This window comes from Simochromis diagramma, unplaced genomic scaffold (genome assembly GCF_900408965.1).
Source record: "Simochromis diagramma unplaced genomic scaffold, fSimDia1.1 OVJJ01000343.1, whole genome shotgun sequence".
Classification (NCBI taxonomy): domain Eukaryota; kingdom Metazoa; phylum Chordata; class Actinopteri; order Cichliformes; family Cichlidae; genus Simochromis; species Simochromis diagramma.
The window spans coordinates 8552014-8620626 of NW_024386831.1; the positions used below are offsets into that span (position 1 = coordinate 8552014).

Consider the following 68613-nt stretch of genomic DNA (forward strand, 5'->3'; position numbering starts at 1 on the left):
TAAGAAAGGAGACGGAGCGCTGGAAACGCCTGACCTCTGAAGCTTTTCTTCTGTGAAATACTCGTACTGACCCTGGTTCCCCGAGGATTTACATCAAAACCATTTTGCTAATGGTTTGTTGGGATTTTAGCATTTACTCTCCAACTGAGGTTCAGATGAGTGAAGCCGAGGCTCTGAAACACACTTCCCTGTAAAAATGGCCCGTCTTTAATTAGCAGGTAGAAACATCCAGCTGTGCGAATGAGACAAAGACAAGTTTTGGCACAAAACTCACTGAAGCTGAAGCTGGAAAGTCCCACTGCCAGCAAACTAAATCCTGCACGTTAGCATACCATCGTTATCTGTAAATACAGAGGCTGGGGTCATGGGAAGGTCACGGTCCACGACTTCTGAAAGGATTGATGACGGTGCTGACAGAGTGAAGGAAACACTACGATTCATTTTTCTCTTGACATTTTATATTTCAGCCTCGCAGCGACACAAGAGCCAGCATGACTCATCCCGTTAACCATGAAGTATGAACAGACAGCCCATCAAGTGCACGTTGAGATATTTCACAGGGTAATAGAAAGATTTTGATCGGCCACGGGTACAACTGCAGAAGTCAGAGGACACTTTCAGACCCTGCGGGACGTGAACATCTGGACAATATTCAAACCAAGCTGCTGATGGAGCTCAGCTGCAAACCCTCGGACCCGGCCCTCCACTGCACAGGAGGAGAAATGGAGCCTTTGTGGCTGTTTTTATCTCATTTGGAAATTTGAAATAAAATTGCACAGCCTGTCGTACGTTCCCTGTTCAGATTAAAGAAGATGACATGGGGTCACGATGTCCTGGCAGTGCACCTGCTAGCAGGCTGCACATTAAAAACGAAGCCATTAACCAACCAAGACCAACAAAGGTACAAAATACTTGAGCTGTGTTTTCCTGTGTGATTATATCTTCAGTCTGGAAGGAAAAATGAAAACATTTGAGTGAATTTTATTTCATGCTGCTTCCTAAATGTGATCGATTATAAATGTGTGTTAGTTATGGTGGTTTTCCTGCAGATGTTTCTACCACTCTACACGGCTGTTCTGAAGCAGCTCATTTTGCACATGTTGCATCATAAATGCTGCCGCGTGTTCGCGGTCCAGCCTAGGACCAACTCTGCATCCACACAAATACATTCGAGCATGCGCTCGACTCTCAGAGTTTTTCTGTTTTAGCATTAGCCCACACGTATCACAGTCTTCAGAAATCGAACTAAAAGGATTAGACTCATGCTCTCCGTGGCAGAAACTTGGACTTGATGACTATAAACCCACCACTTCTCAGTGATTAAAATTCAAGAGTCGGTGCTGCAGTTTGGAGAGGTGATGGGGTAAAACAGAAGCAGCACGTGCGATGCAAATGAAGTGACTTTAGGTAAAGCCTTCACAGAATGCAAATGACAGCTTTTAAAACAGACGCTGGCAATAAAAATTTGCATGTTAGTGATTTTCCACCGTGAAAAGCTTCTATTTTTGAAAAATACAAGCTGTCTACTGCATTTTTTAATAAACTAAGTGTGGGCTGTGCTGTGTTTACGGCACAGTTTTAACGAATTTTTGGCCACTCGTGAACAGACACAAACATAATAAAATTATCAGCTCCAATTATGTTGTTTTGCTTCCTCTCTTTACAGCTAATTTTACCTGTAGACAAAGCTGAATTGTCCTTTCAGGGCCTGGCTTCCTCGAGAGTCTTCAAAAGGGCAATTACAGTACAAGCTTTACGCTCCATCTCTTTCCAAATGTGCTGCACCTCTTTAACCTCCTGAGACTTTTCAGGACGAGTGAAATTACGGCCACATTCCTGGAAACAGACTGAGATGATGAGTGCTGGATTACACAGGTGAGATGAGGCATGAAGGGATGCACCTGGCGTGCCACAGTGATTCCATACAGTGTGCACGGTGCTGAAACGATGCTGCTCTGTTGTGGAACATGTCCAGCAAACTGCTTCATTTCCCCACCAGCAGCTGGTGACGTGCACACGAGGCAGTGCGGGGATCAGCTGCTGGAGCTGAGCGCTGTTTTTAACCAGCAGCATCTCGGTCCTCCGAACTCCAGACGAGGGTTTTTACACGTAGGTAAAGCCTCGCTCCGAGCGATCGTTTGCTTATTTGCAGCCCAGCTGTCAGACGATCGGCTCGTTCCTTCATGACCTCTCGCTGTCAGCCTGTCATTGACTTCCTGCTCTTTATGAACCACTTTTAAAGCTTCTTTTAGGCCGTGTGTTGCTCCTGTGCATTTAGTTAAGTACTAAAAGACCATTTTAACGTTTTGTCCGGTCCGTGTTTGGGTTGCTGATATTTCTATTCTGTTGTTTCGGTTTCTTCTTGCTGTGTGCAGCAACTTCTAATTATGAGTTTGAAAGAAAGCCGTTATGTACCTATCATAATAACGGAGCTCTCTGTGCTCTGACAAATCTCACAGCCAGTTTGTAGACCATGTTGGTCGAGTCCAAGCAGACTTCTGTCAGCGTGCTCTGAGAAAAAAACTGCTTTAAGCACGACCCCGGCATTCTCAATACAAATGAAATGTAAAGAGATTTCAGTTGTGAGGTGGGAAACGTTTTTAAATGATATGATGTATATCTGAATGCATTATTATGGTGTTGCTCAGCCTGTGAATCTGCCCAGAGCCTTGCCCTCTCGCGCTCTCTGTCTCCTCGTTCCTCCTCGAACACAAAATGAACTCATTTTGCTCTTAACCAAAATCAATCTGTGGACTCGACGAGCCTCAGAGCCACCTGCGCCTCGCGTTTTCCTCGTTTTCTCCTTCAGTCTGAGTAAGATTTCACTGAAGACTTGTTTCAGCAGCGCTCTAATTGGTCTGGAGTGCATTCCTGTACAAACTACAAACACACCAAAACGCTGTCTAATAAAATCTGCACTGTTGCTTCTTCCCACACTGCAGAGCGAGGACAGAAGTCATGACTAACTTTGAGAAGTTAGCCAAACACTCCCACACGCAGCCCACAGAATTACGTCAGAGAATGTTGATCCTATCTACAGCATTTAGAGTAATGAATGAAAATTTAGGTAACTGTCATAGATTGACGGGTGACGAATAAAAGGAAAACACAAACCTTGCTCCACACTACAGGTGGCCCTGCTATGGTTTGGACGGCACCTTGCTACTGTGGCTGTGAGGTGTTGTGAGTCTTCACCGTCACCCTTTCATGGAACATCTCTGTCCTGGTAGGAAGCCCCATAAGCATGAAATGATATGAATGCTCTTCTCTGGGATTTGCAGGTTTTTTAGCCAAACCGAAAACTTCTGGAAGATCAGCAGGATGAATATAAAATCACCAGAAGAGGGAATATTTACTGGAAGAATGGAGTTCAGCAGACTCCAGCAGACCCACAGACATGGACCCAGTACCAGGCTTTTCCTGTCAGCTGTCTCTCTCTGATGTCTACAGTTCAATAAGTGATAATGAACATGTGTGTGTTACCAGTTTTATTGCTGAGTGAAATTACTGCATTTGCAGTGAAGTGATCTGAGTCTCACAGCAGCAGCGTCTCTGAAACATTGGTGGGTGTAACCTCATCAGGACCACCATCAGCTCTCAGCTGGTGGTCGACCCCCAGTGACGTTCATTAACTAATCAAAAACAAATTTGGTTCCTGCCAGGAGAAGACGATTTGTTTGCCCTGATGAGGACGAGTTATTGAATTCAGGAAGTGATAATATGACAGATGAAACGTGTTTCTTTTCCTTGTTTATCCCTCAGAATCTGTGAATTTGATGCTGAAGCTAAAGCGAACAAGCAGCTTCTGCTGTGTTCAGCGTACACAGGTTTGCTAACAGTCATTCATGGTTCTCCCACTCCTAATGTGCACATCTGGCGCAGGATGACAGGCTTTGAAAACTCATTCTTCCACCCATCAAAGTCCAGCCTTCATACAACATAAAGCTCTGTCATCGGTGCATGTTGTAATTAATCACACCCGAGCCCTGTCTGCAGCACGACAACTACCTGACACACTAACCATGACATGCAACCTCCTCTGACACAAACTCAGGACAAACGTGTGCTTGAAGGCATGTTTGTACATTCAGTGCTTCCTCCTGAGAAGTTCAGTCAATAGAAGCATCACAGCCGCTCACAGGGGAGGAGCAGCTTCCTGCACGGGCCCGGCCATCCTGCTGCTCTTTTCCAGCATTTTCTGCTGCCTGCTATAGGCTGCTCTGCCGCATCCTTCCAACCTGAATCGAGCCCCCCCCCACCTGCCCAACACACACACAGCAGTGTTACTCTGCCTAATAATAACACACTCCTCTAAACAAGCCTTTTCTCTCAGATTCTCAATGAATTATTCACAGCCATTCAGAGCCGTCCCTGTAAACCCGAGAGTCCTCACTGCATCAGCAGAATGGATCCAGGACCAGAGCTGCGACGGGCGGCAGAGGAAGCTATAAATACCCCCATTCAGCACCCCTCCCTCATTCTCCCCCTCCTCACTGAGCAGCACTGCAGCCTCCTTCCTCTGGCTCGAACTCCTTTATGAGAGCGAGGCTCACCGGTTATGTCATCGCTCCCACTCCACGCAGCGTGGACGCTGCTGCTCACCCACTTTCTCTCAGCTCCCTGCTGCACATGTGCACAACTTACTGCGGCCCGACACAGTGCTGCACACACGAGAACAAGCACGCGCACACACAAACACACAAACACACGAACGGTTCTCGGATAGACTCGGAGGCCGCTGAGAGCAGGAGCTGTCCGCGGTGCTGAACCTCTGACAGCCAGCAGCAGATTCAACTTTCACCCGCACCCCAAAGCCCAGAGCCGCCTGCACCTGCCCGCCTGTAGCACCTCGCAGGTCACGTGTTCACTCGGGTGTAGCCTAAATAAGCGCCTCCATCAACCCACCTTACACAGCTGGAAGTTTTCCGACACCAGCGTCTCCTGGACGTCGATCTCCTTCGGAGTTGGAGCCGCCGTGGGAGTCCCGGCCGCGCTGCCGCACGACGGAGAGCCCACAGTGGCTCCCGGGGAGGAGGTGGTCAGGCCGTCCAGCACCTTCCGGAACTTCTTCATTTCGTTCCCCGCGTGTCGGGCTCTGTTTTCAGGTTAGGGGTAAAGAGGTGAGCGGCACAGCGGTGCTCTCTGCGCTGTCCGAGTGTCCACTGTCACGCGCGATCCCAGCGGTTTAAGCAGCTAAAGAAACAAAGCTGTGTTCCTGCAGCAGTGCCGGGGCACTAACAGGGACCCCCACCCCCGTCTCTCTCTCTCTCTTAGGTGCAATTTAAAAAGTCACAGAGGCTCCTCATCGTGCTCTCTGACGTTTGTCCACGTGAAACGAGCGAGTCCGTGGCACTCTGCTGCGGGGATCCCAGCCAACGTTGCAGATGCAGCTCACCTGTCTCACAGCAGAGCGCGAGAGGAACTACACAACTTCTGCATCCCGGAGGAACATGCGCTCCCGAGCCTGCAGACAAACCCGGGCAGCGAGCGGCGGCGTGCACACGCACATGTCACACGCAGGTGCACGACACCAAAAATAATCAGAGCAAAGAAGAAGTGAACTTTGCTCCTCCGCCCCGCCCTCCCCGAAAACCCCACAACACCGTGGCCGCCAACAACAGGAAGAGGAGCCAGCGGACGGAAGGCGCAGAGGCGCTGCAGTTAACCGAGGCTGGAGTCCTCAGCGAGGCCACAGAACACAGCAGTCAGCACGGAGGAGAAGGAAGAGAAACACGGACAGCCTGTTCTCGCGTGGATCGCGTGGGGCGGGCTCGGGGCGGTCTGTGGATCGAAGTGAAGCGGTGTGTAGTCTCGTCCAGCTGTTTCTCCCTGCAGCCCAGAGACCAGAGGCAGGAGCTGTCCGCGGTGCTGAAACACCACCACCACCAGCAGCCCCGCCCCCACCCACCGCTCTCTCTCTCCCCTCTCTCTCCCCGCCTTCTCGTCAGTGATTGGTTGCCCGGCTCTGAAGCAGCGAAGAGCAGAGCGATAAAGGAGCAGTTCACTAATCCCAGCAGGGCAGCCTCAGATCCGGTTAAACCGTCAGTCACTCCGGTGCAGGTCTCAACAGGAGCAAGTTTGAACTATTAATGTTTAAAAATCAAGATTTATTTTAACCTTTAAGGTGTAAATTACCTCAACATTCAGGTCACAGCTGCTGGATGTCAGTGAGGTTTTTAAAGCTGCTGCTTAAAAATGTTGGAGAGCTGAGGTGGAACATTTATTATTCTTTATTTTCATCTTTCCCTGTGTGTTCATGCTGGTTTATGTCCTTTATAGAAATGGATTTTGTCTCCTGTAACGTGCTTGATGTTCTAAAGGATGCTGCACAGTTATTAAACCACCGACCGGTTTGTTTCCACCACATTAATGTGTACACTACATTACATATGCGCATACATGTGTTAAAATATTTAGTTTTATGAAAATCATCATCACCTTTATTTATAAAGCATTTTAAAACAACCACAGCTGACACAAAGTGCTGTACATTGGAACTATATAATAAAATTACATAATATGTAAATAAAATCCAAATAAAAGAAAAAGTAAAATAATTAATTAAATGACTAATTTAATTACAAGAGAAACTAAGTGTCCCTGTGGTTAAAAGCCAAAGAATGAAGTGGGTTTTATGACGTGATTTAAAAGTGGAAGGCTCCTCTCTAATCTGCAAATTATTCCATGATTTCAGTTCCATAAATGTTACTGAAACATGAAGCACAGACTGACGATGTGATGATGCTGATGGAGAAGTGCAGTAAAAAGTGCTTTAATATCTCTGGTTCCAGTTTGTTCTTGGTTTTTAATGGTGTGAATGTGATTTTGCATGTTTCAGTAACCAGAGCATCACTGAGAGTTCAGACTGGTCCAGGAGATGCTCCCTCATCATGTCAGGTTTCTTTCCAAATTCTTACTTTAATTAGTCCAACAGGTCAGAGCTCTGATGTCACTGACTGCCTCACCCAGCTGCTAACAGGGACATCTGCCAGTTATTTAGCTACCAAAACATCAAAGAATCAAAGGAAAGCAACTTCTCATCATTTCATACAATATTAAGCACGATGTAGTACAGTGGGGGGAGGGGCATGTTAACTATTAACAATGACAACAAATCTTCGTTCTTACTTACCTACCGTTCGTGTTGAACGCTGATGTTGCGTAAGCACTTCCCTCAGCAGCCGCTGCCCCGGGCGACACTTGATGTTATTGAGTCAGCACGGCGCACACGCTCGCCTCTGTTCTGCTCTCCAAAAAGCAGCGCTTTGTGAGCTGTGTCGCTCAGATCTTACAACACAGCCCACGAGCTGTAATAGCCCCGAGATTCCTCTGTACGTGAATCTTTTATTCGTTTACGTTGAAAATATATAAACTGTTATGTTGTGACACAGGTTGGCGCGTGAGAGGCTGTAGAAGCTAAATGGCAGAGATGTGGCATAATTGGAAGCGACTTTAATCTTTCTGCTCAAACAGCAAATTGAATTGCTTTCACACGTGAAGTGCACACGAGCTCCACGGAGGCTCATTTCCAAACCCAATTATTCAGCTCTTAAGCACCTTTACTCAGCACTGAGCTGGGGTCATTTCAGCGTCCGCCGAACAGATCTGTGAAAAAGCCAAAGAATAAGTGTGATAACAAACACATCCTGTCAGCGTGGAGCATAAAACTGCAATGACTGCAGTGTGGTTCCAGAACAATGACATACTGGGTAAACTGGAATGACTCCTCAGAAGTTCTAGTCGATCTTCCAAAAGCACGCTAACAGGCCTGCTCCATCACCATGCTAGCCTGACTCATGTTTGCATTTTCCCAGCTTATTATCAAAAAAGTCTTCCTGGAACCACAGACTGTATACAGAAGATGGTCACTCACTGGTTAGGAGCTTTGACTGTTGCCAGTTTGCTGTTTGAAACCAGTGGACCTGAAACCAAGGAACAGCCCCCCTGTACGGCAGCGACCTGTCGATCACAAAATACCTTTTTAAAGCATCTCCTGTCATTTTTCTTCGTCTAATAGTCCTCATCGCTTACAAAGTGAACATGGTGTAAAGGTCAGTCCGGCCTGGGAGCGAGGTTCTAAACGTCACGAGAAAACTGCTTCCTGAGGTCAAACACTGTGAGCTGAGGGTCATTTTATACCAGAGCAGCAAAGCTCTGTGTAGCTCATTAAAACCACTGCTGACTGTAACTCAGGCTCAAACACCCCAAATACTCGAATAACTAACTCATTAATATCAAAAGGTCAAAGGTCAAGCTCATTTAAAGAGGCTGGTGTAAATCAAATGGTTCATAGATATTTGGCATCATTTTCTTGGTCGCGGGGACTCAAAAACAGCAGTCCGTGTAACTCACGTGTTCCTCGATACACGAGGACGCTGCCTTTGGGCTCTTTTCATGATGTGTCCTCCGTCTGTCCACGTAACGCTGCTGTAAGCTGCCCTCAAAGCGCTGCCATCGTTCCCCTTTAATGTGGCGTGTGAGGCAAATACAAAGAGATGGAGGCAGCAGAGTGTCTGTGTCCTGTTTACTGCACCTCGAGTGACAGCCAATACATACAAATACAGAAAGTGATGTTTTCTCAGATTCAGAGACAACACTGTTTGCAAATGTGCATCCACGGGCAGCTTTGTTTTGGATGGCACATGGTAATTAGGCTGCTGGCTAATTTAGGGCCAGAGATAATTATCATCCTTCACTGAAGATTAGAAACAGAGGAAAAAATATTTAGCATTTAGAGAACATTTGCTGAAGACTGCTGATATGATGATGGTGGTATAAAAACCGTGCTGGATGAATTATTATTTATCAGTTACAAAGTGCCTCACATACAGCTCTGTCTTCATGAAATGAGATGAGCAGGATGCTACTGTGTAAAGACTCGTGTCAGAATCCTGCAGAAGCTTCGCTGCCGTGACCGCCTGAGGAAAAGCAGCAAGTGTGAATGTCTGACCTCTGCATCACAGGAGTACTTCCCCTCTGCTCCATCAGCTTCCTCTCACAGACGATCGGTGCACACTCGTTTTGGACAGCAAATGTCACTAAAAGTCGATCCAAGGATCCATCAGCACCGTAAATGTTGAAATAAATAAATGAATGGATGGGATGTAGCATTAATATCATAAAATATGCACAGGATTAACTGGAAGCGCTGCAGCCGTCCCAGCAGCTTCGGGTTAAGAGACGAGGCGTTGTTGTCCTGCTGCGATCGGGAACTTTACTTCTACGAGGAGAAACGAGAGCATCGTAATACGGAAACACCTGAGCTGTTGCCGAGGGCTGTGGAGCTTCAGAGTCACTTCAGCAGTGAGCGCATGTTCCACTTCTCTGTTTTAAATTTTTGATGGTAGGCAGGGATGACCTTTGGTTTACATTTGGATCAAAGATTGGGCTTTTAAATTATTCACGTCTTAACCTGTATGTAGCATTTTAATGTTGCTGGGTGGTGCTAAGGTCAAAAAGCCTCATATAGTGTGGAAGCAAAATGATGGTGTCTTTCATAACACATGTAAAAACAAAGTAATTAGTGTAAAATGCACAAACCCTCCAGCTATGGTGTAGTAAAAAATTAGCATTAAATTAAATGGAAATTACAACGATTTTTAATTTGAGGAGCTGGATTGAGACACGAGTTCAGCATCAAATGTTCGTTCAGAAACATTTCAGTGCCAAACAGGATGAACCACACTCCACCAGAGCAGGACTGCTTCATATTCACTAATAAATCTGTCCTCAATGCGACTTTATCATTTAATTACATGTGATTTGGGTACATAAGTGTAAAATGTTGCATTTGATTGAATCCGGTCAAATAATTAATGATTTCTGTTTCACTCACATTAGTTTATTGAGGGTGAAGAATCCTTTCTGAGTGTTGACTGAACCGGACACGTTTGTCCTGTTAATCCTGCTGTCACGTCTCATATGGAGCTGTTAAAGACTGGCTCACTGCTCGGGGATCATGATTTACGCGATGAATTGCAAACTAGCAGCACTTACAGCCGAAACACTGAAAATCCTGCCGGCTTAGCTCCTCACCTTGTTCCAGGAAGTGCATTTGTATTCTGCGCGTGATTAGAGATGCAGCAGACCTGAGTCCTGGCAGCAGCGCATCACTGCGAAGGCTACATGCAAATTTCATACACTGCAAATTTATGAACCTCATTCACGGAGCGAGCCCGTTTGGTGCAGGAACATGAGTCGTACGCGGCTTCCTGTTTAACAGACGCTGCAAACACACCCTGAAAATCAGAACCTCAGGACGCACGTTCATATTTTGATAATTGCTGTCCAGCACCCACCGACAGTCCTCGGTGCCCCCGTCACCGCTGCCACCCACCAATCTGTGGAGTTACTTTAGCTCAATTAATACCTGCTGGGCACATTTGATAAAAGTGCACAGGAGCAGAGTCTAAAGGCAAAGTGAAGTCACAAAAAGACGTTTTTAATCAATTTCCAATTAAGAAGTCATCCCTATCTGTATGACCACTGGTAATAGAGTCAGAGTGGAGGAAGTGGGGGCCTGGGAGGTGGGGCTGATCCTGCAGGGATTATTCATTTCCATATAAATGAGCTGGTAAAATCATGGCTGTTTCTCAGGATTCATTACTGACCACGAGATGAACACGAGGAGAGGCCACGTTCACTTTTTAAAATTTTGCTTTCTTTACAGCTGATTGTGATGCTGATAAAACGGTTTGATTCTTCTCTCAGAGAGGGCACGCAGAGTGCAGATGCTGCTTTCTTGTAACAAGCTGGAGTCGAGCAGTTATTCATTACCCCCAAGCAAACACAAACCTTTAGTGGCAGAGATAACGAGAGTCACCGCGAGTCCAAGGACCCAGTGGCATTTTCTTGTGCTAGCTATCCACTTACATGAGTGTCAAGATACTCTCGCGTTCTGTGTCTCATTCCACAAACAAACAGGACGCTGGTGGTTATTTCCTGAACCAGAAATAGCAAGATTATTATTTCAAATCTCCATCTATTTAATATTTAATAATCAAACACCCATAAAGTGCCATGCAGGACGCTGATATTTTTACTTTGTTTGCTCAGACTGATGAAGCACGGCTGTTTCAAAGACCCCAACACGGCTGCTAAACTAACACAACACAGAGAAACAGAAACAGCTCATACTTTATGTAAGCAAAACACCTGCTTTATTCAAAATGGTCAATCAGTGCATCAGAACAGGGTTTGTACAGTTGAGCTTCAGAGTGAATATTTAGTATGTCTGGCCATGTTACCGCATCATGGATCAAACTTCAGAAAGCTGGAGAACTACTGCCCAAGAAACTTAAAACAAGAAAAACAACATAAGGAAAAAGGGCTCAAGACTATTGCACAGTGCACACAGTGAGTTATGTTATCTTTGGTAGATTTGTCAAAAAGAGAAAGTTGGTTTCTCAGTATTTTGTTTAAGTGCTTAAAGAAAACCTGAACTGGTCTTTGTATATTTGGATCCACAGAAACAGTCGCTGTGAGGGCAGGAGAGGGCGGTCTAAAATACCTCAGCTTTATTTTCTCTATTTCAGTTGTAAATACAGAAGTAAGACAAATCTGATCTTTGCACTGACACAAGCAGGCTGAGGTGAAGTGCCAGCTCTATATGCCACACATATACTAACAACTACATCACCTGATGTTTTAAAAATGCTGAAATCCAACAATATGTCATTTTCCTTTAATAACACACAGAAATCGTTGTCACAGTAAACACCTTTCATTCTAACCTTACCTCAGGGAAAGGTGGGCAGCCGCTGCACTCTGGCTCCAGCTCAAATGACATCGCTGTTTTTAGGAAAGTCACAGACAAACTATGGAAGCTACATGTGAAAGGAAATGAATGCTATGAAGTGGGAATGAGGCCTTGAACAGATTTTCGTTTCATGCTGAGAGAAACCAATAAAACTTTCCAAGAGAAGACGCTGCTGTTCCCATAAAAGGACAGTCAATCCTTTATAAGAAGGACGGATCAAACAAATACGGAGCACAACACTGTAATCATGTAGAAAAGTTATAGACACAGCTGTTTGCTCACTGATACGTGACTCTCTGATTTGTGTTTAACAGACGGTGAGGTTTGAATCTGCACAAACAGCCCAAACACAGAAAAGAGGTGGATGTTCAGCACGCACAGATTTAAAATATATTTAATAATTAAGGAAGACTACAGAGGGGCCATTGTCTCACAGTGTGTCACTAACAGTGTTGGTCAAGTTACTTGAAAAAAGTAATCAGTAACTAATTACTGATTACTTCCCCCAAAAAGTAATCCCGTTACTTTACTGATTACTTATTTTCAAAAGTAATTAATTACTTAGTTACTTTTTAAAAACACTATTTACAACCTGAAGAGGTGATAAAGTGATAGATCTTTCAGCCCAATTCTACTTTTTCTGCATAATCCATCATACAAAATGTAATCAAATGGAAAAGTCTCTTTTTAAAACTTGTTTTATTAGTTTTAATCTTTTAACTTTATGCATCAAGCAAAAATTTAATTATATGCAACATTCTCTGACTGGAAGAAATTAGTTTAACATTTAAACCTATTTTCTGCACATTCCAGCACATAAAATAAAATATTTTTTGTGTTTACACTCAGTCTTTCAAATAGATGCAAGTAAAACACAGCAGAAAATAAATAAAGTCAAAGACTCAGCGGTCCTGTTGCTCTATTTTCACCTGTAAAGCAGGAGTGGGGCAGGCGGAGGTTTACCCTGGTGCAGGTGTGCCGCGGTCAGTGGAAGAATCCGCGAGTTTCTCTGTGAGTTTCCCATTACGTCGTAGCTACTCGGTGCTTGTTTGGAAGTTTAGGGGTTTTTTTGCTGTAAAAAGAAGTTTTCTTCCCACGCACAGCGGACACTAATGTTTTTGTCACTTTTTATGGAATCAAACTCAAAGTAAGGTCAGTACTTCCACGCTTTAAACGCTGCACGCTCATACTCTCTCTGCACTCCATATATGATCCATTGTTGATCTGCACACAGCTGTTGTCACTAACGTCGCACTCGCTTACGTCACTGTCATGAGACATTCTCGCAAAAAAAAAAAATCACGGTTTTAGTAACGCAGTAACGCAGCGTTCCTACGGGAAAGTAACGGTAATCTAATTACCGTTTTTGCAATAGTAATCCCTTACTTTACTCGTTACTTGAAAAAAGTAATCAGATTACAGTCTGCCCATCTCTGGTCACTAACTCCATACAAATAAGCTTTGTAGGATAAATCTGCTGCTAGTGTCATGTACACCACTTGAACTACTATTAACAGCAGCACTGCTGCGAGCACTAACCACAGACACAGACAAACAACTCTGAACGAGACATCGCTGATCAGAGAGAAACCGAGGCACAGAAAAACTCCCTCGTCCTACTTTTATGTTTTATCAACGTCCTTCTGTGTCTGTGTGTGTGTGTGTGTGTGTGTGTGTGTGTGTGTGTGTGTGTGTGTGTGTGTGTGTGTGGGTGGTCCTGCCTGTTGCACGATGATGGCTGTGTCATCGTTGTCTGCAGCAGTGAGGTAAGGCGTGCTCGGGGGTCTGCTGTGCAGCCATATGGCAGATCAGCCTCTCCGGCACGACTCCAGCCTAACAAAGAGACGCCCCTGTGGTTTCTACAAGGTCCATTCATGGTCCGAGGGTTTGATCACAACTCTCTTTTGTCTGTATGTAACTCAGATTTATTAATGCAGCACTTTTCTAGTTATATAAGAGCACGTAGGACTGCTTTTATGATGTCATCCTGTGAATTAACAAAACACAATCTGGGAAAAAGTCACGATGCCTCTATCCAACTAATCACAAACGACCGCTCCTCTGGCAAACACACCCAACTATGTAAAGGCTCCACAGGTTTGGAGAAAATCATGTCTGTAAGAACGCCACGACCGGGTCAGCCTGACCGGGTGGTGGCGTTGGAATGCTCCAATGAGCCTAATCCTGATCTCAACCCCACGGAGAGTCGTTTGAGTGACAGCTTAGTCCCACAGGATGACATCCGGAGGTTCTGCCAGTCCATGAGGAGGCGCATGACTGCCATAACCCCCACATAGCAAAACTGGTATGGCCCACACAATGTGCTTACACATGGCCCACATACCGCAGAGAATGGCGGCCCTTTGGTGGCCCAGATCTGGTTTGCCAGAGGTGGCCCACACAAGGCCAGTTGCAGACACACTGCTGGTCCTGTGCTGGCCCACGTGTCAGCCTAATGTGCTATGAGCCTGGGCCACATGCACCAAACCACAATAGGGCCAGATATGGCATGCCATCACATAGACAGTGCCATCTATGCCAGGCCTGGCCCATATCTGGATGACACACGTCTTATCATGCCAGAAGTCAGCAAGCAGTGCCGGCTTGATGCCAGATCCAGGCCAGACCTGCCTGCTATGTGGGCCCCTGCAGATGAGGAGCACACTAACTGCTGATTGTGTCTTTGTGTAAGCTGCTGTTAGGTCACATCAACAACGTGAGCTGCGTATGATCCTCAGCATGGTCAGTCAGTCAACACAGATATTCATTAAAAGGTAAAGAGAAGCATTGTGACCGCTGAGTGTTTGTTTTAGGTAACAGTAACTTTATTCTTAGAATCCTTTGAAACAGAGTTAAAGTGTTTCCCAGTTTGAATAAAAGACACACACTGATGATAAGTGCACTTTCCAACACACGGTTGCACATTCATCCCAACACAATAAAAGCAGAGCGCTGTATGTTAGTGAGCGCCGGCTAGTTCTGATCTGCACCAATGGGAGACGAGCTGTGGACAACTGAGAGACGTATGTGAAAGTGAGTGAGAATTAAAGTTTGATCTAAATGATAACTAACTATCCTGACTTAATATGGTTAAATCATGAATTTACTGTGATTAACACTGTTATTACTACTGTTATACTGTTAAACCTGCTGAACCATTAATAGGATCTATGTGACTGAGTGAAGCAGGCTGACAGGACCCAAACGTCACGCCACGATCACGGCGAGCGCCGTCATCCACACATGCACAAAACAGGGCGTGGCCAGCCGACCAAGATTACTCCAAGAGCGCCTCAACGACTCGTCCAGTAGGTCATAAAGAAAACTTTGATCCTAAATAACTGAAATCATCATTTAAAAACTGTATTTTGTATTTACTCAAGTTAATTTTGACTAATATTAAAATGTATTTGTCAAAAAAAGAAACAAAGAAATCAGGTAAATGTTTTACACATGTAAAGTCAAACTTTCCAGATTAGATCTGAAATCATTTGAGTTTATTTCTCATTTCCACTTATTAGAAAACACGTTAATGACTTTGCCACAGATGTCCCAGGTGACCGACGTCCACTCACAGTCCACACCTGTGGCTGATCCAGAATCAGTTGTTACCCTTACAGCCAGGAGTCTGGAGAGTGGGAGGACACAGCAGCCCACAGAGGAGCAGGAAGGACGTGAGCTCAGAAAAACTTCACAGGAAGTGAAAACTGTGGCTGCGAGCCATCATCATCATCATCATCATTTCATCGATTCTGATAATTTCATCATAAACGTGGTGTCAGGTTACCTGGAGAGTGTGAGTGTGCATGCTCGTCTGTGGCAGACGGGCGACCTGTGGCAGTGGAAACATGATGATGGAATCACGTATGGAGATGACGATGGCACGACTGACCGAAGGGCCGCGATTTATATAAAACAGTGTGATGACAGAAACGGCCCGAGTCCGAGAACAGCAGGAAACAGATATTTAATCTCTCATTTTTACAGGTATGATTCATCTCCCGAGCACAGTCTTTATGCTTTGACTTGATTGTGAAGGAAATTAACGATCGCACCTTTCCTCACAGGCTGAAACAAATAGATCTCTGGGTTCATGTGCGCACACAGCCTGAGTCACACATTAATGAATAATTGTTTCCTGAGAGGCTTTAACGTTGAATTTTGCCAGGAGACACAAACGAGGCTTTTGTTTGGTGGCATAGAAACAAGTCCCAGCGTTAGTCAACTGTTGACTCAGTATAGAGATGCACACTCGTGGGACTTCTCCCACTGGGCTGAGAGGTGGGAGGGAAAAAGTGTGACGCCGGCGCGGCACCATGAAGAGAAACAACGACACACAGACAATATTCCTGGAGACGCAACTTTTTCTGACTTTCCAGGAAGAATTCAGGTCCTTTCCCTGTTTCACCCTCTGAGGTTTTCACCGTCTATCCTCAGAGGCAAACTTTATCTTTTCTTTTTAACCCTGTGACACTAAATATATTGAACACGTGAGCTTTTCAGACCACTTTATTTTGTCTGAAGGTTCAATAGGTACTGGAAATCTTTGAAAAACTGGCAAATTTCCCCGCAATTATTTCATGGTTGAGGTTGAACGGGGAGCTGAACTTAGTTCTTCTGCTCACAGATGATGTTTCAGCTGGAAACAGCTGATGTCTTCAAAGCAGCTGATCACATTTTGCAGCACAGACACGTCCAAATATCAGAGGTTAGAAAGATGGTGAGGATTTAGCTCCGGTAAAACAGTGTACACGAACCACTGTGCACAGTGTTAGAAAAACTACATGCCATGAGACACACAAAGATGAACAATGATGAGTTTGTGGACCTGCAGGAATGTCACAGTTTGGCTTTTTTCAAGCGCAGTAACCACAGAGGTGCCAGAACAGCTAAAGGTGAACAAAGGCAGAGCGGCTGAATGTAAGAGCAGGTGATCGAGCCGCGCACACAGGCTGGTTGGGAGGCAGCGACGGCAGGCGTCAGCTAACAGCCTGTGGAGCGATAATGTTTCAAACAGATACTCAAACCTGTACTTAATATTCTGCATACTGGAAGGTTGATAAGGCCGAGGCAGGTGATGGATCACGAGGAGAAGAACTTCAGTGTGGACAGCTCGTGGAGGATGGCGTGGTCTGCAAAGTTCTACTGGTATTACGCTGCGGCCCTGCTGAGGCCGAGCAAAGGTCTGTCACGTGTCACCAAAACATGAGTGCAGAGTTTACTGTAACATGTCTGAAGGTGCAGTTACAACGAGGCCGCTGAAGGCCTTTTAATGAACGCCAAATCAATGGAGAAGTGAAAATCACTCTAAAGCTTATTAGTGAAGAAGAGGCTGAGTGGATCTCCCAGTTCTTGGAGAAGAGAAGCACGATCAAAGGTCAGTAATCCACTTAAAGCAGCTCTCAGGAGCCCTTCGACTCTCAGCACAGGAACAGTGATCCACTGTGACAAACCGAAGCGTGATTCATTGCTTCAGATGAGGCAAACGCATCGAGGACATCATGAGAAATGTTTGTTGAGCATTTTGTGATTATTTACAATAGAGCCGTCTAATTATTACAGGTGAAATCAGCCCAGGCTGGAGTCTGCGTAGAGTTAAAGCAGCGCGGCCTTTCTTCACTGTAAACACGCACACCCCGACCTCATTCGTTTAAAAAGCAGATGATATGTGCTGAGAAAACTCAAAGAAAACTACAACGCAATGCTTCCTGGGGAAAGGCTGAATTCCAACCCTGTTGCTCTGCAAGTTTACGCCTCGCATGGTCGTGCAGTCGGCCTGCGTGGAACATTCGGCGGCCCTCAGACCGTACGTTTGACATCCTTGCTATGAGGTCGGCCCACACGTTCACAAACATTCATCCTTCAGTTTGAACTGAAGTGTAAGACGAATACTTCACGATGTTAACAGCAGGTGTAGAAAGGCTCGTGCTGAGTGTCAGGCCGAGGTGAACACGCCTCCTCAGACGCGTCACTGTCCTCGGCTGGTGCGGACGAGTGGAGAGACTATCGTCAGTAAATAAGGGGAAAATGGTTCTTTGAGCCTGGACTTTAAATACTTGAGTAAAAGGTGAACGACGGCTGAGGAGGAGCACGAATTCTTTCTGTGACCAGAGCTCAGCTTGGCCAGCTGTGGTCAGCCACTCGGACCCTGGCACATACCTCCACACAGCTGCTGCTGTCCTGAGTGCAGCACTTCATCCTTATGTTGCCTCATTCGTCTGTATGAACACGCTGAGCTGCAAACGCTGGTCCTCAACGCTTCACTTGACCTCCTGCAGTGCATTTGGACATTAATTGGAGAAGTTATTTGGAAGCTTTATCTATTTAATCTCAGTAATCACAGCCAGGTGGTGCAGGCGTAGCACAGCATTTCCAGACTGTGCGGAGACCCTGTGTGGTGTTTTTTCCCTGCGGCCCTCCAAAAGACACGAAATCCTCCACAGCTCGTCCGTGGGTGTGACACAGCCATGAATCGGTTCTAGTCTTTGCTGCCCGGCCGTGCCCCACCTCCACCTCTTGCTCCACATTAGCTGGGATAGACTCCAGCTCTTTAGCTGCTATCACAGCTGCTGGTGGCATCCAGAGACTGGTGGCATGGAGAAATTTGAGCTTGCAGAAACTCCTCATTCCAGCGATCATTAGATTTCTCTCCTGTAGATTAAATATTCTCAGCTTTGGAAAAGCTCAGATTGTGCGATCAAAGGAAACCGCAGACAGAACGAGGGTCGATCACTCGTCGTTAATCCTCGGCTTTTATTGGATAAGAGTGATGAAGACACCTGCAATCAATCAATCCTTATGTAATCAAACCTCTGAAGCATCACTCATTATAAAGTGCCGTTGTACGTCTCCACTTACACCCACTCACAGACACCGTGGGGGTGGGGATGCATTGCTTTACACCACCCTCTCCCAAATCCTGTGAAACGCTGCTTTCTGTCAGGATGTCACACCTTTTTTTAAGCAGCCAAATGAGGTCAGATCCATGCATGAATGTGAACATGTGCATTCTCCTGCAGGAAAATAGCACCAAAGATGCCATCAGGGGAGAAATCTTCTTAAACCCTGTTAAATCCCATTAAAGCACAATAACCTCACAGCTCCTCTCAGTACGCCATAGTCTACCTGATCTTCAGGGTCTCCTGATTTTTTGCAGCTCTGTGGATTCCCCACCGAGTTCCCTTCGCTCTCCCTGTAACCCACACTCAGACTTGCCTTGGCAGATCAATGGAGCAGCATGAGGTTAGGATTTTAATTGAGCCGTCCTGAAGGGTGGGGGTGGTTTTAATGAGGCCAGGGCCTGTTTTCATCCTGACCTTTGAGGCTGTGCTCTACAGGTGTCCATCCTCTAACTTAAAAGGAATGTATGGGCTTGTAGGGTTACCCCAGAGGTGTCAGCCCTCACAAGTGTCTGCAGCTTGACATTTTCACCTGAATGAAAGTCTCAGCCAGGTTTTTTAACCTGTTACACTGTATTCAGTGTTTCTGATACCTGTGTTATCATTTAGCAAGGAGGATGGTTTGTACTCACGCACCACCCAAACCAAAAATCCGATTGTGCACAATATTAATAAATGACACAAGAACAGCTGAGCTGCTTTGTTCATGTAATCATATTTCTGTCACCACCAGCTTAAAGAACAACACAAACAGTCAGTAAGCACCAGCTGCACAGAGACCAGCACAGGACACTGGCTGTGCAAAGGTGTGCTGGGGACTGTGCAGCATTCAGCAGCAGGATGAGACGGGGTGCACAGCTGGGGCAGTGCACAGGAGCATCTGTGCCACATATGGACTAAAAGACCCGACGGGAGTGAAAACAAGGCTCAGATGTTAGCAGGTCTAAAGTTTCTTTAATGTGAAATTAAAGCAGATTTAACCAAATAACTTGTCCACTGAACTCTTGAAATCCATCTGAGGCATCAGGTACAAGTGTCATTACAAACCACTGCTGCAAACGAGTGAAGTAAAAGTCATCATCATCATAAGAAAACTCTCTAAGTCAGCTCGTCCCACAAAAACCATGATGACATCGTCAGCCTGGTCATCAGCGCTAAGTGCAGCCAGGCTGTTTCAGCAGCCAGTCAGCCCACAGTCTGAGAGCCAGCACACTGAGCACACAGACGCATCAGACCAGAGGTAAATAAACAAGCCATATACAGTATCAAAGTAATCTATTACTTGTGTTTGTGCTTCCTGAGATTGTAAAAAGTACTCGAGAGCAGTGACACTGTCATCATTTTCACACAAAGACATCTCTGCACATGCTCCACACGCCCATCAGGCCAGCATCAGTGTCAGAGTTCACAGTGAGGGGATTCTTAGCAGGTGATCCTTAACGGGGTGGAGCCTATCCCTATTAAGCACACGTGTTTGAACCTGCGCAAACATGCAAACGGTGGAGGTGAACGCAGGCAACAGTGCAACAATGCTGCCTTTATTCTGGATGCAGCCTACACCCTGCTGTACTCGCTGTGTTTATTCGGCAGGCATCAATAAATAACGTGACCTGGATATGAGCCGACAGCAGGAACGATTTGACCACAGTGGCGTCTCCTGAAGCTTAGTTTTATTTACTTGCTCGACTCGATTGCTGTGCCTCAGTAAACAGGCAGATTTGTCAAACAGCCGTGCTTTGTTTGTAAAATATCAGTCATTACGTAAGAAATTATATCAGAAAGAAAGGGTGTGGGCATGCAGTTTGTTCCCATATATCAGGGGTGTCCAACTCCAGGCCTCAAGGGCCGGTGTCCTGCAGGTTTTAGGTCTCACCCTGGATATCACACCTGAATCACATGATTAGTTATTCTGGAGAACTGCAGGACATGTTGAGGAGGTCATTCAGCCATTTAAATCAGCTGTGCTGGATCAAGGACACATCTAAACCTGCAGGACACCGGCCCTCGAGGCCTGGAGTTGGACACCCCTGCCATATACACACACGTGATCTCTGCAAATCATTCTGGGCTACTGGGACTCAGTGCTGCCCCTGTGATGAAGACAAAGGGGTTTATTTTCTGAACAGCTCGTTGTTGAAGCGTTCGCACAGAAATCTGGACTAAAATGTAAAACCTACAAACTCTTGTGTGAAATCAATGGTGCTGCGTTTGCGTTGATGAAGGATTATGGGTATGCGACATCTTTTTAAACACTCACTTCACTGTTTTTGTCCATGATGACTTCTGTCCTCTGAAGTTCAGCACATGCAGGCTTTCTTTGCATTAGCTGGTTTAACAAAACGGGCTTCTCAGTGCACTTAAAAAGTATTTTATGCGTCATTCGAGTCTTCTTCCCCACAAAATGGATCAAGTGAGCACCGCCTGCTCCAACCAGACAGACGGGTGACAGAGAGTCGATGTCTTTGTGCTCGGCCTGTGCCGGCTGCACAGGTTACACGTGTACAACACTCAGGACCCTGTACGTACAGGAATCTGTGCGAACGCTTCACTTCCACATTATGTTTTCAACATGTTACCATGGCGATCAAAACCCTACCACCACCGCAATGAAAACTCTGATTTTAGGCTAAATTTACATTTCTAACCTGGTACACAGAGCACGAGTGCACAACTTCCATGAAAGCGGCTGTCACCGTGGTAACTGATGCTGAACGCAGCCCGAACAGGAGCGGCTTATCAGAGTGCTGGTTTAAAATCAGCTGGAATTGCCGCGTTCTTCTAATTCACATTGAGTTTTAGATGAAACCAGATCACATGACGCAGGGTTTTACATGGGTAAACTTACAAAGTCAAACCTTATTAAAACCACCGAAGCCCAGGTAGAGTGACAGGTGTGCAAAGTGCACGTTTCCACTTGGTGATGAAGAAGCTTTATTCTTACCTGCTGCTGAGCCTCTGCTGAAACTGCAGCTACGGCAACACAGAATAAATCAAATAAAACGTTTCCTCTGTCGACGCCCACTTCTCGTTTTTAGCCTCTGCAACAGTAACAAGCTGGAACATGTAAAACCCAAGATTAACACTGCAGAAGATTGTTAGTCGCTTTTCTTTGTGGCATTTTTGCAGTTTGCCGTTCAAGTTTTATGACCTTTACAGAAGTTTGTCATCTGATACGGTCACTGGCTGGAGTAGGCGACACTCACAGGGATCATTCTGAGTATGACATGTGAAACGCTCAGAGCTGGAAGCACTGAGCCTAAAGACGTTGAGAAACACCACAGTGATGACACCGCCCCTGGTGACAGTACACAGGAACAACATGATGGTCAAAAAGTATGTTTATGGTATAAAGACTCTCCTCCTTCACCACAGTATCTTTTTATTACAGACTGCTCCAAAGAAGCAATGTTTCCCTGTTAGCCACATGCTCCGTCTGCCTGAGACCAGTTTTTAAACGTCCCGTCTGTTAACTTGTTTCAGACAAAAAGAAGAAGTAAATCACAGAACGTAAAGCCAGCTGCTTCGTCCTCGCAGGTTCTTCAGTTCTCCATCAGTGTGCAGCTCCAGCACCTCTACCAGTTCTCCAAGCTCACTGCTGCATGTGCTTGTTTGCAGAAATCTATTTTCCTCGTCCACGAAACTGAGCGCTGAAATTTACTGAGTAAAACACCCTGATACATTTAAACGGGACATAAAAGAAACAGGCAACAAGATTCAAACTAAAGACAAAACAGTTGGCACTGTGCAGCTAGACAGCTCCTTCTGGGGTTGTAGGGCGGAGATTTAAAAATACTTGGGACAGAATACTACACGGGGGGCAACACTGTCGGAGTACGTCCTCATTAATGGAACGAAGAACGCTGAAGCAGGCTGAATACTTGAGCAGCATGATTAAACGAGCTGTGTGCACAGACATGCCCACTGACACAGCAGAGTGAACCCACGCTGTGACCGACTGGTTCAGAAGAACATGTCCTGGTACAGGTTCTGGCCCATCTCGATGTAGGCCTCCTTCTCCTGTGCAGACATCTGCTCCACCAGCTCTGGCCTCTGGCTCACCTCTCTGTACGAGAAGGGCCGGCCTCCCACCATCACCGTGGGCTCATCGCCCACTTCCTCAAATTCATTGTCATCCTCATCATCCTCCTCTTGGCCCCGATGCTGCGCGGCCGCGGCAGGAGGAGGACCCGGGGGCGAGTCGTCGTCCGACTCGCTGGTGTCGCTGTCTGAGTCACTGGCGTTGGCAGAGGTGAGAGCCCTCGCAGCGGCGCTCGCTCCGCCTGCACCGGCGCCTGCAACACTCCTCTTCTCGTGGATTAGCAGCGCGCGCATCACTTCCTCGTTTTCATCTACCTGACTGGTGCCTGGACCAGGCGCTCCATCCTGGGCTCCAGGTACGTCACCACCTGTGAAAACCACATTGAGATTAGATCACATTCTCATTTTTAGCTTAACTCACAACTTCAACACAGCTCTGCTCTTCAACCCTGTTATTCTGCATCCGTGTCATGTGGTAAGGTAACCATGGGGTCGAGATTTATCATCTGATCACATGATGCAACTTCTAACCAATCCAGGACATCTCACTGGAGCGTAGGCTGGATGACACAGCACCTGCACTGTTTCTTGGCAGACATTCAGTGCTGCCATGTTTCATCACAGCAAAGCAAAAAGAAGGCGTGGCCTGGGACAAACAGCTGCAACACATAAACGTGACATCTCCAAGAACGACCGATAACGACATTAATCTGTTTTAAACAGGTTTTAAATAGGGGGCGATCGTGGCTCAAGAGCTGGCAGTTCATCTTGTAATCGGAAGGTTGCCGGTTTGAGCCCCGGCTCGGACAGTCTCGGTCGTTGTGTCCTTGGGCAAGACACTTCACCCGTTGTCTACTGGTGGTGGTCAGAGGGCCCGGTGGCGCCAGTGTCCGGCAGCCTCGCCTCTGTCAGTGCGCCCCAGGGCGGCTGTGGCTACAATGTAGCTGCCATCACCAGTGTGTGGATGAATGGATGTGTAAAGCGCTTTGGGGTCCTTAGGGACGAGTAAAGCGCTATATAAATACAGGCCATTTTAAAAGCAATGTGTTGGCTTCAGAGTGAGTGAGTAAGTTCTTAGAAACATGTTTCTTTATCGATACCTGTTCCAGGGTAGGTACGTGCTCTGTGATTGGTCTACACAGATGGGAAACTAGATGAACAGAAACATTGGCTGAGGATCAGCGGAGCCTATCAGAGAGGCGGGAAACCACGAGTGGTAATTTCTTCTCCTACTTCCTCCCAACTTGCTGAAATAAGCTCAGACGAGCCTCTGAAATTAGCAGTGCGCAGTCAGCTGCACTGACACAACTCCCGTCTCTGCCACACATCCAGCGCGATAACTTCAAAGTGGGTGGACATTAAACTGCAGTTGCTATGCCAACCACCACCTGGCTTAACGTCATCTTAGCGTTTCAACCGGCACAGTGCTAAAAGCCTGGCAGTTGCCCCCAGGCAAGCCCTCGGAGCTCTCTAACGAACGGTAGCGTACCGTTTCAGTTTCGGCGTGCGAGCTCGAGCCCAGCCTGACTTTATGTAGATGTGGCCACATCCCCGCTGATGTCAAAGCAGGCAGAGCGGGTGACGTCAGCCAGTGAGTGTGGGCTGAAAGAGCTGCTCCATCTTTAGAGCCTGCACCCACAGGTGCACAGCCTCCGACACCGGTGTTCAGTTTTCACCAGCTGAAGCTCCGCACGCTTGACTGAAATCATCAGAACAGCCAAGGTGCACATCCCCACCAGCAAGCACAGAAGACGCGCTCGTTCCCTCTCAGCAGCCGAGGACAAAGAAGCTCCACATCTTCTGTTTTTTCATGCATCGTATCAGAATTTGGGTTTTTCTTTACACATTCAAATGAATAAGTTGTATTTATGAGCTGGAGTCAGGCCCTTTCGTCTTTCAGTAAACCAGTTCATGAAACACGTTTACAGCTCGATGCACGCTCAGGATTTAAGCACAGGGTAAAACCTGCAGGCAGATGAACCATGAAACACTCCGACGGATGCAGAGACACACCTGTGACAAAAACACAACCCACATGTCTAATTTGTAATTTCCATAAGAATGATTCTATTATGAGTGATCCTGCCTCAGCCACTCACTAATCAAGCCCTGATTATTCCAATTAAGCAATTATGGCTCAGTGGTACTCTGGCCAGGTCTGATTGCTGCATGCCCTTGGGTAAGGATCCAATGTCATTAGAAGAAAACTTGTTGAAGGGCTGCTCTGACAGATGGAGGTAACCTGGCTGACCTGTAATAACCTGTTCCAGCTACAGACTGAGCACCGACTGAGATGAAAAGCACAAAAACGGCGCTCTCTACAGCAGCATCCAAGCTACCCGCTCCTGAAACACCAAACCCTCTGAGGACGAGAAACATCATTCATGATTAACGATCACATAAACAGCCGCCGAGTCTGGGAGGAAATTCACGCTGAATTAAACTTAAACTAATTCACGGAGTCGGAGATTGCAGTGCTTTAGAGTACGATTACATTCATTCATCTTCAATAACGAGCTGCACATTCTGGAGACGTTTTTCATCCCACTCTGTGAGTCCATTTTCAAATGTTATTGTATTTAGTGAAGACGTTTAAATTTGATCTTTTTAACAAACTCTACACAAGAGACAAAGATGAGATCGGTGTCCTGCAGCTTTTAGATCTCACTCTGGGTCAACACACCTGAATCACATGATTAGTTCATTACCAGGCCTCTGGAGAACTTCACGACATGTTGAGGAGGTCACTCAGCCATTTAAATCAGCTGTGTTGGATCAAGGACACATCTAAACCTGCAGGACACCGGCCCTCCAGGCCTGGAGCTGGACACACGGTCTAAACAGTATCTGTTTATGTTTAGTGTGTCTGAATATAATGACTGAGCTACAAATGAAACGCAACCATCACAGAGATGTCACAGACTCGTTGCTGTAGCTGGGAGTGGCTGCAGTGACAGCGCTGTACTTACGGTTCTTGAGGACGTCCGGCTCGTTGTAAGCGCCCTGTACGGTGCTCTGAGTCAGCCACACCGGCCTCTCCTTTGGCGCCTTGCTGTCGCCGGCCTGTTTCTGCTGCTCCTCCTGGTCCATGTTGATGACCACGTTCTGGGTGTACAGATCAGCGTAAGTCGATCCTTTGTTCGACCAGGCTTCGCGGTGCGGGCCGCTCGCTGCTCCTGATGCTGCAGCACGTTCTCGGCTGGAGGAAAGAGTCAGCGAATAATATTTACAGCTAAGTTAACACGATTAAGTCTGAAAAATGTGCCCAGTTCACTCGTTTCGGTTCCTCCTGTGGCTACAGACAACAGCTCACCACAGCGTAACCGCTAACTGCGGTGAGCTGTTCGGACGAGTGCGATGCTGCGAGGCAGACTGACCTCTGTTTGAGAGCAGGAATCTCAGCAGGCTCAGGCTCCAGCAGCTCATGGGACAAGTTCACGTCCTCGGTTTCACGGAGCAGCACGTAGATGGGCTCGATCTGCTCGTTGAAGCGCGCCACGAGCGTCCTGGCGTCAGGACAGACCGACTCATCCTCTTCTACCTCCGTCTGGCAGAAGGTACAGCGAAATGTACCTGCAGGTGAAAAACAATCATTACAGACCTGCCTACAGGGCGCTGCATGGACCGAAGCCTGCAATACAAGCCAGCAGAGAAGTTTAGGCTCCAACTACTTTACATACCAGCTGATATATCACAGGAAGTGAACCTGCTGGTTGCCATTGGTGCCATTGGTGCTCTGATTTTGGTGATTTATAACCAATCGGGGTCAGGCTTGGTCTTCATGGAGGCTGGGCGTGGTTGTGTCGACACAACAGGAATAAGAGCGCTGACAGAGACTCTTACATTAAACAGGAAACGTCTGCGAGGGAAACTGTATGCTGTGCACACCACACTTGCTTCCTACCATTAAGAGAAGGGCACGCTTCGACCATCTGCTTCTCTGGCTGATTTCAGCTTCAGTAACCGAGCCGTGCCAGCAGCAGCGCAGAGCTCACGCCTGCTTTATGTGTATGAGAGGACAAAACCCCACAGACCCCTGAAAACTACTATTACAACTAAAGCACCTCCAGATTAATGCAAATGAAGTGAACAGTTTCAGCTGAGGCTGCTCAACAACTGAAAGGCAACAGCGTCTCATTAATGTACAAACTGTTGTTTGTGCATTTAAGATTAAAGTGGTAAATACCTCATTAAGATCTTATTTATCCTCGATGTGTGCCAAGCGGCACCAAGCTGAGATTACTGGAAAAAATCATTACAAAGTAAATCACGTAAATATGATTAATACGTTCATAATGGTCTGGCACTGGTCTCTGGCTCAGCCTGAAACATTCTGCTTTTTCTGTACAGAGGTGGAGAACATGTTGGCCGAAGGTGAGGAATGAGCACGTCAGGTGGAGTGAGTGAAAAAAGATCACGTGTTACAACATTCACGGCGCGCTGTGAAAACAGAGCTGCAGGGCTTCGGCTCTCCTTTGTGGGTCAGAACGAGCTGGAAGACCAGCAGTGTCGTGTCCGATCCTCGTGAGGTTACGCTGAGTGTTGCTGGCCCGACAAAACCAGCCCATCAAACTACCAGCAGAGCTGCAGGTACCCGAAGGCTGAACCCTGACCGAGGCAAAGCAGCAGGGACAGGAAGCGGTGCAGAGGAACCGTGAGGCGTGTCATCACAAACACACCGATGGCTCATTTATCCAGAGTGACCAGACTGCACATCTATTCTGTCCCATTTGTGTCTTTTCTTAGAGCTCGATCATTTAAACACACCCACATTTTAACATAGTGATTCTACAGTGAATCAACCTGACAGCCAACAACATCAACTATTTACAACATTTATCCCAGTAAACCACAAGTACTGGACAGAAGTATTCACTGAAAATGAGAAACCATCTTTAATGATTTGTTGACCACTCCTGTGTGAGTCCTAGAAGCCGAGCCGGATGGTTGGCAGTCAGCCCCGACCCTGGCAGGCAGTCAGCGTGGTGTCACAGCTTAAAGCTGCCGCAGTTTATGAATGAAAACGGCTCACAAACAAATACAAACCTTTGCAGAGAGAGCGCAACGTGGACAACGTTTCTAATGCAAATCAGGATTTTTAATGTACATGTTGGCCCTGCGACAGACTGCCGACCTGTCCGGGGTGTACCCCGCCTCTCGCCCTATGACAGCTGGGATAGGCTCCACCCCCCTGTGACCCTGACAAGGATAAGCGAACGAGAATGGATGGATTTTAGCAAACACACATACAACCCATTTCAGTGATCATCAGTTCTGGGGATGTTGCTTCAATTTCTCTAAAACCAAATTCAAAGAGAGGCCATTTTCCCAAAATGCATTGCATCCTGTGTAATACAGTAATGTGCACTGCTCGGAAAGGAAGCACTTTAAAACATCAGATCAGAAATAAAATCCTGCTGGATATCTGCACCGAGCTCCAACAGCAAAGTGAGAGTGGCTCCACTGTGACTGCAGGGAGACAGCAAATGTTCGGGTACGGGCGCGTACTGACATCATCATGGCCGCTGTAAGTCATTGATTACCAACTATTTAAATCTGATGTAAAAGTGAAGATTCTGCGTTTTTAAAGTGCACAAACTGTTTCATGGTCACCCACGTTTGGTCTGTGTCATTCAGAGCTCATCATTATGCAGCATATGCAAGTATGTATGAGGCTTATGAGTCATCCTTATTCAAATAACAGACATTTAAAGTGAACTTTAACATGGCAGAATGTTAGCGTACGACTTGGAGCTTATACAAAGCCACGTACACGTCATTAGCTTCAATGGCAGTTTTTTCATGTCCACGTAGCGCTGCTAACAAAGTGCACACACACACACGCACGCGCGCACACACACACACACACACACAGCTTTAGAAGTAACTCTGCATTAAATGGACAATGAACAAAAATCATGCTTCTATCACTGTAACGTACACGATCCTGTTTGTTCACACTATAGTTTCATTAGGAGGAATTGTCATTAAATGTATCCTGTATGTGCTGTTACTGCCATCTAGAGGTGAACTGAGGAGCACACAACATAATGGAAGTGCAAACAAAAAACAACACATCAGATCACAAAGTGATCCTTGCATCAAAAATACTGAAGTCTTCATTTAACTTTGACACACTCATTTCTGTACATCCACTGTGAATCACTGCCAGTCGTGAGCGCCTGCCTCGCTTTCCCCACATATTATATCTCCAAACATTTTCCAGATAAACTGAGAGCCAGATTTACCAGGTTAGGATAATCACAGAGGGGCAAACACGTCCACAGAGGGAGAAAGTTCTGCATCTATTGATTTTTTTAAAAAAAAAGATGAAGAGTGTCCTCCTCCCTCCCACTGACACTGCACGTCGAGTTCAGTTACTTTATGCTTGGTTTTAAAAACAAACTACTGAGGAGCAGAAATATGTGGGGCCTTGCTCCAAACCAAAGGGTTTAAGACTCAGTGAAGATCTACGGGAAAGAGCCAAAGCTGAGGCACCACGCTCACCATTTTGAGCCGTCCACCTGCACCAAATACTCAGAAAACGACAAGTTTCTCTGTGCACGCAGCATGCTATTTAAATATATATGAACTCTCCCCGCCCGCGGTAAAGAAGCTTCTAATTAATTATTCATCCCATAAAAGCTGGACTAAAGTCCCGTCAAACTGCCAGAATGCTTTCAAAAATCCAAGCGTGTTGAATATTACAGTATAGCAGCACTGGTCTGCACCTTTACCTGTCATAGGGTCGAAGAGTTGGTTGGCCTCGAGGTCGGTGAAGGTGGAGAAGCAGCAGGGACACCGGAAGGAAGCGCGGTTGGTGGAGTCTCGCTCATCTGTCTCAATGCGTCGTCGCATGTGATCCAGTTTATACTTGACCACATTGACCAGTACCCTAAAAAGATGTAAGACAGAAATAAGACTACTGAGTCTAAAGTGTCCAACACACACACACACACACACACACACACACACACACACACACACACAGCAGAGATTTAAACCTGTAATTAATGAAGTAGTAGTTGTGTCTCGTTGTCTTGCCATCGGGCGCCGTCTCCACCCTCATGCGGCACTTCACAAACTTGTCTGCTTTTAGGGTATTGAGTACTGAGCGCAGCTGCTTGCGGTCATACTTGAGCAGCTCCAGCATGTCCTCCTCACGCACACATGGGTTACGGATCAGCACATCCAGCGCCAAAGCATGCTCCAGACCATAAAAACCCCTCACGACCTGCTTGGCCAGCCGCTTCAGAGCTGCGGGGACCTCGGTCAGTACCGCTGGTTCAATCATCTTTGGGTCTGGAGAGAAAGAGCTGCAGGGCAGAGTGCGACAGCGGGGAGAACATCAGGAAGGCAGGGATGAGGAGCAGGGCCAGAAGAGTTATCCAAGTATAAAACTTTAAATTTAAGAGGGAAGTGTAAGGTATACTAGACCACATTAACCCAGTAGGAGAAAAATCCCGGCCGCGTTATCGATGTCAAATCATCAATCACAGCTAGCGTAGCTTAGCTTAGATCCAAACAAAGACTAAAACATAATGCATCCGGTTGACCGGTGTTATTGTACATTTTAAGGTAATACACTACAATAGAAAGACGGCGTGTTAATCGTTTACCGGTCATCTTATTATTTCACACTTTATCTTTAATAAAAGCTCGATGAAGTTACTTTTATTTAAATTAAGCGCTAACACTGAGTTCGCCTGCAGAAACCCGGCAGGCGTTAACGCGACCCTTACCGGTTATTGTTTATGTGCCAACAGTCATCTCAGAGTCACACACACACACACACACCGACGTTAACTCACAAAAACACCGCTAAAACTCACTGAACACAAACGCACGTCACGGTCCTTTAGCTGCTGGGTTAGCCAACATGCTTCACTTCTTATTTTGAGACGACGACCCCGGAAATGAAAAATAAACCCGGGCCAACTGAAATGTTGGCCCGGCTGCACTAAACTGCACCCATAGAAGCGAAGACGCTTGAGTGACGGGCATATTGGCGAATAGCATGGCTTTGTTTTCATGGGGCGTGGTTTTAAGAACACTGTTTACTTCCTGATCGCGTCTATCAAAAAATGGCCTCTCTTGACAGGGTAAAAGTGTTGGTTTTGGGAGATTCCGGTGAGTTATGAACTATTTTCACAAGCAAAACCTTTACTACTGTCTGCTCTTATTTATAAGGACACTTGCTTATTCTGAACGGAACTCGCTCACTTATAAAACTCTTAATCTTTAAGTAGGAGACCGACGCTGTGGTCAGTTTGCTGCTGTGGCAGTTAAAGCTACGGATAAACATCACGTAACACACCTGTCATGTCTAACCTCACGGGTAATTTTCACAATAAAGGTACATCGGCGAGCGACGCTGAATTTTAATGCCCGTCATTTTTACATCGGTCACTTTGCGGCAGGTGGATGTAAGAAGAGTGTTTGGGTGTGAAACGATTCCACATCAAGAGTTTAAATTTCACAGAAGCACGTTTTGCCGAATCAGAGAGCCACACCCTACAGATCATTACGGATACTCACTGATGTTGTTCCGGAGATGTGCTCTGCTGGAAGCCGAGTCTGTCGTAAACTGACTCGATGTTTCGGTGGAGTTCAGTTGTCTTCCAGTCAGCAGCAGCTGTAGAGTCTATTCATAATTTAAATCCATTAATATCGATCAGCTACACAAAAACGTTTAACCCTGCAGTCACTGCTGTGCTTTGCACCAGCTCCTTTTATCCAGTATCATTTTGTGCTCTTTGCAGGGGTTGGCAAGTCTTCCTTGGTCCATCTGCTATGTCAGAATCAAGTTTTGGGAAATCCATCGTGGACTGTTGGCTGCTCTGTAGATGTGCGGGTAAGCAGGTCCAGCATCTTCTACTTTACAAAGCCCTGCTGGCCTTTTATTTTAAACTCGTATAAAACACGACAGAACACACTAACGAGAGGGAGACAGGTGTAACGGTGAACCTGAAAGGAACAGGTGCACGGGTTTAAATACCAGGGTGTCAGGGGTGATCTGTGACAGAAGGATAGCAGCAAGAGTGAGAGGGCAGGTAATGAGGCCTGCTATGATGTATAGTTTGGTGACTGACAAAAAGATAGGAGGTAGAGCTGAAGGTGTTCAGGTGTTCGGTGGGAGTGACCGGGATGGACAGGTTTAGAAATGAGTCCATCAGAGGGACGAGGCTGGGATGGTTTAGGCATGTGCAGAGAGGTAAGAGTGAGATGGCGCCAGATGAGCTATTGATGTCGAAATAATTATTCTACTCCAGGTTCAAGACTATAAGGAGGGAACCCCAGAGGAGAAAACCTTCTACATTGAACTCTGGGATGTTGGAGGATCCGTTGGCAGCGCCAGCAGCGTCAAAAGCACGAGAGCAGTCTTCTACAACTCTGTTAACGGTAAACACTTATAGACAGATCTGAAAGCATTGATTTCATCAGTGACGTGTTATTGAGACATGCTCTTCATGTTTGGGTTCTTTTAGGAATTATATTGGTCCACGATCTGACCAATAAGAAGTCCTCTCAGAATCTGTACCGTTGGTCACTGGAAGCTTTGAATAAGGATTCCTCTCCAACTGGAGTCATCGTTTCAAACGGGTGAGCAGATCTGTGTGTTTGACATCGCCCGTCTTCATTCAGAATAATAAACAGAAAACATGGCTAATGTGGAAGCTTCGATATTTGACTGCAGCGACTATGACAGAGAGCAGTTTGCAGAGAATCCGGTGCCTTTGCTGTTGATCGGGACCAAGTTTGACCAAATTCCAGAAAACAAGCGCAGTGAAGTCCTCACTCGGACGGCTTTCTTGTCCGAAGACTTCAATGCAGAAGAAATCAATCTTGTAAGTCGCCTCACTCTGCTCTACGAGCTCTCAGCTTCAGCTCCTTTAAACCAATGAATCCGTTTCATTCATTGTTTATCTCTCACATAAAGCACAACTCATGTTTAACACTCATAAACAAGGAAACTAGACTAATGATGAAAATAAAGCGGCGATTCACACACTCACACACCACCTACGTTTTTCAGTCAGTAATATACAAAAACAAATCCTAGTTCACAACAATAAAAACAACACATGTATCATAAACATCACAGCATCAGTAAGCTCCTCTCTGTCCTGTGTCTGGTCCTCCAGCCTAAAATAAAACATGTGGAAGCTGCTGTGGTCAGTTTCACTGCGGGAGCTGAACGCTTTTGGTGTTGTGTTGTTTTCCCAGGACTGCACCAACCCCAGATACCTGGCTGCAGGCACCTCAAACGCTGTGAAACTCAGCAGGTTCTTTGACAAGGTGAGAGCTGTGAGCTGCGTCACTGCGGTCTGTCAGGCAGGCCGTGACTCAGGCTGCGTCCACACTAGCCCAGATAGATTAGGGTTAGGGGGGAATGTTTTCCGATGAAAACGCCGTTCCGGCTCTTCGAAACGTCGCGGCAAAATGTGGTGGAAAAGCAGCGAGTTTTTTAAATGGACTCACAATGAGGTGGAGTTGTTGCTGCGAGTAACACAAAAGTACAAAGTTGCAACAGTGAGTGAGAATTAAAGAATTCTTTGTTGCTATCTTTGTTTAATTAGTCACATGACTGCATCACATGACTAACATGCGTCATCATTTTAGAAAGTCTCTGTTTTCAAATGTGTGCGTCTCAGTGTGGACGGGAGGCCAAAACGGAGATACGAGGTTGCGTTTTCAAACGAAAATGCATTAGTGTGGACGCAGCATCACACGCGTGTGTGCACCTCCGTCTTTGTGCTGCGGTTACACGTGTGGATTTATCGAGAGCTGTCAAACAGGGACAAACATCATTTGGGCTTCACGTTTATTTTGAATCATAGACCTGGAGGATAAATGTCTCACATTAATGGGAGTCCTTTCTCTTGACGTGTACGTGTGTTCTGACTCGTATTAAACCTTTCAACAGGTAATAGAGAAAAGATATTTCACCAGAGATCCCAGTCAGGTCAGTTTGTTTTCTCTTTTTTCTGTCCAGTCAGAGTCGTAACAGTTTTGGTAAAAGGTTGAAGGTGACCTGTTTCCCACTTTCTCTGCAGATGACTGGCTTCACAGACAGAAAACGGTTCAACTTCAAAAGTTTGCACTATGACTGAGACCTGTGATCAGACCCCGCCCACTCAGACACGCGCTGGAAGTGAATCTAGAAAAGTTTATAAAAGCTGGAAATGACATGTGAAGAAGGTGCTGAGGACAGAATGAAGAGGCACGCTTTGAGCTTTTTATTACACCATCATGAATGAGACCACACGTTTTTAGAACATATGCTTTACTGCTCCTCTGACTCGTGCATCATTCCTGCTCCTCCATTGTTTGCTTGATCCACGGGATGAAGGAGCTGACTTTAGTATAGACATGCGGGTACTGTGGATTATTGCAGTCCTCTGCCCAGGTGAAGGCTGTTATACCCTGAGGCTTTGTGTTGCAGATAAGTGGCCCACCGGAGTCTCCCTACAAAGAAAGACTTGATTGAGCGATCTGTGTAAAGGTTGCACATTTTACATGAATAAAAGACTAAACCTGTATTTGAGTTATTAGCTGCTGGGCTGCTTTTGTTATTTCGTTACCTGGCAAACACCTCCGTCCCGTCTGGTAAACTTGGTGCATATCATGTGACCAGAGTTAAAGTGTTTTTGCCAAATGTGTTTGCACTCAGTGCTGAACTGCATCTTCTCTGTGGCTTCTTTAAGGACATTTGAACGAGATCCATTAGCTCTGGTTAGTCCCCAGCCGGCCACAGCACATTTAATGTTGGCGGGTGTTTCCCCGTTCTTCTTAGGCAGTCCTATGGTCCTCACGTACTTATTCAGCGTGGCGTTCTTCTTCAACTGTCAAAGAGAATCAGTGAAAGTTGCTCCTGCATCAGTTCAACACATGAACCCAGTGCACAGGGAATCAGGTCACTTTAAACTTTTTCACTTTACCTTCAGTAACATGATGTCATTGTTTAAGTTCCCAGTGAACTCTGGATGAGCGAAATACTCGTCCACTTCGATGCGTTGCTGAGTTCTCTCTTTCTTGGTGATGTCGTGTGCTCCGAGCACCACGGTGCAAGAACCCCAGGTCTCATTTCTGAACAAGAAACACAAAGTTCAAAGAAGCGTCTGCAGTCACACTGATACTACGGATGGTGTGAATCATAATATCGACACAAATGAAGGTCCATGCAGTCTTCTCAGTGTGTTGCAGCGCTCCACCGTTAGAAAAATGACTCCCAGGAAAACTGTGGTGGCCCATCACCCCACACAAACACCTTCCACTCATTTATATGTAACTTGATGGTGTGTCCGCAGTATCACAGCTCAGCTGTGATACAGTTTTATCATAGTGACTGCTGATAGAACAGCAGCAGCTAAAATAACATCCTTTTTTAAAAACAGTTATATATATATATACCATATAAAAAGCGTACTTGCAGTGAGCTGCAGTCAGAACAAAGTCCCTCTGAATAAGGATCCCTCCACATGAATGTACTCCCCGATACTGGACTGACACCATGTACGGTCTGGAGTGGGGCTTTGCCTCCCTGCCACCGACTATGCCGCTCTCAGCAGCCCCTTACAGGAGAGCAAAGGTCAAATCAAAACAGCGACCACAGAAAATTCTTCATTTTGGCCTTTAAAGAAGTGGGAAACTGTATTTCAGCACAGGTCTAAAATATCCTGTCATTGAAACTCTGCCAGTCTTCTTACCTGTGAGGGAGATTTGCAGAAAGATGTAAAGGATGCAGCAGATCATGGTGGGACAGACGCTGCAGGCTTGCAGTGACCCCCCCACTCCACACGTCTCTTTTTATAACACGCCTCCCACAACAGAAACTTTGTGGTCAGAAGTTTCTGCACGGATATCACACCTTTGTCTGCACCGCTGCATGTAACAGGTGGTGGTGCATCACACACCTCCAATCATTTACCAGCAGAACATTATTTCTGTTTTCAGGATGAATTAGAGTCTGGATCATTCATTTATTATTATTATTATTAATTCATATTTTCAATTATGTATATAAATATATCTAAACACGATTCAATAAAAGGACGAAATGTTACGATGCATTGCTTCATATACAGAAGGTCTTGAGGGATTGCTGCTATGAGGAAACTTTACCAGCGGGACATCGTTGTGTGCCTCAACTTCACAGGCTGTTTCGGTCTTTTATCACAAGCGGTTCTGCCAGTTTTTAGTTTCTCTTTACCTTCCTTGGTTGGGTTTAGAGATTAGGAATCTAGTCTGGATTGTAATATTAAAATTTTAGGACACATCGTCAGCAGTGGACGTTGGATTCCTCGGGTGTTTTGGCCATTATCACTAGACACTCACCCAAGGAGGCCCTGCCAGGGTTGATCAGGCCCCGGAGTGTGTCACTGGTTTATGTTATAATGTTATTTCTCTTCTTCTTTCTGCTGTTTAGTTTTCTACAGTTTATTTTATCAATTCACCACAAAAGTTCTACTTATCTCTTTCATATTTAAAGAGCCTCACTTCTTCAAAGGGATAGAAAAGGTGATAGCAAGAAGTAAGACAAAAGAGACAAGATAGGAGCGAGGAGAGCCGGAAGGGGGGCGCCTGATCTGGCATCCCACACCTCCTGCCGGATCCTGCTGTACGCTCTACCTCCCCTCTGCTTCCCAGAAAAAGGGAGGAGCAGAGGGGAGAAGAGTGAAAATTCTAGTGTTGGGCTTTCTATGATTTTGAAGCCCCCTGTTGAGGCAGGCCCACCACGGGTTGATCAATCCTGGGTGTGTCTCGCGGTTAGCTGACTGCCTTAGCTGCACAAGTGATGTCAGCCCTTTTTAACAAAAGACAAATGCTTATGGATACTGACGCTCCTCTTGGTTGGTGAAAGGTTGAGCAATGATGGATTTTCTTTTGCGCTCAGCTTTCTCGGCTACACACCTGAGGACCTGGTTGTGTCTCCATGTGGATCTGCTCTGAGTAAGGCTAGTCCTACAACCAACCAACATGTGCTTGAGTGTGGCTGGTGTCCCGATTCTTTCTTGATGTGCTGAGAAAGAACAACCAAAACTCAGAGCAGGTCCAGTCACCAACAATGATTTATTAAGCACATGCATGGGGGGATGTACACAACACCACCTTCTGTGTCGATCTCCATAGAGGAAGCACACAGGCTCCACTATTTTAAAGGCCTGAAGGGCTAAACCTGCCCTGTCTGCATAAGCAAAGTATATTATCCTGCAACAGTGACAGTTAAGTTCAACCCCTTCTAAGGCACTCATGTTTGCACTTCACTTACAGTCTCAATGCTCTTTCACCCCCAATCTGTTTCCTCTTATTCTCTTTTAGCAAAGTAAAAATAGGCAACGTTCTCTGCAGGTCTGCACAAAGCCTCCAGTTCTGCACAGTTTCAGTCTGGCTAAGCATTGCAATAACCTCTGATACAGTTTATCACGGAAAAACAAAATCCACAGCCAATAAGCACTAGAGAATGTGTTTTCTTACATCTTACTCTGACTGTCACTGGGCAGACGTGTGCACTGTTACAAGCAAAACACTTCTGGTAATACCCTATAATCCTGCACATTTCATTAGCAGCTGGATTAATATGGCCTTTGCTAAAATATTACTTCATGATATATTCTCCACCTTTGAAGAAGGTCACACTACAGCTGACGCTGCTACTCCCCTGCCAGCTCAGCTGATCTCACCTCCAACAACGGCATCATGGGCGCGGGGCCTTCCAGTCCCGTGTCCATGGCCCTTACTAACACCCTCTCGGTTAGCCATCTGATACAGGGAAGGCAGCAACAGATGCACGTGACCAGGATAACTATAAAGACTGTACACAGGGGGCAGGATGGGTCCTTTCCAAACCACAGCTGCAGATTCATTGGGGAAGGCAGCACATCGTATGTCGCTTGGATGAAACGTAGTCTATTAGACTCCATTCCCCAGATTTCACTCCATGAGAGTTTCCTCTTTCCCACACTCTCCCAGTTCATCCAGCGACCCTGCTTGGCCAGCGCTACGGCTCTGGCATGTCTGGCTGTTTCCTCCTGCCGACGCACCTCCTCCACCACCATTTTTCAACCTTCGGTTACAGATGCCTGTTGCCACCGAGGTGTTACTGCTCCAAGACCAAATCCTCCTCTGCCCTGCTGGACGTGACCCACCACGTCACGACGGTGAAGAGCAGATTTGGCCTGTAGCACAGATGTGGCCGGGGTCTCGGGAGGCCGTAAGTGACATCTCAAGCCTCACTTTTGCACATTTAATGTCCTCTACCAGACTAGTGATAGGCAATGACAGTATAGAGTCCAACACTGCTGAGGCATTTGGGAAGTCCGAGCCACGTGCTCGCGTAGGAGCTCACCAGCCTCTCCAGTCGATTGGCATGACTGAGTGAGACCTGATACGTCGTCAGTGGCCGCAGTAGTCTGGGAGTGCAGTGTTTTAATCTGGCCGTTAGCCTTGTTCTGCCGTGGTTGTTCAAGTTGCCAGGTATCATATATTCATATTTTCAATTATATATAAACACAATATATTTTATACTGTCTGTGGTTTTATGAGACCCTGAACATTGGTCCTGAGGGTTTGTCTCATCGGCTGCCTGTTGACTGCATGTGCTTTAAAGTAAGCCGTCTGGGTTGGTGGTAAATAACCGAATGGAAAGTGTGTGTCAAGGCCAAATTAACCACAGTGCACACAAAGGTGATCACACCTCTCACTGTGAACCTTACACACATTTGTGCCACTCTATTCTCTCCGGAGCTCGCTTGTTGTTTCTAAAGAAAAATGTCAGTGATGTGAGATGGACATGAATATACAGAACATAATGAGCGCTGATGCTGGATGCAGGAGATCTATCTATCTATCTATCTATCTATCTATCTATCTATCTATCTATCTATCTATCTATCTATCTATCTATCTATCTATCTATCTATCTATCTATCTGTGTTTAATATATATACATAATAGTCATTTCTTTAGTAAACTATATTGTTTTCAATAATTTAGCTTTAAATTACTTGAAAATTATATATTTCCACAGAAAAGCCATAAAATTGTGACGAGTATTTGTGGTTTCCGTGGAATTGGAGGCGTTTTCTGCAAACAGTTATTAGTTTGATTCTAAGGAAAAGTTCAGTGATGTGTGGGTGGACATGCATGCTCCAGGAACATGACACCCACAGACAGACAGAGCCTTTACCCATCAGTGGGAGGAAGATGTTGAGCACTTTCAGCAGCGACACTGCTCCTCTTCCTCCGGGCGGTGTCAGTGTGGCGCCATCCACAGGTCAAACCTCAACACTGCACCTGATCCAAATGCACAAGTTTTGCTGGGGTCAGTGTCACTGCTGGTACCTGGACCCTACAGAGGGTGGTCCGACTGCTCCAAGATGACACATCAACACGTGCCATTCCCAGGTTTACGGCGTCTCTCAGCACAATCTCAGGATCAAGGAGGAGGTACCAGAGCCCGGCAAAACGACCTGCAGCAGACGACTGGTGTGAATGTCTCCGAACAATCAGAAACAGACTTTGTGGTCACAAATTTTGAAGCCATCCCGATAACCTTATCCCACCAACGATGTGGTGATCCAACTTTTTTCAGTGTATTTAAAAAGATCCTCTGGAAAAGATTAGAATTCTTGTAAATGAGTTTAATACACAAAAGCACATGAACAGCAGAAACGTACATTTACAGAGAAATAATAGCAGAAAAGCAAAGTGAAGCGAGCCCCAGTCAATTGTCAATTTTGCACTTTGTTCTGATTAAATCTCCGTCCCTGGTGTTACATAACCTTCTGGCACATCCATCACTCTCCGAGCTGTTCCCAACATCAATCATCTATTTGGGTCTTTTTTGACAGTTTTAAGACCAGAACTCTGGAAAACTATCAAACATACAGCAAAGAGAAAACAATTCCTCTTCCTGACAGCTTTGTCGGGTTCGCTGTCAGGGGTGGGCTACTATACCCGTTAAAGAAGGGTTTTTCACAGTTTTGGCAACTGCAGATGGAAAAAAGTGTCCCAGGTGGACTCTCAGGCAAAGTGTGTTTACTTTATGGGGTAGAGATGGATGCTTCACCACCTGCTGGCAGCAGAGAGGCTCCCAGCTGCAGCCCAGCCCATACTTGTGAATAATATTTGATCTAAAGATGTGGATCTTAGGGTTTTTAAACATGCAGGTTAAAAGCTTATCAGTGTGGTTCCATTTATATAAACACTCCAGTGCAGATGTACAGAGAGAGGATACGAGTATATATGATTACATAGTGTATATGTGAGTATATGTCTGGTGCACACAGGTGTATATGTCATAAACATCCACAACAACTTCCTGAGGGCCCGGCGTCCTCTAATAGGCCCTTTGTCTGTCTCCTGTCTCCAGGATTCTGGATTTAGTGTTGGAAAACCTGCAGACAGTCCTCCCTGGAATCACAGTGTCCCTCAGTTTGTTAGTCCACCTTCTGCCATCCATCCCTCTTCACCACATCTTTGTTTTTGGTTAGGGTTTGTGTTTTTAAAAATCTATTTTCCATTTTGTTTGTGTCACAGTTTTGTTTTCATTCAGTTTAGTGTCGGTGTGTCCCGGCCTGGAAGGCCTTACCTTCTTTCATTTATCCAACCACACTGTTAGTTTCTCATGTGTGTGTTATTGTCTGCTTGCTTTCACATGTTTCCCAGTTTTGAATTGTTCCGTATCCGAGGTGTGATCCCAGGTTCTCCTGTTCTTTTCCTCTGACCTTGTTCAGCACTGACAAACTCAAAGGCTTTAACACGTTTAATGGTCGGCTGGTAAAAACTACCCGAAAAAGAAAAATCTGCAAAATCTGAACAACACTGTGAAAATGTGGATGAAAAATGTATAAAGAAGAAAATAAAATTTAAAAAACAACATGTTAAAAATCAATTAATTTAAGAACAAAAAAGAAAAATATGAACACTTTTAATGGTTCTTTGATATTCTGTGCGAAGATCAATGCTGCCATTGATTCAGCCCCACAGGGCCCACCCTGCAGGGCTCAGCCAGCCTCAGAACCAGGCCCGGCCGTGCACACACACACATAAACGACACAAAGACGCACATGCACGCTCGCCCATCTAAAGTGTGGTGAGCAGAGCAAAGGGAAAAAGAGTCGTGACAAGAGTCTCTGAAATGTTGAACTTATTTTATTTTAAAAAACAATTTAAAAAAGAGATTCTGAGAGGCCAAAAATGTTTCAAGCTTTATTATTTAGTCGTTAACAAGAGAACCGAGTTTAGTTCACCTCAGTTCAGCTGTGACAAAACTACAGTTAAAGCACTGAAATGATTGGTTTGTTTTACCAACACAACATTGGTTCAGTTTCACTTCTCTCGGTCATTCAGGAAACTTCTTCTTTTTTATTCAAACATACAGACGTTTCACATTAACCATGTTGAAACTCTAACGCCTGAAAAAAAATCCTTTATTTTTTCATTGTTTCCTTGATCCAGGGGATGAAGAAACGGACTTTAGTGAACACGTGGGGGTAGCTGAGATCAGTGCAGTCCTCTGGTGAGGTGTAAGCTGTTACACCTTGAAGCTTATTCTTGCAGATGAGTGGTCCACCAGAGTCTCCCTACAAAACAGGCAACAGAAAAACTTCCCTCAGTCAGTAGCAGTTATTATTCATCACTAAATGTTCAGTAGTTAGTCTGCTTCACATGTGACATACCCGGCAGATGCCTCCACTCTTTTTGGTAAAGTTGGTGCAAATCATGTGATCAGAATTAAAATATTGTTGCCAAATGTTTTCACAGTTAGACGTGGCCTCTATGTTCTCTGTGGCTTCCTTTAACACATTTGAGGGACAGTCATGAGCTGTAGTCCATCCCCAGCCTGCCACAGCACATTTCATGTTAGCTGATGTTTTTCCTTTAGGCAGGCCGATGGTCTTCACGTTCTTACTGAGTTTGGCTTTCTTTTTCAACTGTGGACACAGTGTGTTTGAGAGAGCAGTTACTTCCTGATTTTAGGTTAAAATAATATCTCCTACCTCACTGCATAATGCAGCGTGACAGATATACTGCCAACAGTGCTTCACAGTGAGGTTAGCCTAAATATTCATTTTATTATGAAGCTTTAAACACTCTTAGTTTTACCTTCAGTAACATGATGTCATATTCGTATTGTCCAGTGAACTCTGGATGAGCGAAATACTCGTCCACTTCGATGCGTTGCTGAGTTCTCTCTTTCTTGGTGATGTCGTGTGCTCCGAGCACCACGGTGCAAGAACCCCAGGTCTCATGTCTGAACAACAAGAAACACAATGTTCAAAGAAGCGTCTGCAGTCACACTGATACTACAGATGGTGTGAATCATAATATCGACACAAATGAAGGTCCATGCAGTCTTCTCAGTGTGTTGCAGCGCTCCAACACCGTTAGACAAAAACAGTTATATATATATATACCATATAAAAAGCGTACTTGCAGTGAGCTGCAGTCAGAACAAAGTCCCTCTGAATAAGGATCCCTCCACATGAATGTACTCCCCGATACTGGACTGACACCATGTACGGTCTGGAGTGGGGCTTTGCCTCCCTGCCACCGACTATGCCGCTCTCAGCAGCCCCTTACAGGAGAGCAAAGGTCAAATCAAAACAGCGACCACAGAAAATTCTTCATTTTGGCCTTTAAAGAAGTGGGAAACTGTATTTCAGCACAGGTCTAAAATATCCTGTCATTGAAACTCTGCCAGTCTTCTTACCTGTGAGGGAGATTTGCAGAAAGACGTAAAGGATGCAGCAGATCATGGTGGGACAGACGCTGCAGGCTTGCAGTGACCCCCCCACTCCACACGTCTCTTTTTATAACACGCCTCCCACAACAGAAACTTTGTGGTCAGAAGTTTCTGCACGGATATCACACCTTTGTCTGCACCGCTGCATGTAACAGGTGGTGGTGCATCACACACCTCCAATCATTTACCAGCAGAACATTATTTCTGTTTTCAGGATGATACAAAGAGCCTGGAAGAAACTGCTGTTGTGATTTGTTACTATGTAAATATGACTGAACTGAATGAAATGCTACCTGATGCCCCCTGACACACACATTTTCTACACTTGTGCTGCTTGTATCCACGGCTACAGGGGTGGCGCTAAATAACTGGATGGAAAATGTGTATGTAGGTCATATTAACCACAGTGCACACAAAGGTGATCACACCTCTCACCATGAGCCTTACACACTCCAAAGCTTGCTCAAATAAAATGTTACAGTTCTGAGAAGCTAGTGTATACTTTAAAGTTTTTAAATGAAAAAACTTACTGAAGAATTTTACTGAGCTTGGTGACCTAAGAGGTGATTGCTTGATGTCTTTGCAGGTCTATTTCCTATTTTCTTTCCAGGCTTGTTTAACATGTAAGTGATCAATCATTTGACCTCGTGTTTGTGCAGCTTTGGCTGCATTTTAACTTTTTCTCCTCGGTGCAACGAGGACCAAGATGAGCGCTGTCAGAGCTACAAACCAGGTGAGCTCCAAAGGAAAAGTAATAGTGATCAGCAAATCTGATTGGTCAGGATATATTCAAACTGGAGTGTTTTTTTCTAATGTTTGCTCGACGTTAGTGAGTGAGACTGGGCGGTTGCTGGTAGAGGTGTGAGGCGTGTCTGCATGTTGAGTTTATGGTGTTTCTGATGTCTTTGTGTTGTAATGGTTTCGTTTTTTGTACGTACTTTTTAGTTTAGTTGTGTTTTTTCCTTCTAAGTTACTCCCAGCCCAGGTTTCCTGTCCTGTGTCGCATCCTTGCGTCTCGTCTCTCTTTCCTGTTTACACTGCCCCTCCTCGTGTATTGTGCTGTCATATATGATCCCTTCCACCCTCCCTATTCACCTTTATGTCCTTATATTGTCTCAGTTTTCCTCTGTCCTCACTCAGGCGTCGTGTTTGTGCTTCCCTGTGTTCTGTGTGTTCGTTTTATGATGTTTTGTGAAGCTTTTATTGAAAAATGGTTCATTACTCAAAGCTTTCCAACGCAGTCCTCTCTGCTGACCTCTGCTGGACAAAAATATGAAGAGCAGTTTGAATCTACAGCTTATAATGAGCTGCTTTGTCATGATTGATCGTCAGCTTCTGGCTGATGTGACGCTTTGATCTGTTGTTTTGGGTGAAAACATGACGTTCTGTCTGTTTTGATATAAATAATCTAGATAAATAATCTAGATCCGTGCAGAAACTTCTGACCACCTCGTTTAAACATGTCCCGTGGTCTGGTCTCCTTTTGCGTGTGACTTCTTGATGTTTTTTATTAATAAAAATAAAAAACATACTATATATAACAATTAGGGGTGCAACGATACTCGTATCGATATTGAACCGTTCGATACAGTGCTTTCGGTTCGGTACGCATAAGTATCGAACAATACAACATTTTTTATTCATTTTATCAACTTTCCTTCTGACGATGCTGTCTGTGTTGAGCGCTCAGTGGATCTGCGCTCGACAGTGCAGCCTAGGCGGAGTAGTGGAACACAGATCCATTGAGCGCAGGGCAAGCTAGCGAGACAGAAACTAAGCTCGTTGCAACATGGCAAAGTTGAACCTCCCCCACCCTCATTCAGATCTGGCCTTTGGAACTATTTTGGTCTTCATGTGACGTATGACCCTGAAGGTAAGCGCGTCATGGACTAAAGTAAAACAGTATGTCGGATGTGCCACGCAATCCTCAATTACATGGGTGGGAGCTAGTGCGTTAACGCAGTTAGCTCGTTAACGTGTTGGCCGTCCAGCCCCACGCACGGGGCGATCCGCGGTAGCTCGTTAACGGAGATTTGCCGTGTTGTGGCGTTAACGTCATTTCAGATTAACGCTGACAGCACTAGTGGGAACACAACGAATATGACTGCACATTTACTCCGACAGCATCCTAGTGCAAAGACAAGTGGAAGCAGACAAAAACAACAAGCACGCATGCTACAAACTTTACCCGAGTCATTTAGACAGCCGTTAGCACAGGATTCTCCTTATGGGGACCTGATATGTTTAATATGCTGCTGAGAATATAGCCCAGAAGAAGCGTATAGTACAGCTTTTATTTTGAAAGAGACATTTCTCTGTAATAAACTCTATGTTCGAAAGATGACTGATTTCTCCATCAGATAGATTTATTTTTTATTACTTTGTTGTTTCAGCAACATTAAATTTAAAAACTGTACTCTTGAGTTAAAATATATATTTATAATTTTAATAAATGACAAATTAAAAAATCATGAACATTTTTTTGTATCGAAAAAATATTGAACCGTGACACCAAAGTATCGAACCGAACCGTGAATTTTGTGTATCGTTGCACCCCTAATAACAATGTACACCACGATCTTACAACAGGCTGTGAGTAATGCTTGTGCTGTGAGGTCCCTGCTTTCATGTGATTATGAAATAAACAGGTATGTTTATATATGCTGTAACTTCTATAACTGTAACTATATGTACTGTGTATTTGTTATGTACATGTTAGAGCTGGGAGCAGAACCAGATGAACTGGTTTTTATTTACACTGGACCTACATACATACATACTATATATACATATGGGGATGTGTACATGTATATACTATATATACACCTGCACTGGAGTGTTTATATAATGGAACCTGCATGCTTAAAATCACAAGACCCAAACATTTAGGTCAAATATGATCCACAGTTATATTAATGAAGTTTGTGACTGTTAGGTTGAAATTGTTAAATGTTGTCATTGTGTTACTTAAATGTGTAAGTCTTGGTTCAAACTGTAGGATCAAAGACATTCCTTTGTTTCTGACCCCTCCCCAGCCTGTTGAACGTGGGGGAGGCTGTAGTGTTTTATTACAGGCACATCCTATGTGAGGGTTCTGTTTTCTTGTTTAGCAAACTTCCTGCCTTTATGACCCTTTTGGTGAGCAGGTCACACAAACGCACCCCAAACACAAACACACACACTCACATGCATATGAATACACACACACACACACACACACACACACACACACACACACACACACACACACACACACACACACACACACACCTAGTGCCTGACACCATAGGGGTTTTTTACAATGGGTGTTTGTGTAAACTGTGTGAGGGGAAGCTGGTTCTTTGGACTCGTTTGACACCAGGGCAGAGGACTGCTGCCGTCCGGCTCCCTTTGCTATAGCAAGTAAAACCGATCGATTGCTGTCCGTCTTGCTTCTTTAACAGGAAGAAGTTTCTAAACCAGCGAAGCCTGTGGAAGCACAGACCCAACAGTGACACTTGTTGTATGAGCATGTGTGATCAGTACTGTCTGAAATGTAGTGATTAGGATCAATAAGTAACCTTTGTTTGTGTTATGGCCAACAGTGACAAGTCCAAACACGGGGCTAAATAAACTTGGCCCTGCTGAGATGCTCCTGGGAGCCTCTCTGGCCGTCTCCGCTGCCCAGAGTTGCGGTAAACTCTTCCTTAACAGATATAGTAGCTCCCCCTGGCAGCAAAGCCAGCAAAGTTGTCAGGAGGATTAATTGTTTGGTTGGTTTGCTGTGCTTGCTTGTGTCTCTCGCTGTATTATACAGTTTTTTCACGTAACGCTGTAACCTGTGTTTAACACGGGCCTGGTGGTCGACACAGGAAGTCATGTTTCCAGAATATTTGTCCCTCATGCTGCACACATTTCATCTGATTTAGGTTAATAATACACACAGATGTGTGTGTGTGATTATATCAGATTATATTTGAGATATAAAAAATTTAAAGTTCAAACTGTTTGAAATGAGCTCAGCAGCTGCAGCAGGAATATTTTTTTTAGCATTTTTCAGTAGAACCCGTCTTTACTTTTATGTGTTTTATTTAAAAAGACACATTAAGACGAACACTTCCCCACAACATGTAGATGTGCCAGATTCACACACACAGCCTCATTTTCATCTAAATAACTCTTTGATTTATTTTAAATAACACTTCTAAAGACATAACAGCACATGGACATAACATTCAGTTAAACAGGCGCCCAGCATGACGTTTGATGGTCCAGTAACTGTTGTGTTTCACACTGTGGTGGGTTTAACGCTCCAGCCTGAGCAGATATAGCTTCAAGTTTTGTTTTAAGCACCAGCTTAGTGCCACCCAGCAGGACCCATGAAACCCAGATTCAGAGTGTGCGCACCGTCAATATCACGCACAGATAAGGTGCAACATACAACACGCTGAAGTGTCTCCATGGCACACAGTTTCACCCCTCCACCACCGAAACGCTGCATCGCTCTACCTCGGGTGGCTGAAACACACAGATGATTGCAGCTGTAAGAACATCAGCTGTTTCCTTCATGTTCATGTTACACATGCATCATGGGAAAACCACACATCTGTGTGCGTGTCTGCGTTTAACATGCTCGACCTCTTTCACATGTTAGATAGTAAAAAGTAAATAGTTCATGCTCACCTTTGCTCACTGCACAGCTGTTAGAAGAACCACAGCAGCTGCTATCAGATATACAGTTAGGGCTGCAGGTGAGCTCCTCGCTGCTGCACCTGCTGAACACCGAGACACCAACAGTCAGCCTCATACCAGAGCATCCTAGGGCAAGTTTCTGAGTTCCCCCGACGATCAGCCAGAGTTACAGGGCTGAGTAAATGTCTCTGAGTCAGAGGGATGCTCAGTGTACGGTGAACTCTGACTCAGGTTGAACTTTGACTTTGAAACTTCTTCTGCAGAAACATGTTTCATGGTTGTGTCGCCTACGTCAGTCTGAAATAAGACATGAATGATCGATACAGATACAAAAGAACATAATCAAATGGCAAAAGCGACACTGGTCCTGCAAAGCTTGACTGACTACTGAGGGACTCGTTTATTGTTCTGTAATTGAAATTTGAGTGTTTTAGCTGTTTTTAGTTCTGTAAGAATGGAACACGGAGCAGGTTATGTAGGGAGGCCTGCAGGGACACAGGACGACCTGCATGCATGATAAACCAGCGCAGATGTTTCTCTGCAGACGTCTGAGGATTTATTTTCCTCTCAGCTGAACAGCAGCTCGAGAGCTCTGAACCTTCCACGATTACTCAGCGTGTTCAGGTCTGGCTGCCTGACGGCTGACAGCTGCACATCGCTGTAGTCTTTGCACCCTGTGATTGTCAGTTTGCTGTGAATGAGCTCCTCATGTCCTGTTTGCACAAACTAAAATAGTGATGGTCTGAGGTTACTCAGCATATTTCCTGTCAGCTCTCGTAATTCGTACACTCGTCAGCGTTAGAATAATAACCATAAATTATTATAAATATAAATCAGTAGTAGTAATAACAGTAATAAGATGATGACACGCTCAGAGAAACTTTTTTATCTTCAGGCATTTTTGGTTCCATCACCTGAGATTTTAAGGTCAAAGTAACACATCTTAAAAATATGTCTCACATATATTTTAAAAACACTTCATTATAAGTGACGTATATTCACTAACCGACTCTTTGACTGTCAGTTGGTGTCACTTTCATCATTATTAGAGCGCTCCCCTTCGCGCTGTTGTAGTTTACCTTCCCTCGGCTGACTGGACGATGTGGAGCGTACCTGTGTTGAAGTTGTGGGTGACCTTGACAGTCCTGTTCAGGGTGGGGTTGTGGCTGAGACAGCTCACGGCCTCGTGACGACCTGCAGGGATGTGCAGGATGCTGCGGGAGCTGTACAGGTGATCGTGGACGTTCTGCTTCGTTTCAGTGTTGACGTTCCTGGACTCCACTGCCTGATGGGAGCTGTTATGGAGGAGGACCCACTGTATGTCAGGGGCAGGAAATCCTCCTTGCAGACTGCACACTGCAGACATAGCCTCTGTATTAACGTCCAGCCTGGGCTCCTGGTACGGCACTGAGGAGAGAGGAGAACAAAGGTCACCTTCGCTTTTTTGATTTTTGTAGTGGGCGTTAAACAGGAAAAGGAAAAGCGTTCCAGTATCTGTGCACTAAATATGAAGCTACATCCAGTTAGCATGCATGCTGGAAACAGCTGTCCTGGGTTTGCTAACAACATGAGCGTGCTAGCCATGACAGCATGTTAGCTAAGCTGAGCTAAGCTAATTTGTGTTATTTTTGTTTGTTTTTGTATTTTGCAGTAATTTGTTTGTAATATGTTGGATTACAAAGCAAACAAAAAGGGTTTTTCCTATTTTAAGACATTTTTTAATCTCATATTGGGAAATGCTTTTGTTATATCAGGTAAAATAATTATTATAATAAAATTTAATGCAAATATGTCAACAACTTTTGATCCTCTGAGAATAGGACAGTGTGTAAAACCAGAATATCAATGATGTGGACTCTCAACACCTCATCAGCCTTTCATGGCTGAGGGGGTATAAACATTAAATAAATCTATTAGTGTTGTTACTGTATTATTGTTGAGTCTTTACCTTACGATATAAAGGCCTTGTTGTTGTGATTTGGTTCTGTATAAATAAAATTAAATTGAATCATTGACAGCAAAACCTCAAAAAGGAAATTCCACATTCTGCATAAATCATAATAACTGCAGATTTTCTCTAAATGTAATCTGTGCTGACTGTAGCTGCCTATGTTTGACCTCTGATGATGTCATCTGTTGCTAGGCAGCTCTGTGAATTAAAAGTTATTCAGCATGCTCAGGTCTGCAGTTCGTGCAGCCCAGTGTTTGCTGCAGCATGAGCTCAACATGGCCATCGTTGAAAAGCTAAACTGGTGAAATATAATCTGTGCTGATGATGTCACGTGTTACTAGCCAGCCCGGTGTGTGCCGGTCTAACTTGCCTTTCCTATTTATGTGAGGAAAACAGAAACCTTTCTCACCAGCTACATGCAAAGTCATTTCACAGATTTGTGTGTGTTCCAGGTGGTATCGCGTCGTCCCGCTGTCGTCCAGCACTGCTGCAAATGATGAGTACGTTCTTCCATTATCGTCAAGAGTCAGGTTTTTGAGTACGATGGTGATATTCCCTCTGACTATGTCCTGAGGGAAGTCTGTGACTCTGTGTTGATAGAGCTCGTTTACATGCTCCGCCACCTTTCTTCCGTTATTATAGGAGTACAAAACCACATTTCTATCGTCTTGCCAATAAAATCGGAGACTCTTCCAGTCCGTGATAGCTCTATCCTGTATGCTACATTCGAGGACTGCCGAATCAGAGATGGTGGTGTTAACATCACGCACGAGAGTCGCATCGCCCGCTGAGATTAAAAAGAAGACAGAAAACTGTTAAAGATGAATGATTCCTGAAAAGCTGCGACACTCCAACACCAAACACTCACATCTGTAGACTAAGTTTAGCTCCAGATAGGCCAAAAGCTAAAGACGCTAGTTAGCTTTGGTGCATTACCACCAACACACACACACACACACACACACACACACACACACACACACACACACACACACACACACTCTTAAACTGGAGTAACTTACCAACCACGAAACTGGAAAATAATCCAAATACAGAAATCACTTTGGGGAGCATTTTATCAGAGACCAGCGAGCAAAATGGATGTTAGTGAACACCAACACGACAAACGAGGCTAAAGTCATGTGCAGATCAAGAAATACTTTCTGTTCTGACTCCGGTATTTCCCCGTGGCATCAGCGCTGACTCATCGTTTCAAAATAAATCACAACAAAGCTCTGATGATACACATTTAAAGCCCTACAGACACCAACTAATATCTGCACTATCGGTGCCTTGTGACCACGTGCAGCTCATGTGCTTTAGCTGTTTTGCAGAGGAAGTGGGACATGCAAAATAGCTGCTGAATAGGAAATGACGTCTGTTTGGAGGACATGGAGACTGTCTGAGCCCTTCCTACCCATCAAAGGGTCATCGAGTACCAGATTCAGAGAGTACTTTCTGCTCTGCACTTTAAACAGCTTCCGCTCTGCTGAGGACGTTTAGCTGACTTCGTTGATTTTAAAAACCATCTGCTGCTAGTTACAGATGTGAAATCAGTTTGATACAATAGGAAAGCAGGACCATGACTCACAGATGTTTGCAGGTCCAATGAGGATACCTGATTCTGTTCACCTGGACGTAGCGTTTTGTGGGAGAAACGTTTCGTCACTCACCCAGGTGACTTCTTCAGTCTCAGCTGACTGCAGGTTTCCCCAGTCTTATAAAAAGTGGATGTTGATCAATGTTCATGAGAATTTGCATAATTAAGATTAAGGAACTGACCTCCCAGCCCATCGTTCCTTCAGTGGGCTGGTTTCAGTCATTATGCAAATGTCCTGTTTATAAGATTGAAACCTGCAGTCAGCTGAGACTGAAGACGTTACCTGATGATGACGAAACGTTTCTCCCACTGAAAACATCCTGAATTTTGGAGATTTACTTACCTGGATGACTGAGCATGCATCAAGATAAAGAAGGCTCCGTTTGCTGCCCAGCAGTTAAACCCAACTATGGCCAATAGGAGGAGACTTGTTACAGCTTCCTGTTGCTGTGGTTTAATTCTGAAGTGGGTTGTCTCTCTCTTACCTTTGGCTCCTCTGATCAGGCTGGTTGCTCTGTAGCCTCGCTGGTCCCATACAGACGGTTGGATTTGTACCTTTGGGTTTCATTTTTCTTCATTAGTCTTCAAAGCGATCAAAAGTCCTATGAGTCGTATATGTGCTGTCTTCTATCACTGACTGTACACCTACCAATTTATTAGGTACACCTTGCTGCCAGCAGGTTGGAGACACTCTTTTTCTTCAGAACTTCATTCTTCGTGTCACAGATTCAACGAGGTTCTGGAAACATTCCTGCAAGATTCTGGTCCAGACGACGTCACTACAGTGTCTGCAGAATACTGCTGATACAAGGATGCAGGATGGATCCATACTTTCATGTTATTTATACCCTGTGTTGGGTAAGTTACTTTAAATTAGTAACTTAGTTACATTACTAGTTACTTCTATCAAAGCATGAGGGTGGGAATGGATGTTTGTGTCTGTGTGTGCCTGTTTGTCTGTGTCTATATGTCAGGTTGGGTGTCAGGCGCCACCTCTCTGGGGACATCTCAGGCCCTCCAAGGTTTGGAGGCCTATCTCCCCCCACCACTTCCCCTGCCAGTGGTGGACTCCCTCAGATATCGGTGCGTTTGTGTCCGGGGATGGGCGTCCAGGTACACACCGGCTCACTCTGCTTGTCGGGGCCTGGAGCCTGGGGCTCACTCGGGCCCCTTTATTATGGAGGTGGAACGCAGGGTGGGGTGCCCTCGGCCTCTCGGCCTGGGGCTCGGTCACTCTGGCGCAGCTGGCTGCCGGCGGAGCTCACGGGCGCGTCACTGCAACCCCCCCTGGGACCTTCATTGAAGTTGTTTTTATTTCAGATGACTCAAAGGAGAATATCTGTCAGAAGACCCTGCATGTAGCAGGTCTGTATACTTCTCTCTGCAAAACAAAAGCTGATTAACATTCCTGTTTTCCTCCTCAGCACAACCAGCTAAAGTAAAATCTTAGATACTCTTGTTCAGGTTTGGACCTCTGTAGAAAAATCTGTGTGAGTTTCTAAAAATAACAACATAAAAAAATAATAAAAACTAAAAACTAAAGTGTAATCTGATCTCTAGACTCACTGATATCCTTCTTCCTCACCATCAATTTGGACTCACACAGGTGTAAAATTCCAGGTGGAGGCAGGTGGGGTGAACAGTGCACGCTGCATCATGTTACATTATGTTGAAATCATAAATTGACCCACAAATAATCGAAAAGGTACAAAATTGACCAGAAATGAAGAGAATGACGTGTCTTATACTGTTTCCTGTGAAAGGACCAGACCGGGTTTGGATGCTTGGATGTTTTTGTGAACTACAGACGTCTGTGGGTCCTCAGCCTGTGACGACCCACAGAAGCCGTTAACTCCTGTGGGTCATCACAGGCTGATAAATTAATCACATGCTCAAACACATTTGTACAGTCCAAAACATCCTGCTAAACTGCTTGTGACTTGTTTCCAGCGGTCTTCCAGGAACCAAACATCGAGCTAAGCCAGGCCTCAGCAACCTGCAGCACGGCGGGGGGCTATCCTGAACCTGAGGTGACGTGGCTCTCCACAGACGACCAGGGGAATGAAACCATCCTGGAGCCACTGGAAGTAAAGACTGATAATAACACCAGGAATGGAACATTCAGCGTCTTCAGCAAAGCCAACATCAGCGGATTAAAAACTGTAACGTGCAGAATTTGTAATCCCACCTCGGGCGAATGTCAGACAACAACTAAAGACGTCTCACCTGCCGGGACTTTTATTACAGGTACTTAAAAGCCAGTAATATCTCACTGTTAAAGTCACAAGGACCACGAAACACCAGCTCAGGTCACAGAGTGTAACTGCCAAACTTTATTTATTCTTATTGTACATTTTTATTAGATATAATAAACTTTACATTCATGTTAGATCTGATCTAATACCAGCTTGTGTAATGATGTAAACCAGGGGTGTCCAACTCCAGGCCTCGAGGGCCGGTGTCCTGCAGGTTTTAGACGTGTCCAACACAGCTGATTCAAATGGCTAAATGACCTCCTCAACATGTCGAGAAGTTCTCCAGAGGCCTGGTGAAGAACTACTCATGTGATTGAGGTGTGTCGACCCAGGGTGAGATCTGAAACCTGCAGGACACCGGCCCTCGAGGCCTGGAGTTGGACACCTCTGATGTAGACTCACTAACAATAACATCGATATTCTCCTGTAGGGCATCAGGATAATCTGATCAAATGTTTCTAGAAGGCTCAGTCATCTTTGTTTCTTCTGCTGTGTCCTCGGAGCAGAACAAGCCTCTGCACACCGACAGACGTGATCAGTAAAACTAACACCACGCTCTTTTTATTGTGTTTTTTTAAAGGTGGCATCGCTGTCATCGTCATCATTACCGTCATCGTGGGGATTATCAGCATCGCTCTTTGTGTGTTCTGTCAATGTGAGTGATGATTGATATAAATGCTTCTGTGCTGAGTCAGTATTGTCTGAGTTACAGCCGAGTACAAAGATAGAAAACAGGAGTCACATCTGCAGGTTTCACTACGTTCTTAAAAAGCTTTTAGCTTCTGTGTTTTAGGTGAACGTTTGCAGTCTGTCCGTACGTACTGCTCTGCTGCTCAGATCACTGGGCTCCTGTCTGCAGCGCTGACGGTGTAACAGTCACCCAAGAGCAAGGCACCAGGAATCAGAGGCAGTATTTTAACCCTTTAACATCCACCAGGGTAGTGGTGCTTCATCTAGGGTGGGGGTTATTCAGCTTCCACCTCTTTTTACTGAACCTTTGCCTGTGTGCAGCAGGTTTCACAGAAAAACGTCTGATGTCCAGAATGGACGAGGCTTTAGTTGAAAAGTAAGATCCTCTAGTTTCTACAAGTCACATGTGGTTAAAACTAAACCCGGCTGTCGACAGCTTAGCTGTGACCTGCTGAGAGGTGGACTGGAGTTGTTTCCTTGGATTAGACAGAGGGGCAAGTCCAGGAAAGAGTCTGAGAGTTCATACATGAAGAACCTAAATGCTAATACACAAGCAGCCATTTCAACAAGTTTGCAGGTCCTGAAAAGAAAAAGACGCTTTTTCAAAGCTCTGTGTCCACAGCTTGAGTCAGCACAGTTAAGATTGGTTACTAGCTGTTATTAGCTGGTACTAGCTATTCACAGTGCAGCAACTAAAGCTAATTTGACAGTAGGGAGCAGGGACACAGGCAGAGTGCACCAGTTCAATCCAGTTTTATTTGTATTGCATCACAAAAGCAGTTGCCTCAGAGCACCTGCTGGAGTACCTGAGAGATTCTGGGAGAGAGAAGATGTGGAAGTTAGACGCACCTGTTCAGGTCCAACAGTCTGTCACACAAAGTGTTAGGAAACAGTAAAAGTGTTTGTGAGCCTGAATGTGACACTGGTTGAGAGAACTTTTCTACCTTCTGCTTTCAGACACAATCAAATTCTCCCATAAACACAGTTTGTTGGATGTTTAGGAAAATGTTGGTCTTCAGTGTTCAAATCTCTTCTTTCCTGTTAATGAAAAACTTTCTTTTGTTGAAGTAAATGGAAGAAGAACCTCCACAGGATGAAGGTCTTTCTGTTTGACTGTGGACGTTAGAGGAACTCACATTTTTGGACACGAACACCAACGTGAACGCGGATGCTGGAGCCTTATTTTTTTATTTATCGTCTCTTATTGACAGTATGACATCTTAATGAACACTGACAGATCCGGCTCCACATTGAGCAGGATGCCGGGTCCTTCTGAATCAGCTGACTCTCTTTTTACCATAACTTTAGAGGAGTTATAAGAGAAGCCACGCAACACTTTACTTCATGCTATAAATTTTTAAAGTGGCAGATTGCAGCCGACTTGTTTTCTGCCAGGAGTCGTTGGGAGAATGGAGCAGGAAGCATTATCAGGAGGAGGAAGGACCGTCCACCGTGCGCTTGGCTGTTTGTTTGGACTGAAACAGGAAGTGATCGGGTTTTGGAAGCGGTCTGCTGGGACTGAGTAATAAAGACTGGACTGCGCAGTGACCAACATCCATGTTATGACTGTTTCTGCAGGACACGTCCTTTTCTAAAGTCCGCCCTTTACCCAGAGTTTATGACTGACATCTTCTTATTACAGCCAGAAGAAGGTCGGCCCGTCTAATGCTGTGCTTCCCGTATTACTCATTAGCAGTGTTGGGCAAGTTACTTTGAAAAAATAATTAATTATAGTTACTAGTTACTTCTTCAAAAAAGTAACTGACTTAGTAACTGAGTTACCAGATTCTAAAAGTAATCAATTACTTGAAAAGTAACTATTGTGTTACTTAAAAAAACAGTTTAACGCTCTGGGGTCCAGGGTATTATTGTCCATTTTAACTACTTTTGATGTTTCCTCCACATTTCACTTTAAAAACTGTTTATTTGTCTTGTTTGGTCTCATCAGCACAACCTCACGTGTCTGAATCTACAGTCATGTTTTAATTTTGACTGTATTAACACAACTGATCTAAAATCAGATAAAAAACATCAAATCAGAGTAGAAGAAGTTATATTTTTACTGTAACAACCACAAACATGTTTAATGAATCATATTTCATAACTCTAAATGCAAATATAAATCGTCAATTTTAATTTATATGCACAAGTTTTGCGAACAACAAAGTTATTTGCAGCCATTTACCTTTTACCCTTTTTTAATAACCATTTCAAACTGTTTACAGAACAATCAGCTGTTCTTCAATAAGATGCCACAAATTATTTGTGCCACTCCAAAAACATAATTTCTGTCCACTATAAAGGAAACATCACAACCTGATACCTGCAGGTCTGACAGCAGCAGGTGTGTCACTGCTGTTTCTACCTGGAGACAGCAGTCGCCTCGTTGTTCTGACACACAACACAAAACTATCCACAACACACTAACTACACAAGACGACACATTAACTACACACTCCAAACACGCTAAACGTCACAAATGTCTCTCTCTCTCTCTCTCTCTGTCACTCCTAAATCTTCCCCCTCTTCCTAAACAACCAAATGTCATGTTTCCATATCATTTTTTGATTGGTCGACATGGTGCATTTTTCCACCGACACCAAAGGGCTGTTTTTTGTTGTGGTTTTTTTTGCTCATAAGCAGAGAGGTCTCGCTGCGCTGTCCTTAGACAGTAAACGTGACGAAACTATTGAGAAAAAAACGCCACGTATATCTTGTTTATCATGACTCTGGTTTTACTGGCCTATCAGCACAGTTTATAAACTGGTATATGTCACCTTGTTGCTTTGTCTTGAAGTGGTCATGTGATTGGCTTACCACGACTACTTTATTCTTCCTCAGTCAACCAGCAGCACTCGTGCGATTGTTTTGCCCCCTGAGCTCCAGGTGTTGTGCCAAAAAGTGGTCGTCGGCCAGAAAGTGATCGCCGCCCGCGGGAGCGCAGCTGCTTAAAGCTGCAGCGCCCAGATTACTTACAGCTACTTCCTGCAACTGATATAAGATGCAGTAAACTGAATACAGCTTCAACCGTCTGCTTGTTGAAAAATAGTAACGGACCGCATTTTCTTGTTAGTAACTGTAACGGTGTTGTAACGATATGGATAGTAATTAGTTAGATTAGTCGTTACTAAAAAAAGTAACGCCGTTACTTGTAACGCTGTTATTCCCGTCACTGGTCATTTACAGGTATTTTTCTGTACTTCTTAACTATTGCAGTGCATTGTGGGAGCAAGAACCCCAAAAGGAGGGAAAAATAAGAGCAAGAGCAGACATTAGACTTTTTTAAGGCTTCATTTAGGTTTTAGACTCTGGAGTTGGAGAAGCTGCCTTCACATTTCTGTGGTAAATATTAAACTTTTAGATTTTTTTTATTAAGATAATGTTTTTCAAAACACTCAGTGATTTTGTTTAGAAAGAATTGTTAATTTATTTGTTAAATGGTGTCCACTGTATCCAGATAAGTCAGGAATATGTTGCTGACTTACTTTGAAAATAGTCGTTATTTAGGTTTAACATGACATAAACTTTCCATTTTAGTTAATTATCTTTCGCTATGATACTCGGTTTGGCTTCCAGTGGCTGGAGCAGTTTTCATGAATACCATCTGGTCTTTAAGTCTGAGGTCATTTGCTGTTTCTCCATCCAAACTCCGCTTCTGGCCCCAACATCAAACGATCACTGAGAGTTAAAAACTGTCTAAATTCTTTCATCTTTAATGAAATGATCAGTGTAACAATTAAGTTTAACATCCATGAAAACAGACTTTATGAAGTTTAACGGATTTAGAAGATAGCAGGAAGTTGATATAGCATGATATAGCACAGTGAAGCTGGAGGATGAACGCTAACTTTTTTCCACTCGATAAAAGTTAACGTGAGAGTTCCTGATGGTTAGGGACAAATGTAATCGCATGGCAGGATGCTGTAAACGGACCAAACGTCAGTCAGGAGAACAACTGAGATAATCCAGTTGTAGTTACATCGTAAGGGTTTAAAACTGAGCTTTAAAATGAACAGTGGTGGTAAAAACCGAGAGAGGCCGACAGGGATCACTGACTGTTTTAGGGGCTTGTTAAGATTAAATAGAACAAAATACAAAACATGTTAAAAACACAACAATAATAAACACACCGTAGGTTGGACCTGGAAGCAGGCTCATCATCACTTAAAGACCAGATAGCAGTGTTGCCAGCTTAGCGAGTTTGTCACTATATTTAGTGAGTTTCAGACCCCCTTAGCCACTTTTTTCTAAGAAGCGACTAACAACAAATCTGGTGACTTTTTCTGGTGTTACTGGAGACTTATGATGACACCTATCGCTCTTACGCTCAACAAGCAACAGGTGCTGCCACAGGTGCAGGTGGGCAACAGGTGGGCACCTCGCCCGTGCCTAAGCGCTCACAGGCAGCGGGTAGTCCTCACAGAGCAGTCCCCCCTAGCTGATGTCAGAGCAGGAGATATTCACCCTTATGCCTACAAAGTGCAAATGTATCGCAGCAGTAAATGTACATTTTCTTTGTCTAAAATAAATCAAGGCACTAAAATACATCATTCCCATCATTGAAAACATAGAAATTGGATGTCCTTGCAGAGCCTTAAGTCCATCTTGTACATCCGATTTCGACTGAAGCTGTCTGGTGAGACGTGCTGTGTCCATTTTGTTTGTTAATGGTTAAAAATGTTCTTCTTTTAGTGTTACTTTTTATGGATCACAAGGTTTAAAACTATTTAAAAAGACACACACACACAAAGTAACTCTGCCAGTAACTTTACGTCTCTTCCACAATGTTATTTCTCTCTCCTACAGTCAGTAGCGGTTTTAGATACGGGCGACACGGGCGGTTGCCCGGGGCGGCATCGTGGTGGAGGGCGGCATCGTGGTGGGGGGCGGCATCACGGGCCTCGGCAAAAAAAAATAAAAAATTGCTCGTACTCATGCTGCCCCGACGTCATGCCAGCGCATATTGGGGATGGCATAGGCACCGATCGGTTTTCTATCGCCCATTTGCTGGGAATAAGGGTGCCCTCCGTTTGCGAGGTGCGCCTGCTGCTTGCGGCACAGGGAGGAGAGGGCGGGGCGGCGGGGGATTCTCTGACCGGCTGGAGCAGCGTCTAATAACCAACTCGCAAATAAAACAAAATAAAAACAAACCAACAAACACGAAAACAGCAGACATCATGATACAGACTTATAATCTGCACCGATGTTTTTCTATGCGGGAAAAGTGAGCGCGAGAGCCCTCGGTGCGCCTGCTCGCTGCTGAAGTCAAAGTAAACTTTATTGTCATCTCCGCTACAGACAGTCCAGTATATAGAGAGACGACGAGGCTGCAGTTACAGCAGTGCAAGTAAACGAACAATAAATATTTAAGAGTAAAAGAATTAATATACACTTTAGGACTCGGGGTAAAGGATCAATAACAATTTAAAATGTATATTTTATATTTTGTTGATTTAAAGTCTCAAACACAACCTGTTTTTAAAGTTTAAAAAAAGAGAAAAGAAGAGGAGGAGTGTAGCGACTTCCACTAGAGGCTAGAGGCCGGTGATTGAACCTGCCTATTTGCCTGACGCGCTGTCAACTTTACGCAATAATGCGAGAGGTGGAATTGCTTGCTTGTTTATTAAAGTGCTTTAAAAGTTTACAGAGCAATGTGATCGGCTCACGATTCAAACTTTTAAAACATCACAGGCTCTAATGCAACAAGGGGAAAAAACAGGTCATTCAGTGTTCCCTTAGTGCTGATGTAAAGAGATGTTGGTGTACTATAACTGAAGTAATGTTGTTAAGTCCTTAAAGTCATATTCTTTTATTGTCATGACTGTATTTGAAGCTATTTTTATGTTTGTATGATACCTGATTTATATGGAATATGACTGAAGTAAACTAAAGCCTGAAATACTTAGTCAGTCATTTGTTTAATAGTAATTTAACATTATATAATTCACATATAAAACTATGAATTGTAATTTTAAATGGTTTAAAAGCAGGTAGAATAGCACATGTAGGCAAGTATACTTCTCCTTTTATCAAGAAGCAAAGACAAAAAGGGGAACAAAAGAAACAGGGCAGGGTTCGGTGGTTGAATCATCCGTCCCCACCAATGCCACAACCAAATCTACGCCCTTGGAGGAGTTGGCAACACTGCCGGATATTTAGTTGTCTGCTTCTCTCTGGGCTTTGCACAGCTCTGACTGCTAGCTAGCTAACTAGCTAAAGTCAGCCATGTAGATAACTGGGGAAAGTGAAAACTTCATGGTTCTACTGATGTATAGAGAGGAAGAAATAATTTTAGGACTATAATAGCTTCCATAATAATACTTATGCTCCATGGTTGCCTTTACTGTACACTTTAAAGGGTTTCAGGAAAAGTTACTCAAACTCTAGTTTTAGCCTCAGACTATCCTGGCTCGTGCTAGCAAATGCTAATGTTAGCCTCTGATTTAGGCTGCTAAAGTACAGACTTTTAGCTAGCTGACCAGGATAGACTAATTTGGTGGTTAACAGACTGAAGTCCAACTTTTGTTGAAAATTTACCCACATGGAAAAGATAAATATAACTCTTATAAAATTTGTATCTGTCTTGTGTGAAACTTGTATGAAAAGCATACAAGAGTGAAAACAGATATAAGATCCCTTGAAAAATTATATAAATGAAACTTGTGTGTTTTGGATACTAAAACAACAAATGAAAGTAATGAGAAAGTGGCCACTTTCATGAGTAAATCATATAAGTTTTTACTGTTTCTTTTCCATGTGGGTTATGTAGTGCTGGGCATGTCATTTCTGGTATTGTGGGATATTTTTGTGACCTCGTTGAGCTAATGTGGTTAAATCATAACTATATCTTGATTGAAGCATAATATAAGCGCTGTGCTGGTGTGCAGGGCTGTGATATGCCTTATGCTGCTAAAATATATAATTGTCTATATCACGCTTTTAGCCTAATAATGAGCAGAGATATTTGCATGTCTTCCTTCAGATCCTTAGAGATTATTTGAGAAGTGGATCATCAGCTTTCACTAAATGAAACACCTTTTACCTGTAAGCCTGGTTTAGTAGCCTGTCCTAATAAATTTGTGTTGTATTTCTTATAAGGGGCAAAGTGGTGTCAGCCCTGTGCTGAGAGGGCTGTGCTCATCCATCCGCCCTGTTCTAACAAAGACACGTTTCAGGAACACCTGTAGTTCACTTTTATTCATATAGCATCAGTGAACAAACACACGTGTTACTGTAAGGTGAAGACCCCACAGAGTTAATGCAGGACAAACGTTCACTCGGATTCATTGATGAAGTGAATGCAGGACTACATGTGTGTCCTTCTCATGAGTGGACACACATGGATGTGAACCACACGTGTTTGGCTGAGCCAAACAACCGCAGCAGTGATTCGAACCTAAAGTACTCTGGATACTGTTACTGTACAAATACTATTACATGTTTGTTGGTCAGGTGTCCTGTAGGAAGAAAACACGTGAATGTGCATGAACGCGTTTACATGAGGACAAAGTGACTTCAAGGGAAATACAAATCTTCACATTTTGATGTCTGTCAGCTATTTTGTTCATGAATCGGCTGTTTAGTCGTTCTAGGATGAGATGGATGCTGTCATCATATTTTAGGATAGTTTTTAAGGTGAAGAGAGTAAAAGAATATTTCACTTTAAACGTGCCGATGTTGTTGTGGACTAAGCTCAGATAATTATAGGTTGTAACTGCATAGTATGGTTAAGGATATAAACATTAAGTCTAAGCTCTTCCTCTCCTGTCCGTCTTTCTGATCTGTCTCCATCTCTGGGTGAACGTAGCTCTCACCTTTAGCTTTAGCACACACTGTGAGACACACTGTGAGACACACTGTGAGACACACTGTGTGTTTGCTGATGTTTGTTGAGCCGATAGAAACGTTGGAGAAACATCCTTGATGCTCTTTCCTCTTCTGTAGAAACTAGAAGCTGACGACATACGTACGCCCGCTTTAACCCAGAGTATAAACACTATAAATGATACCGTTGAACCAAAAGTAATGAGTCTGTTTTGAAAAGTCAAGGAGTAGAAAGTAGTGTTAACATGTAGGCAGTAAAAAGTTGTCAGAAAATACTGAAGTCCAGATACCTTCTACGTAAGTACAGTAACAAGATCCTTCAGTTTATCTTCACAGAGGGAGAAATGTTAAAGCTCAGAAATCTGTTTCAAGCAAGAATTACAAATACTGAGCATAACGAGGTACAGCCCATCATGTGAAGCTCTAAATTAAATAATGCCACAGAGATGAAGCTGGTCTTTAGAGTCTTGGTCTCACTCTGAATCTTAATGCAGGCTTCATCTGTGGTCATCCTGCCTCGATGGCAGGAGAGCTGACCTCAGAGCTGTGCTTCTCCTGAGCTTTCTCTTTGGCTGTCTGCCCCTGAATGGAAGGACAGCGTTCCTGCATTGAGGTACAGCAGAGCAGCAGTGTTTGGTTTAACACACGTATCCCCGACAAAGTCCTGCCAGTACTGGTCAGCCCGTGTGCAGCGCCACCTTCCTGTACAGCACTAGCACACACCTCCATTCTCTGCTAGCAAAGCGCCGTTGGAAAGATAAGCAGCTGACGGCTCAGGGCTGTCTGGCCTCCGTTGTCTCTGTTGGTGATCTAGAGCAAAAGAAAAATGTGTCAGTCACAAACCAGGACAGCAGGGGGCGCTCGCCAACTTTTGTTCAGTGTTAATGATGCTGCTGTGACACTAAGAGCACTCTGGCTAACGTGTGCGCAACATTTTTTGTAATAAATTAAAATTTTGATGTTTACATATTAATATCAGCTGTCCATAATTATTGTTCGACACGAAATCAGATAATTGTATCTGCTAAAACTGTAAAAGAACAACATTCAGAAGCTTACTTACATTTCTTGTAGCCAAAGGCTGCGAGTCCTACGAGTACTATGAGTACTATCAGTACTACAAGTACGATGGCTACTATAAATACTCCAATCCCAGCCGTTTCAGCCACAGGCAGACCTTCAACTGTAAATAAGCAGATTGTGCATCACCCACAACTGCAACATAAAGTTATTGTGACTGCATGGATCATGAATGTAGTGGAAATGTAAAGGCATAAATAGTAGCTTCAGTTTATTTGGTGTGTAAGTAAGTTAGCTGTGATGTGACAGTAATGGACAACAAATAAAACTGCAGCTGATCAGCAGCTCTGCTCATTTCAGCAATGCAAGTTGTCAGCTGGATGCTGATTAATGGTGATGTAACCCTCTGTGTACCTGCAGGCAGGGCTGCAGTTGCTCCCACAGTCTTGTTAGAAGTTGGGTTGTAAACGTTGCAGGTCACCGTCTTTGACCCCGTGATGTTGGCTGTGCTGATGACGCTGTAGGTGCCGTCTTCCTCCTTGTGGATCTGCAGGGTTGGAACATCAGGTGGTTCCAGTGCACGTTCATGTCCTTCGTGGTCGGTGGAAATCCATGCCAGTTCAGGTTCAGGAAAGCCCCCCTGTGTTATGCAAGTTGCTGTCATCTTCTTTTGGTTGATCTCGATGTTTGGCTCCTTAAAATTAGCTGTAAATATTGTAAATATGTATTAATGACATATATAAGATAACAAGTTTGATGTGCTGTAAAATGACGCAGATACCAACCTGCTACATGAACCATGGTTTGGCAGAGTTTGTCCTTGATTTCTCCTGCGTGGTTGAAAACGACTTTAAGGGACTTCAGGTTGTCTTCATGCATCAGCGGATCGATGATAAGGGACAAGTTTCCAGATCGTAACTGATCAGGAAAGATTTTGGTTCTGTTTTCAAATGGCAAGCTTTGATGTTCCAAATCCTCCTTTCCATTCCTGTAATAGTGGAGCATTTCAGTATTGTTTTGGTTCTGCCAATAAATGCTGACTTTCTGTGGATCAAACTGTTTGCTGAGTGTGCACTGCCAGAGTAATGGCTCTCCTCTGGTTCCATTAGTTTCAGAGGAAGCTGCCACCAGTGGGAACCCACAGAGAGCTGCAACGAAACAGACAAAGGTTCAGTCAGAACGAACAGGAAACCATAACCGCCATTCATCATAGTCGCTCCTTTGGTAGTCTGAAATCATGCAACCTGTCAGCCGTCCAACTATTAATGAAAATTATAACAAAGTTTTCAAAACAAACGTGGTAATAGTGGGACAATACAGAGGCAACAAGGCGCTAATGATGTGGAAACAATACGTTAATTTCTAAAGCACCAACCCAGTAAGACACTGTATGACCAGCGAGCTCAGATGAGCATGTTCTGTTGACATTTTGTAACTGGATAAAAACCAGAAACTGAAGGTAATGATGTGTGCACAAATACTTATGAGGCAACACCAGTTAGTAATGGTGCACTAATGTACGTGTAACAACACAGGGGCGTAATTTCCAATAATCAGACCCAGCCAATACCCCCCCCCCCCCCCCCGCCCCCCCAATAAAATGATGAATTATCTTGCATGAGTAGGCTATTGAATTTATTTACTCATTTCAGTTATTATCATCAAAATAGTTGCATGTTTAATCATCCGGGAATTTACCCAGATTTATTTATTTATTTAGACAGACATCTTACCCCCCACCCAATGCTCAGCACAAAGTTGCACCCATGTACAACACGACAAACCTGTTCATAACATGGTAACATCCATGAATAATAGTTTTCATTTAACAATTTGGTGGAAAGATTCAGAAATCATAGTATAATGAACAGCAGTACACGGAGAACTGCAGTATATCAGTAACGTGTTTTATGATTATTTCATTTTCATGATTTTATTAACTCTAACAAACGTAATAGATCACAGTGTGAGCAGTTTGTCACATTCAATAAATTTCATTGAACAAAAAATGAATGAATGTTTGTTTGATTGGTTAACTGTATCTTTAAGAAGCAGGCGCCGCGCTTTAATACAACAACAATACTGTACTTCCCACTATCACACACAGCATAGTGCTGTGGAAACGTCACAGCTTCCTCTCGTACTGACACACAGAACAACCAACCAAACAAAGTTATAATTTAATTATTTAATAATAAATAAATAATTATCAATAACCACATGTTTTTAAGCTACAGCCTGTTAGCAGCAGCTAGCTCCAGGCCACTGAAAGGTCACAAGCAGAATGGCTGAATCATCACCCCACTGCTTCACGCTGACGGATTTATGAAAGTAAAAGTGCAATAAAGTCAAAATCAGACCTACCAAAGAAGAAATAAAAGCTTTTCTTCTCCATCGTGAACGAAAACCCACTGGTTTGTCTCAACACGGCTGCCTGCCTGGCCACACCTGATGCCTATGACGTTTCTACCACTGCGTTTACGTCACGCTTGCTCCGCCCTCTCAGGGCGGGCCTGATACAAAACTTCGACTGCTGGGATTTTGTGGTCAGACACCATCTCCAGCTATGAGACAGATGTCGACTCTGATCTGCTTCATTTCTCTTTCATTAAATCTGTCAGCGCTCTGAAAGAGGTGTAGGTGTTGTTATAAGGCTGTTATTAACCCGTAATTACATTTGTCAGATTTCACCAACAGATTATTTTTTTCACTTGAAAATGTCAAAGAATACTTTAGATCTTTAAGGTTCAATAACTAAATCACTGAAAAAGCAGCTTAGGTGTGTGTGTGTGTGTGTGTGTGTGTGTGGTGTGTGTGTGTGTGTGCGTGCGTGTGTGTGTGTGTGTGTGTGTGTGTGTGTGTGTGTGTGTGTGTGGTGTGCGTGCGTGTGTGTGTGCGTGTGTGTGTGTGTGTGTGTGTGTGTTGGGATGCCAGGTTGGTGGTAATGCTCCTTCTGTGGGTTTCCTGTCAACGTTTTGTTGCTCTATTACTGCCTGACTTTAAGTTCTTTCTTTTGTAAATAAAAACCTGAGAGACAAAACTCTGGATTAATAAAAGTTTGCTGTTCCTCCAACCGTCTGTAGTACAAGCTGTTAAAGAGCAAGAACAAGAAGGACTCTGCCTACCTGCTGCAGTAAGTCTGTCCTCTTTGATGGGTAAAGCTGACGTAGCTCCTCTAATATTTTCTGTTGTTCTTAAATTCAAGTTTACATGAACTGCACGAGTTAATCACACAGTGTAGAAACTGCTGTGCTTCTGTTTCAGTCGCTCCCTATAAGAGGAAGTGTTGCAGCCACTCCTTCATGCAAGCAATGTGAACAGACTGGCACGTCAACTTTGTGTGTTTAATTTAAAAAAGAAAAGGTGCCTTATTCTCTGCATGTTTAAGTCAGTCTGAGGTGACTTGTTTGCCTTGCAGCAGTTTGAAGGCTTCTGTCTCTAGAATGAGAAGACGGGTTCAGCACGGGTTGGGGAGGGGGGCACCGTGTCATCAGACTGAACCAAAGCCAGGGTCTAACTGGTTAACTGGACTGTGGTTGTTGTTGTTGATGTGTGGCTGGCAGCTGCAAGGCTGCAGCCAAGTGCGTTGGAGTGTACAGCAACTGGAAATAAAGACATGTATTCTGAATGTGTTACAATGTGGTTGGGTCCAACATGCATCTACAGTGGTGCTGATAGCCAGGAGTGTGGCGTGGTGGAACCAACACGGGGCCAGCCAGTGGGACCAGCTGCAGGACCGGTCTAAGCACCGGATGCAGCTAATAGAAAGTCTGTCAGCTCCCCATGGAAGTGGCCGGTCTCTACGGTGAGGCCTGCATCGACACTGCCTACCTGTGCACCCATACCCACTCCTCCAGTGGGAGCAGGTAGTGGCCGGCAGGTTCCTGTTCCCCAGAGGAGGGCGGCTGTGGTCGTCCGTCATGCTTCTGTACAGCCTTCCTGAAAGCTTTCTGACAATAATAGGAGGCAAAAAGAGTTCTGACAGTCTTTTCTTCTGGATCAGGTCATTTTGCTGTGTGTGTGTCTGTGTGTTAAAGTGTGCAGTGAGTGAGTTTGTGTCTGTAAGCATTTAAAATGAAGAAAAACGTATCAGCGTTATGAAGTTTGCCCTGTGCTTTGATGCTGCTGAAAACAAACGTTATGATCAGGGATGTCAAACATTAGGTTCGGGGCCAGAATTGGTCCGACAAAGACTCCGATCTGTCCCGCTGGACGGATTTTTGTACTTGCATATCAAACAAATCTTACATCTCTTCTAATAATAATGATAATAATAATAATACAATTTATTTAATAAATCGCCTTTCAAAACACTCAAGGACACTGTACACAATCAATAACAACAACAAACATAACAATTTATAAAATAATAAGGATAAAACGTTGAGCAAATAAATGAAAGTAGCAGGATGGAAAAATGCATGTGGAATAGACTAATGTGAACAGGTGAGTTTTGAGTCTGGACTTAAAAAGAGGGAGGGAAGTGATGTTTCTTATCTCAGAAGGAAGAGAGTTCGAAAGACGGGGGGCAGAGCAGCAGAAAGCCCTGCGCCCCACGGTGGCTAGCTGGGGGGAAGGCATGGTGATCTGAACCAGGTCAATGAGGTATAAAGGCGAGATATGGATAGCCTTGAATGACATCGGTGGTGTCAGACTGAACAACAGTGTTAGCCGCCCTGGGCAGACTGGCTAAAACACTGTGGTCAGCAGTCCTGTCGAAGCTCCGTGGGGAATGACGAGAGGTGGAGCAAAAGGATTGTATTGGTTTAGAGTTAATAATAATAATAATGGATTAGATTCATATAGCGCTTTTCAAGGCACCCAAAGCGCTTTACAATACCACTATTCATTCACACACTGGTGGAGGCAGCTACAGTTGTAGCCACAGCTGCCCTGGGGCAGACTGACAGAAGCGAGGCTGCCATATCGCGCCATCGGCCCCTCTGGCCAACACCAGTAGGCAAGTAGGGTAAAGTGTCTTGCCCAAGGACACAACGACCAGGACAGAGAGCCCAGGGATCGAACCGGCGACCTTCCGGTTACAGATGCGATTCCCAACCCCCTGAGCCACGGTCGCCCAAGTTGTCATGATGAAACGTCTTGATGCTCAATCAGCCAAGTAAGTAAATCTCCAAAAGTTGATTCTGTTCATCTGGACGTTTTCAGCGGGAGAAACATTTTCTCATTCATCCAGGTGACTTCTTCAGACTCAGCTGACTGCAGGTCTCAATCTTATCAACAGTACATTTGCATAATGACTGAAACCAGCCCAGTGAAGGAACAATGGGCTGGGAGGTCAGTTCCTTCATCATAATTATGCAAATGAGTCCCATTCACAGAGAGCTGGGGAATGGCTGCAATCACAGCATGTAAGATGGTGACAGATGTACCCTTAGGCCCCCTCCTCTATTCAGAGATGGTCTTTCCCTTTTCACGTAAACGGCCTCCTTGACTCCGCCCTCAAACCAGCGTTCCTCCCTGTCCAGGATGTTACATCCTCATCATTGAAAGAGTGTCCACTGGCCTGTAGGTGTGAATAGACTGCAGAGTCCTGGCCTGACGAGGTGGCTCTTCTGTGTTGTGCCATCCTCTTAGTCAGAGGTTGTTTGGTTTCCTCGATGTATAAATCCTGCCAATCCTCCTGCACTTACCAGCGTACACTATGTTACTCTGTGTGTGTCGGGGGACCCGATCCTTGGGGTGGACCAGTTTTTGGCGCAGCGTGTTTTGGGGTTTAAAAGCCACAGAGACAGTGTTTAGAAAAAATGCGTCTCAGCTGCTGATTATATTTCAGTCCTTCAGATATAAAAACATCAGAGTGTGGCCAAATGTCATCAAAAAATTAGTATTTTAATACAAATTTCTTTATTTTCTTATTTTTGTTTGATCAGCCTGAAATCTTAAGAACAGTAATAATACAGTAATTTATATTAGTGAAATGTATTTGTTTGTATACCCGATCTCCTCTGTGATTTAATCTGGACCTCTGGACAGCTTTCGACCTCAGCGATCTTGCAGGAGTGTACCAATTCAAAAGATCAGGAAGGTATGAGGGCGCTAACCTGTGCAAAAACAAATGATAAAATCTTAAAAACTAACAGGCAGCCCGTGTAAGGATGCCAGTATGGGAGATATATGCTCTCGCTTGCATGTGCCA

The 68613-nt window shown here is 44.6% G+C and overlaps 7 protein-coding genes across 29 annotated transcripts in view; 1 reads left to right on the forward strand and 6 right to left on the reverse strand.

Annotated features, from left to right (window-relative positions):
- Positions 1 to 5898, reverse strand: part of stxbp5l (syntaxin binding protein 5-like) — a 126674-nt gene extending 120776 nt beyond the window's left edge. For 7 of the 16 annotated variants that reach the window (XM_040027802.1, XM_040027800.1, XM_040027798.1 and 4 more), the window contains exon 1: positions 4906 to 5897. In XM_040027802.1, the coding sequence (XP_039883736.1) occupies positions 4906 to 5073 (168 nt within the window). In that variant the 5' untranslated portion in view covers positions 5074 to 5897. Of the gene's footprint in view, positions 1 to 4905 lie in introns of all 16 variants that reach the window. The other 9 variants (XM_040027793.1, XM_040027791.1, XM_040027792.1 and 6 more) reach the window with 2 other exon arrangements.
- A 16079-nt stretch (positions 5899 to 21977) lies between these two features.
- Positions 21978 to 31459, reverse strand: gtf2e1 (general transcription factor IIE, polypeptide 1, alpha). 4 transcript variants are annotated; one of them, XM_040027817.1, is made up of 6 exons: positions 31234 to 31459; positions 29700 to 30011; positions 29433 to 29590; positions 26073 to 26268; positions 25665 to 25894; positions 21978 to 23063 (listed from the first exon to the last, which is right to left on the reverse strand). In XM_040027817.1, the coding sequence occupies exons 2-6, from the start codon at positions 29987 to 29989 to the stop codon at positions 22618 to 22620; spliced, it is 1320 nt and encodes a 439-aa protein (XP_039883751.1). In that variant the 5' UTR covers positions 29990 to 30011; positions 31234 to 31459; the 3' UTR covers positions 21978 to 22617. The 4 variants fall into 4 exon arrangements, with proteins under 4 accessions (XP_039883751.1, XP_039883752.1, XP_039883750.1 ...); XM_040027818.1 differs by lacking the exon at positions 31234 to 31459 and adding an exon at positions 30543 to 30660; XM_040027816.1 differs by lacking the exon at positions 31234 to 31459 and adding an exon at positions 30528 to 30659.
- Positions 30700 to 34247, forward strand: rabl3 (RAB, member of RAS oncogene family-like 3). 2 transcript variants are annotated; one of them, XM_040027825.1, is made up of 8 exons: positions 30700 to 30825; positions 31458 to 31549; positions 31968 to 32097; positions 32184 to 32298; positions 32393 to 32543; positions 32923 to 32994; positions 33623 to 33661; positions 33753 to 34247. In XM_040027825.1, the coding sequence occupies exons 1-8, from the start codon at positions 30780 to 30782 to the stop codon at positions 33807 to 33809; spliced, it is 702 nt and encodes a 233-aa protein (XP_039883759.1). In that variant the 5' UTR covers positions 30700 to 30779; the 3' UTR covers positions 33810 to 34247. The 2 variants fall into 2 exon arrangements, with proteins under 2 accessions (XP_039883759.1, XP_039883758.1); XM_040027824.1 differs by lacking the exon at positions 30700 to 30825 and adding an exon at positions 30862 to 31304.
- Positions 33913 to 35644, reverse strand: LOC120731059 (granzyme B-like). Its single transcript, XM_040027822.1, has 5 exons — positions 35406 to 35644; positions 35126 to 35270; positions 34638 to 34785; positions 34281 to 34541; positions 33913 to 34164 (listed from the first exon to the last, which is right to left on the reverse strand). Exons 1-5 carry the CDS (start codon positions 35449 to 35451, stop codon positions 34006 to 34008), a joined length of 759 nt encoding a protein of 252 aa, XP_039883756.1. The 5' UTR covers positions 35452 to 35644; the 3' UTR covers positions 33913 to 34005.
- A 5251-nt stretch (positions 35645 to 40895) lies between these two features.
- LOC120731061 (granzyme B-like) lies at positions 40896 to 44009 on the reverse strand. The gene is made up of 5 exons (XM_040027823.1): positions 42413 to 44009; positions 42133 to 42277; positions 41806 to 41953; positions 41379 to 41633; positions 40896 to 41282 (listed from the first exon to the last, which is right to left on the reverse strand). The coding sequence occupies exons 1-5, from the start codon at positions 42456 to 42458 to the stop codon at positions 41130 to 41132; spliced, it is 747 nt and encodes a 248-aa protein (XP_039883757.1). The 5' UTR covers positions 42459 to 44009; the 3' UTR covers positions 40896 to 41129.
- Positions 44010 to 46495: 2486 nt separating this feature from the next.
- LOC120731058 (butyrophilin-like protein 2) lies at positions 46496 to 50401 on the reverse strand. 3 transcript variants are annotated; one of them, XM_040027820.1, is made up of 5 exons: positions 50090 to 50401; positions 49477 to 49854; positions 48230 to 48523; positions 47108 to 47196; positions 46496 to 46942 (listed from the first exon to the last, which is right to left on the reverse strand). In XM_040027820.1, the coding sequence occupies exons 1-4, from the start codon at positions 50139 to 50141 to the stop codon at positions 47114 to 47116; spliced, it is 807 nt and encodes a 268-aa protein (XP_039883754.1). In that variant the 5' UTR covers positions 50142 to 50401; the 3' UTR covers positions 46496 to 46942; positions 47108 to 47113. The 3 variants fall into 3 exon arrangements, with proteins under 3 accessions (XP_039883754.1, XP_039883753.1, XP_039883755.1); XM_040027819.1 differs by having other exon boundaries at positions 47108 to 47199; positions 50090 to 50400; XM_040027821.1 differs by lacking the exons at positions 46496 to 46942; positions 47108 to 47196 and adding an exon at positions 47214 to 47413 and having other exon boundaries at positions 50090 to 50400.
- A 10387-nt stretch (positions 50402 to 60788) lies between these two features.
- On the reverse strand, positions 60789 to 65732 carry LOC120731063 (ICOS ligand-like). Of its 2 annotated transcripts, none has more exons than XM_040027827.1 (5): positions 65582 to 65732; positions 63242 to 63604; positions 62871 to 63161; positions 62500 to 62619; positions 60789 to 62246 (listed from the first exon to the last, which is right to left on the reverse strand). In XM_040027827.1, exons 2-5 carry the CDS (start codon positions 63459 to 63461, stop codon positions 62149 to 62151), a joined length of 729 nt encoding a protein of 242 aa, XP_039883761.1. In that variant the 5' UTR covers positions 63462 to 63604; positions 65582 to 65732; the 3' UTR covers positions 60789 to 62148. The 2 variants fall into 2 exon arrangements, with proteins under 2 accessions (XP_039883761.1, XP_039883760.1); XM_040027826.1 differs by lacking the exon at positions 65582 to 65732 and adding an exon at positions 64821 to 65246.
- Positions 65733 to 68613: the final 2881 nt, after the last annotated feature.

Bases quoted from the DNA above. Each gene is read 5' to 3' on its own strand.
- gtf2e1 (XM_040027817.1), bottom strand. From the start codon at position 29,989: ATGATTGAACCAGCGGTACTGACCGAGGTCCCCGCAGCTCTGAAGCGG. The intron at 26,269-29,432 runs GTAAAGGTGCAG...TTTCACCTGCAG, and splicing joins ACTCTTCGACCCTATGACAG to GTACATTTCGCTGTACCTTC. The intron at 25,895-26,072 runs GTCAGTCTGCCT...TCTTTCCTCCAG, and splicing joins ATTCCTGCTCTCAAACAGAG to CCGAGAACGTGCTGCAGCAT.
- rabl3 (XM_040027824.1), top strand. From the start codon at position 31,250: ATGTGCTCTGCTGGAAGCCGAGTCTGTCGTAAACTGACTCGATGTTTC. The intron at 32,098-32,183 runs GTAAACACTTAT...GGGTTCTTTTAG, and splicing joins CTTCTACAACTCTGTTAACG to GAATTATATTGGTCCACGAT. The intron at 32,299-32,392 runs GTGAGCAGATCT...ATTTGACTGCAG, and splicing joins GGAGTCATCGTTTCAAACGG to CGACTATGACAGAGAGCAGT.
- LOC120731059 (XM_040027822.1), bottom strand. From the start codon at position 35,451: ATGATCTGCTGCATCCTTTACATCTTTCTGCAAATCTCCCTCACAG. The intron at 35,271-35,405 runs GTAAGAAGACTG...CTCTCCTGTAAG, and splicing joins TCTGCAAATCTCCCTCACAG to GGGCTGCTGAGAGCGGCATA. The intron at 34,542-34,637 runs GTAAAGTGAAAA...TCTCTTTGACAG, and splicing joins ATGACATCATGTTACTGAAG to TTGAAGAAGAACGCCACGCT.
- LOC120731061 (XM_040027823.1), bottom strand. From the start codon at position 42,458: ATGATCTGCTGCATCCTTTACGTCTTTCTGCAAATCTCCCTCACAG. The intron at 42,278-42,412 runs GTAAGAAGACTG...CTCTCCTGTAAG, and splicing joins TCTGCAAATCTCCCTCACAG to GGGCTGCTGAGAGCGGCATA. The intron at 41,283-41,378 runs GTATGTCACATG...CCTGTTTTGTAG, and splicing joins AGAGTGGAGGCATCTGCCGG to GGAGACTCTGGTGGACCACT.
- LOC120731058 (XM_040027819.1), bottom strand. From the start codon at position 50,141: ATGCTCCCCAAAGTGATTTCTGTATTTGGATTATTTTCCAGTTTCGTG. The intron at 49,855-50,089 runs GTAAGTTACTCC...TTTTAATCTCAG, and splicing joins ATTTTCCAGTTTCGTGGTTG to CGGGCGATGCGACTCTCGTG. The intron at 48,524-49,476 runs GTGAGAAAGGTT...CTCTCTCCTCAG, and splicing joins AATGACTTTGCATGTAGCTG to TGCCGTACCAGGAGCCCAGG.
- LOC120731063 (XM_040027826.1), bottom strand. From the start codon at position 64,851: ATGGAGAAGAAAAGCTTTTATTTCTTCTTTG. The intron at 63,605-64,820 runs GTAGGTCTGATT...GTTTCGTTGCAG, and splicing joins AAGCTTTTATTTCTTCTTTG to CTCTCTGTGGGTTCCCACTG. The intron at 62,620-62,870 runs GTACACAGAGGG...GCTTATTTACAG, and splicing joins AACTGCAGCCCTGCCTGCAG to TTGAAGGTCTGCCTGTGGCT.